The 72,089-nt window shown below is 44.6% G+C and overlaps 2 protein-coding genes and 1 pseudogene across 3 annotated transcripts; all 3 read right to left on the reverse strand.

Moving 5' to 3' along the window:
• Positions 1-20,242: 20,242 nt before the first annotated feature.
• Positions 20,243-21,220, reverse strand: LOC148526520 (taste receptor type 2 member 40-like). Its single transcript, XM_088470163.1, has one exon. It carries the CDS (start codon positions 21,218-21,220, stop codon positions 20,243-20,245), a length of 978 nt encoding a protein of 325 aa, XP_088326289.1.
• A 29,687-nt stretch (positions 21,221-50,907) lies between these two features.
• On the reverse strand, positions 50,908-54,657 carry LOC148526521 (taste receptor type 2 member 40-like). 2 transcript variants are annotated; one of them, XM_088470207.1, is made up of 3 exons: positions 54,639-54,657; positions 53,767-53,987; positions 50,908-52,264 (listed from the first exon to the last, which is right to left on the reverse strand). In XM_088470207.1, the coding sequence occupies exon 3, from the start codon at positions 52,218-52,220 to the stop codon at positions 51,234-51,236; it is 987 nt and encodes a 328-aa protein (XP_088326333.1). In that variant the 5' UTR covers positions 52,221-52,264; positions 53,767-53,987; positions 54,639-54,657; the 3' UTR covers positions 50,908-51,233. The 2 variants fall into 2 exon arrangements, with proteins under 2 accessions (XP_088326333.1, XP_088326334.1); XM_088470208.1 differs by lacking the exon at positions 53,767-53,987.
• Positions 54,658-71,979: 17,322 nt separating this feature from the next.
• LOC148526522 (taste receptor type 2 member 40-like) overlaps positions 71,980-72,089 on the reverse strand; it is a 966-nt pseudogene continuing 856 nt past the window's right edge.

Raw genomic sequence — 72,089 nt, forward strand, 5'->3', positions numbered from 1 at the left:
CAGGGTTTGCCTGCAACCGCTTTGTGCTAAAAGATCGCTATCTGTCTCCGTGTGAATTAAGGAAGCTGACTAGAATCCAGGGACAAGAGAAGAAAAAGTTTGTTTTCCTCTGTTGATAGAACCTTGCGTTTAGAGGGGTGCTGCAGTATTGCGTACGTGGCTAAAACGCATTTTTGAGTACGCAGTTAAAAAGTCATTATACGGTTGTGTGGTAGTCGCATTAATGTGTATGCGGATGGTCGCACAATAGCGTATACGCACTTCCAGTTCTGCTGCCACGTGTTTGAACAAAGCCATTGAGGTTTACATTTTTTTTCTATTATCAATATCTGGGTTAAACGTGTATTTTTCTGCGCAGGAAAAAAGTGTGTAACAGTGAATACTTGTTGAACAAAGTTAAGGGTATCGTATGATCCTTAAGGGCTAGGTGCAAGGGTTAGCCTAGTCGCTCGGTAAGCAGCTTTACCGTTCTATACACAGTAGCAGGTGTACATGTTGTCTTTGTTGTATAGAGGTGCGTGAGATTAGCCGACATATAAACTCTCATAGGTTTGGAAGTTGCCTAACTAAAACTTATCCGGGTGTGGAAGTTGCCTGTTTCAAATTTTATCTAGGTGTGGAAGTTGCCTTACTAAATCTTATCCAGGTGTGTGGGCACCGCCGACTTAAATCGTCCACAGGTAAGTGAAAGTATCTTGTCTTTCACCAGTTTAAATTTTTATTGAAAAGCGTAGGAGTTGTCTCAGAATGGGAGCCACGCAAACAGTAGAAATGTTAGGCAATGATGTGCTGCTAATGGAGGCTCCGATTGGATCGGCCCGTCGTATTATGCATACTAAGTATGGTACTTATGCAATAAGGTATTGTGATTTATGGTTTAATATGACGAGGAAGAGTGTTAGACCGTTTCCCAGAATTGGTAGTTTTAACAAAAATGTGTTAGACAATGTCCAGGATCACATCAGTATGGTGCGATCCCGAGAGAAAAAGATTAAGTATTTTGAATGTTTAAAACTATGGCAGCATGAAGGGGATGCTTGGCTTAAAAATGTGCAAACGACGCAAACTAGCGTTGCGAGCGCATTGCCAGAAAATACGTCCGCGACGCTGAGTTGCAATACGGGCGAGATGCAAATTTGTGCGCACGTGCGGCAAGGTAGCGTCGTGGAGAGTATTGCCAGCAGTTCACGCTCACCTCCCCCACCTTATGTGGATGGAGGTGCAAGTACAGTTACCAAAAATACCCATAAAAATGTAACAAGTAATTTGTACCCCCTCTTAAGTAACCATAAAGAAAATGTTTATGATGTAGATGATGAGCCTACTGTAATGTATGCCATTTCCCATGCTGTGCAGATGATAGATGCTGCATCACCACAATCACGGGTGGTGCTGCCATCTCCATCGGTAACAGCAAGGGAAGTGTTAACACACTCTGCACCCATTGAGGAAATTGTTAATACCATACGTAGCAGCAGCAGATTAAACCCCCAGCCAGGTAACCAGGTCAGAGGTAGCAACGCTGCCGGTCTGCATCCCATTCGGACAATAACTGTTCCGAATGGAAATGCGGATGCAAACGGTGTAGTGCCCACGAGGGAAGTAGTAATGCATTGTCCATGGACAAGAGCAGAACTAAATTCCATCATAAATGATTTCCCTGATCCAAAAAAGGAATTAGCCAAATGTCAAAGATTTTTGAGAAATTTGGGTAGTTCTCATGAGCCCACTAATAAAGATTGGGGTGTGGTGTTAAGGGCCTGTCTACCACGCAATACCGACGTGACAAAATTTATCACGGATTGTGTATTGGATGGCGACGTTCCCTTAACAGACCAAGTAAACCAAGGTAACATTTCCCGCATTGTGACTCAATTGGGTGTATATTTTCCAGTAGTAGTTAACTGGAACAAAATCTTCACAATCAAACAAAAGGAGAGTGAAACTGCAGAAGACTATTGCGACCGGGCTCTGCAGGCTATCACCCAGTACACTGGGATAGAAGATATTAAAGATAGCATTCACCACAGGGGAATGATAGTCACAATATTGATGGACGGTTTAAAAGAGAATTTAAAAACTCGGGTTCAGACCTCACAGCCTGGCTGGAGGGGACTTACAATAGATAACCTCATAGAGTCTGCCATAGAACATGACAAAAACATCTCAAAAAAGAGGGAGACCCAGAGCGAAAAATTAATGGCTGTCAGTATACAAGCTCTGGAGGGAATGACGGTAACATCACAGCCAACAGACACACTTGCACTTGCACACACACTCATGTCAGAACAAGTTGCTCTCACTAACCCCACTCAACAACAAACACAACTCTATCCCACTAACCCAATGCAACCACAGGTCCCAGGATATCCATCTACTTCTTACCCCCCACAATACCCTTACCCTCCCTATCCTTACCCTCCCTATCCTTACCCATATCCACCACCTTTACCCTCTGCTCAAACTTCACAACAACACATGCTTTCACCTGAATCACGGACATGTTTTAATTGTAAACAAACAGGACACTTAAGTAGAAACTGTACAGTAAAAAGAGTATGGACCCCACATCAAAGGAAACCTGGATACCCCCATAAGGGATATGCACAGAGACCAGCAAATGTTCAGCAAACACCAGCTCCAATTGTAGCCGTAAATGCTTTATTGGAGAATGGTAGCCAACGCTAGGGGTCAGGTCATACCTGTGGTCTACAGATAGTCAGGTTAACGGGAAGTACTAGGGAAGAACCGGTCTTGATGGTTGATGTAGCTGGTACTGAATATCCTTTTCTTGTAGACACAGGGGCGACCAAGTCAGTGATGAAATCTCCCATTAATTTACAGGTGACCAACGAGACAATACCAACAATGGGTGTGACAGGTAAAGTGGAACGTTATCCTTTAACAAAGTCCGCAGAGGTTAGTATTGGGCCGTTGCATACCAGACATTCTTTTCTCCTGGCTGCCGCAGCTCCTACTAACCTGCTGGGCAGAGACTTGTTATGTAAAATGGGATGTGTTATATATTGCACCCCTGATGGTGTATATTTAGATATCCCAGAGAGAATGGTATACGAGGTGCGGGATATGTTAGACACTCCTCAAAGGATAATGTATCACTCTACCGTTTTAAAAGAAAATCCATCACAAGTAGATGAAATGTTGTCCCAAATTCCAGATTCCCTTTGGACAAAAGATGGACAGGACACTGGATTAATGGCAAACGTAAGCCCAGTAATGGTAAATTTAAAAGGCGGTAGGCAAGCTCCAAAAATTCCCCAGTACCCACTAAAACAGGAAGTAGAACTAGGGGTGTTTCCAATAATTGAGCCATTATTGCAACAGGGAATTTTAGTTCGTACAGCTAGTGTAGCCAACAGTCCCATCTTTCCAGTAAAGAAGAGTGGTGGGAGGGGTTATAGGCTGGTGCAAGACCTTAGAGGTGTTAATAAGGTAGTAGAGAGCCAATTCCCTGTTGTGCCAAATCCAGCTGTCATCCTGATGCAGATCCCACCAAATGCAACCCATTTCACTGTCATTGACCTCTGTTCTGCTTTCTTCTCTGTGCCTCTCCACCCTGACTGTCAGTATCTATTCGCATTCACATACAGAGGTGTGCAATATACATGGACACGATTGCCCCAAGGTTTCATAGACAGCCCCAGTATTTTCTCCCAGGCATTGCATGACTGTTTACAAGCTATTCAACCTGCCAATGGATCAGTTCTAATTCAATATGTGGACGATTTATTGCTATGTTCTGACTCGTTTATGTCATGTTTGAAAACTTTGAATGATACTAAACTTTTGTTACTTCATCTCTCGCATACAGGACACAAAGTGGCTAAGGACAAGTTACAACCGTGCCAATCCAGAGTAAAATATTTGGGACACTGCCTAACCCAGGGGTTACGACATCTTACAAATGATAGAATCCAGGCCATACAAAACATGACACCGCCGCAGAATCAACAGCAAATTCATACCTTCTTGGGAATGTGTGGATACTGCCAAATGTGGATCCCAGGTTTTTCTGTTTTGGCCTTGCCTTTACAGGAACTAGTCTCTTCCTCAAAACCTGATCGCGTGATACACACTGAGGAATCAGAACAGGCTTTTCTTAATCTTAAGGATAGTCTGACAAAAGCTCCTGCATTGGGAATACCCGATTATGAAAAACCTTTTGATTTATATTGTACGGAAGCCAATGGTTGTGCTGCAGGTGTCCTTACACAAAAACATGGTGATGCCAGTAGGCCCGTAGCATACTACAGTGCCCAATTGGACACGGTAGCAAGATCACTCCCCACCTGTTTGAGAAGTGTAGCAGCTACCGCTTTATTGGTGAGTAAAAGCGAGGACATAGTATTGGGCCATGATATGATTGTCTACACTCCCCATGCTGTATCTGCTCTGTTGAACTCAAACCAGACACGTCTACTCGGCTAGGTTCACCAAATGGGAACTAGCTCTAATCGTTCCTGCAAATATTACTGTCAAACGTTGCAATACGCTGAATCCAGCAACATACCTACCATATGTACAACATGATGTACAAAGGGTGGAAGGAGAAGAGTTGCTGACGGGAGGTGAGTTCGGCAGACATGATGATACTCACGATTGTATGACATATCTGAATCAGACCTTTACTGCTAGACCTGACATACATGACACACCTTTAGAGAATGTGGATGTAACTTTCTACAAGGATGGGAGTTGTCATAGACAAACAGACACAGGTGAATTATGTACAGGTTATGCTGTTGTAAATGATACAGACATCATGGAAGCTAAACCTCTCGGTCCTCCTCACTCAGCCCAGGTGGCAGAGTTAGTAGCACTGACTAGAGCATGTGAACTGGCAGCAGGCAAATCTGATAACATTTACACTGACTCGAGGTACGCGTTCGGGGTGGTGCACGATTTTGGGGCTCTATGGCGTCTGAGAAATTTTATGACAGCAGCAGGCACACCAGTTGCACATTCCCGACATATAAAGTATCTTTTAGAAGCAATCCAACTGCCCAAAGCAGTGGCAGTAATTAAATGCAAAGCCCACACATGTGAGGATGACCCGATGTCACTGGGCAACAACAGAGCTGATGAAGCTGCAAAATGGGCAGCAGGGTTAAAAATGTCTTCCCCAATTGAAACAATTATGTCATTCCAAACCATTGATATGCTGAAATTAATTGAGATGCAAAGTCTGTGTTCAATTCAGGAAAAATCCATTTGGAAGTCCAAGGGATGTGGGGCAGAGTCCTCTGGGCTCTGGAGGGACGGACATGGTAAGCCAGTAGCCCCTAAGGCATATTACCCCAGCCTGGCTGAGGCAGCACACGGTCTAACTCACCTAGGTAAACAGGGTATGTGCAAGTTGGTGAGGGCATACTGGTGCGCACCAGGTTTTTCTTCACAAGCAGAGAAGATGGCAATGTCCTGTCTGACCTGCTTGAGAAAGAACATAGGGAAAGCGATCCCTACCGAACCGTCCCACATTCCACCTACTGATGGACCTTTCCAGGTGATACAAATTGATTTCATCCAATTACCACCCTGCAGGAACCTTAAGTATGTATTAGTGTGCACAGACGTATTTTCCAACTGGGTTGAGGTCTACCCAGCGGCCACTAATACTGCTGCGTTTACTGCCAAGAAAATAGTCCAGGAATTTGTATGCAGGTACGGTATCCCTAAGATCATCGAGAGTGACAGGGGTACTCATTTCACAGGTGATGTGTTCCAAAATATGTGTAAGCTGATGGGTATTAATAGCCGACTTCATACCCCCTACCGACCGCAAGCCAGTGCCAAGGTGGAGAGAATGAATGGGACTATTAAAAATAAATTATGGCAGAAACTGGACTAGGATGGCCAGAAGCGTTACCTTTGGTCCTACATAGCATAAGGACCACTCCTAGACTTCCTCTGAATCTGTCCCCATTTGAAATACTATTCGACAGACAACCACATTTGATTATAAGTCCCCAGGAAGACTTGAAGGGTAACAACGAGGTAACTGTAAAGTATCTTATATCAATGAGTAGGCAGTTAAAGCAACAGCAGCAGAAACTGAAATTGTTGTCTAATGATATGCCTGAAACTAACTGTCATGATGTTGAACCAGGAGAATATGTAATGATCAGAAATTTCTTGCATTCAGGTTGTTTGACTGATCGGTGGGAAGGTCCATACCAGGTGCTGCTGACGAGTACTACATCTTTGAAGGTGGCCGAGAGAGATACCTGGGTCCATTCCACTCACTGCGAGCTTGTTCCGGGAGGATTGAAAAGGTCGTAGTGAGATACCTGAACCGAAAGAAATTTTGCAGGACTTGTTGTTAAAATGGACGGGCCTGCTGTGTTCATTCTCATATTCTCTTTTAGAGTGTTCACCATCCTGGTCAGTTCAGGAATATCCAGTGTCTGTGATGGGGGACCGATTGAGGAAACGGGAGCTGATGGCAGTGCTGATGGAGTGGAATCAGGAGGAGTGCAATGCCAATCAGGGGTGTGTCTGACCAATCTTAGTACTGTTATTGTTAAGAGAGCTGTCATTCTGGATACTCGGGGAAGGTGTGGAGGTTTATCGTTTGAAGATTCCTGTATTTGTGAGTTTTGTGGGTCCCTAGTTGATGAGAACTGTATCCAACGGTGCCAACCTAAATATAACCCGTACTGGGGAGGGTATCCTTTAGAGGATTATCACAGCATGGTAGGCAAAGTGTTAAATCAAACTGATTGCTGGGTGTGTTCACATGTGCCACAGGGACAGCATAATGTAGGGTTGGTGCCATTTCTGCTGAATGTCACGGAAATTTTAGAACTGCAAAAAGGGAAAACATTGGATGGAAAATTCCTCTCATCCAAACCGCCTCATTTCAAACTCTATCAATTCCAAGTAGATAGATCACTTTTGTGTTTAAACATAACCAACCCCAATAAACCTGGAGGTTGGGAAGTGACGGGGAATAATCAGACGATAACCTTCTCACAAAGAGCTGATAATGAGTCCATAAACTATGATCTGTTACGCTCAATTAAATACAGTGGGAAACATTTTAGGTACAGGTATACATTGAGTTCCACCAAAGAAATTATTAGTAAAGTACCAAATGGTTATTGTGCTAAAATAATACAACCAGAAACTTGCATATACCAGATGGAAGAGCCTGAGATAGGATTGTTTGCAAGGGAAATGTGTGTAATGATAATGATGCATGCCATTCCTTATGTTCTCCCCGATAATGTATATTTTATATGTGGAAGAAAAGCGTACAAATGGCTCTCCCCGAGTTCCGAAGGTTTGTGTTACCTGGGAAGAGTAGTCCCAGAAGTTATGACCCTCACACATGTTGAAATGCTGGGAATACATAAAAACACACCGTCACCATATCTTCACACACAATATGAACACAGAGGCAAGAGAAATATGATACCTGGTGATATGCATAAAGCCGCTCAGTTAATCAGTGAGACAACTGGCTTCCAAATTTTAGTCGCCCTGGATCCCACTAGGATTTCTAGGGGTTCATTAAATTTTAGATATATCCAGGAACTTGCTAAATTAATAGATAATATCACCGAGATGTACGATGACACATTCAGGTACACAGGGAGAGAATTGCAAGAGTACAAGAAAGAACTAGTGCAACACAGGCTAGTGTTGAATTATTTAATTGCTGTTACTGGAGGGTATTGCGTAACGTTAGCCACCCAATTTGGAGTAAAATGTTGCACTTATGTCACCAATGATACCAGCGACCCTAAGGAGGTGATAGACCAGAAGATGGATGAGATTCTGCAGCTAAAGTGGGAATTTCGTAAGAACCATAACGCATCAGTGGCTGAAGCAGGGGAAAAGATAGAAGGATGGGTGTCATGGCTGAACCCAGTGAAATGGTTCTCAGGCCTAGGGGAATGGGTCCAGGAAGTGATCGCCAGCATAGGCAAATTCTTGATCCTTATACTGATTGTCATCATAGTAATTGGCATATGCGTCTGGTGTGTTCCTATTGTGTTGAAGTGTGGAAAATGTAAAAACAGAGTAAAATGAAAGAATGAAACAATGATGGTGATCAGAAATGATAATATGTATACCGAGGTGGATACAGAACTGCATTACAACCCTGAGCTAGGAAGTACCATCATTTAAATGTATTATATTTAGACATGCATAGAAGATATTATTGAAATGTTATTTATAGAACACCTCAGACAATATAAAGTCTCAAATTCCCCTTCAAGACTGCTGTTATAAGACTGGTGCATTCCCACACCTGTCACATGATCTTCCAAGATCCACTGTGTGCATATAATAGTAGTTTTATGTCCCCACCCAGAGACACATTATTGATGGACTAAGAACCACCTTGTGCCATCCCATAATAACACTAAATAAAATGTAAATGTAAGCCTAAAATAAATTTAAATAGCAGATTGTGATAGCATGTTGTTTGCTATCAAAGGGTGGAGTCGAAGCTGAATAATTGGCTGAGACAAGTTCGGTTTAAAATTTAATCGCAGCGACGCCATCTTGCGAATGGCCGCAAGACTCCATTTTAGAAATGAGATCGCAAGACGTCATTTTGCGAATGGCCGCCTAAGCGCCATTTTAGGTAAACTCACAGTATAGTACATGTGGCGATATTTATGTTAGCACTATGCGATCGCTTCTTTCATCATTTCTCATACACACAATCATACCCACAAGAGCGCTATTAACTAGTCGCATATTAGCGAATGCATAAGACTTTGAATGAAACCGCTGTAAAAGTAGCTTTATGTGCACGCATCTGCCCCAAGTTAACTAGCGTCCAATATCAAACCCTGAATACCCACACATTCCATATTCACACATAAGGTTCCATAAGCATCAAAATGTATGATTTAAGTCGGTTGTTAGTTTAAATGCTGAGAAATAAAGGTTTTTGATAACTAAGGTATTATACATGATAAGCAAGATGTGTTTGGTCTTGTTCTGATGCGTACACTTTTTACAGCATTCCGGTATTATCGGTGGAGAGATCGCATCATGCAAACTCAAGTTACGGATCGCAGAACTTACAAGCACCAAAATGTTTAACTGTTGGAATGTACAGAAGGCGTTACAAGAAAGATTTCCCTGCTGTTAGAGGCAGGGAGAGTCTATTTGAACCAGCAACATATGCTTCTCCTCTGGGAACCAATGACATCAGCAAGAAACTTCCCCTTTGTCCTGTTTTAGTCTGAGGGGGATAAATATGTGTGCCCGTATACTGGTTTTTTAGTCCATGCTGAATGCTGTATGAACTGAGGGTCTCTATTCTGAGGTCTATCTCTGGGTCCGGAGGCGCAGCGTATGTATACTGTACTTGGGTCTGTAATATTTCCTTTTACGCCTAAATTGTGTATGTATCAATTGCGTGTAACTGACTGTACTTTTACCTGAATAATACTTGTGCGTTGGAACCACAGATTCCACTCCTGTCTTTATTTGCGGTCAGACTGCATACGCAAATTAGCGTTATTCTTAGAGGTTTATAGGAAGGATTTTAGAAGGTATAGGCAGGGGTATATAAAGGTTCTGATCCAGTTTCGTTAGTCACCACCCACAAACGGTACTTCCTGTCAATCACTCTGCCATGTAGTCACTGCATTCGCAATTACTAACGCAGCGCCATGCTCGTGCACTGCGATGCATATGCATGCGCAGTACGAATGAATCAACCAATTGCGTGCATATAAGCAACTGCATTCCTTGCTGAATCAGGCCCACTGCAAGCTAGGAATGGCCATCGAACATCGATGGTTTCAAAATAGCAATTGTTGCTGGCCGACGTCAACTACTTTTTCCATCGATGGCAGAGAACAAATGATATAACAAGAAGGAGGTCACCTATACCTTTTCTTGAAGTGCGGTATGGCACATTTTACAAAAAAGTTGCTGGTTTCTAGCTTTTGAAGTAATCTGTCCAGTATGCTGCTGTGCAATTAGGATCCGATTCAGTCAGCATGGGAGGGGAGAATTCCATTAAGCACAAAGAGCAGGAACAGTCTGGTTCTCCAAGACTAAGGGGCCTATTCATCATCACTTATCTTTCACAAAAGCATTTGAAAAAACATTTTCACATACTTTTGTAAAAAATAAGTGTCAGGGCCATTCATCAAGTTCCAAAAAAGCATTTTTTTTCGGAACTTGATGGTGTTACTGGACGCCACTTTGAGATGGCGTTCAGCCCTCGATAATCTTCACGGGCTGCTGTTTATATGGCAGCCTGTGAAGATCTACATGGCAGCCACCGCAGAGGGATCTATTAAGGGATCTCGGCCTGTATGTTCCGGATGCCAGCTCCTCTCTCTCATTCAGCGTCGCAGTGTGACGTCATGGCAACTGCTTCAGTGTACAAAAAAAAACTTTATTGAGGGCTGAGTGGGCACGCCGGCCAATGCGGGAGGCGGAGCGGGAGGGTGGCACGGCTGGGTGAGAAGTAACTCGCAAAGAGTCACTTACTCACTGTAGTGTGCAGCGGGGGGGAGGTGACTGGGGGGATAGAAGTGGGCACTTGTGCGGACTGCAGGCCTGAAATGTACTGGTAGGAGCGACCGGGACCGCCCCACCGGGCCTGTCACTGCAGGGATGTAGTACCGGACGGGCAGTAACAGGTGCTGGGCGGGCACCCCAAGTGTTCAGGTCCGGGACAGTCCCGGCAGTCTCCCCTTGATGGTGACCCTGCAACCGAGTACATGCTGCTGAGTGCTGGGCTGCAATGGGTGCAGGGAGTCTGCTGCCGCTGATCCGCAGTAGCAATCTCCTCTGTCTGTGCTGGGTTGGGGGCGAGGGGACGATTAGACTGATTGTGCCCTCCCCTGGCTGAGGGGCACACAGCGCCCTTCCTTTTTTAAGGAGGTTGTGGCGACGCCCCCCAAATTGCCGGGGTCCTCCAAGGCTCACTACAGCTCCGTGCTTGAGCATAGTCATGGCTATATACTGCATAACTACTCCCCTAAAAACGCTATATGAATGATCTTGTGATATAATTTATTTATTATATGTTGTGTTTAATTTTGTTTATTAAAATAATTTTTAATCAAGAGAAGCCTTATATAGATATTTTGTGTTTTCAATCAAGTAATTTATTATATTATTTATATATATATTTATTTCACCAATAGCGCAGTCCTTTATTTGTAAAGTTATGTGTTTTTTATGCCAGCTGGTTACTGGCCAATTGGACTAGCTGCATACAAGGTGACTGAATAAACATAATTTGTATACTAATTATAAGCACCAGCATAATTAGCTGTCATTAATTTGACTAGCTTTATTTTTGATTTACTCCCTTAAAATGTCTTTTCCTTAAGTATAAAAGTTACACTGTTGTTACACCTGCTCTCATAGTACAGACGGCCTGTAAATTTAAGGAAATTCAATGGTAACCCACAGCTATGCGAGCGGCCAGGAGGCCGCTCCAAAAATGAGGAGGGACGGCCCTGATTCAGAGCGAGCGCTCTGTCAGAGCGTCCGGCTCTGAATCAGGGCCTCGGTCCTTATGCACAGGATCTTTACTGACAGAAAATTGATTGAATTGAATCTATTTTTAAATTCAATCTATTTTTAAATTCAATCAATTTTATATCTATCAGTAAAGATCCTGTGCATAAGGACTGAGACCTGTAAAAAATCCCTTCATTACTGGCTGCTATTACAGATGCACAATTTAACCAGTTCAGCTGCTGATGTTCATTATTTAAATACAAGACTGGAGGATTTCTATTTCAATACTATACCTATTGCAGGACATTATTGACACGAACTGGCAACATAGTTGCACATTACTGCAGAACTGGCTACATAGCCGCATATTACTGCAGATCTAACACTTAAGGTGCATACACACATGATTTTTGAACGATTATCGATAACGATATCGTTTATCGTTCAATCGTTGAAAAAATCGTTCACTTTCTGAGTTAAAACGATTAACGATTATCGTTCATGCGCGTTCATGTTTGTAGTTTGTAGTTCAGTCAGACTGACCAACTCAATGATTTTCAGTAAGGGAATATGCAAAAATCATTTGTAGTTCAAAAAAATCGTTCATTACATTTAGTAAATGAACGATTTTAGTAAACGATTTTCGTTCATTTTTCCTTTGAGAAAATGAACCAAAATTGTTTACTAAAATCGTTCGATTACTAAATCGTTGTGTGTGTATGCAGCTTAAAGGTGCGCACACACGTAACGATTTTTTGAACGATTTAACTATAACGATGTCGTTATCATTCAATTGTTGAAAAAATAGTTCAGTTTGAGTTATAACGATGAACGATTATCGTTCATGCACGTTCCCGTTTGTAGTTCATTCTGACTGACTAACTGAACGATTCATTAAGGGAAGTTACAAAAATCGTTTGTAGTTCCAAAAATCGTTCATTACACTTTAAAAAATCTTACATAAAATCGTTCATAAAATCGTTGGTAACAAAATCGTTGTGTGGATGCGGGTACACAGGTTCATCTTTTGTAATGTATCCAGTGCTTTGCTATTTCTGATTAAACTACATTCCATATAGATTATTTTTGTATGTAAATGTCATTGCTTTTTATGTTTACTTTTTTTATGTAAATCTGATTCTTTTTGTTTTTTAATTAAATTTTCTTGCTTTTTTGGGTCCCTTCATATGTTTATAAATAATTTTGTCTGATTTAATATCTGTAAGTTTCTCATTATTTTCAATTGTATTATGTGTTAGTTTGATCCTTTAGTGGAATATTAATCATTAAGTCCATAATACCTTATATAGCATTAACATTAGGCCTTTAGAGATAGCGTCCCTATTTGTGTTGTATTTGCATAAAGAGCCTCCTGAAGGGAGAAAAGCAGAGAATACAGATGTCTCCCTGCCTTCTCCCTGTTCTCCACGCCCCCAACTGGACAGCCGGCCAATAAGTGGCCATAAAAAAACAAAAGAAAGCAAAGTATTCCTATAATGGGGCACACACGGACTAATCTCAATGAAACAATATTTATTGTTGACCCATCAGAAAAGTATTAAAATATAACCTTTATTATGTCCTTATAAAATAAATAGGCGAAATGAAGTCACTATTTAAAATAAATAAATATAATGCTTATAGTTCTTATATTTAAAACTTTAGGTCTCCACTGTAGCTAACTCTTATTCATTTAAATTCAGGGTTATAGATCATTTGGTGTCACTATTAATCATATGGTGTGCGTCAGTCAGTACTCATACACTGAGATATTAATGCTATACTAATTTTCAAAGAATTTGCACAATTCCAAGATATTAATCAATTATGAGCCACCTTTTAAGGTATGGTCTCATTATTTATAATTATCCAATGTTAATGTATGAATCAGTACCTCACTTGTACTAAATGCAGATTATTAACATTCGAATATTGGGGATCACTGAACCATATCAGGATTATGTTGTACAATTTTATACAAACAGTGTCAAAATGTGAAAGAAATACTTATGAGAAAAACTTCCTGTTAGGGCTCATTGATTCTACTCTGACGCCGGACAGTGCTCAGTGTGTATCATTAGCCACATAATAATTATGTAATCTCATTGTATCAACTTAGTTATCAGGAGGTATTTATTCTCATGATATACCTTATTATTATTACCACAAATGTTACTGCTATGCACACTCTTATAAGCAGTGTTGTTTTAACCAAAACTAATGGCAATCATTGTAGAGATATTCACTCTTTCATTACTGCCCTCATAATTGGTGTGACCACACTATTCAGCTGCCACTAATACTAATGATATTAATCTACCTATATATTACAAATTGGTATGTTAAACAGGGCAGCTGGGACATATATATATATATATATATATCCTGTTTAATTGTAGTGCGGTAGTGTATATAGCAGACTGCCAACTGTTCGTTGGTACTCCGTGCACCCACCACATTGTACCCTAACAGGTAGTTGATGAGGCAGTAGTGTGTAGACCGGGGGCAGCTGTGCCTGGGTTACAGTCCAGCCGGGCTTCTGGAGGGCACAGCAACCCTCAGTCAGCTCCAGGTAGGGGGCATAGCTGCAGCCAGGACTATGGATGGCTATCGACCATCAATGATTCATAATCATTGATGGTTTATGGCTGATGTCGAATGCTTTTACCATGGTTTCCCTCCATCGATGGCAGAGCATAACCAAATGTTTTTTTTTCACAAGGTGCCGGGACACGGAGCATAGCCCTGCCCCCAACACCCACTAAGCCCCGCACCCAGGTTCTGATTGGCCCGTGAGCCAGTCAGTAAAATATCAGGGATGACCATCGGTTGGTGAAACCATCGATGATCATCTATTGCATAGATCAGGGGTCAGGGAACTTTTTTACCTTTTACCCCAAAATATATTTAGATACGCCAACGTTACCCCCTTGATTTGAAAGGAAGGAAATCATATAGTAGTGCCCCCATATAATGCCCCTGTAGTAGTGCCCCCATAGTTATGCCCCTGTAGTAGTGCACCCATATAATGCCCCTGTAGTAGTGCCCCATATGCCCCTGTAGTAGTGCCCCATATAGTGCTCCTGAAGTAGTGCCCCAATATAATGCCCCTGTAGTGCCGCTTGTACAAAAAAAACCACTTACCTTAATCCCTGCTCCTGCATCTGCCGCCGTCCTGTCCGCCCAGCTGCTCCTCGGAACTATGGGAGAGACATCATGACGTCTCTCCCATAGTGCGCATGGAGAGAGGTGGAAGCTGGAGTTCAGAAGAGAACTCCAGCCTCCAGCTAACGCGGCGCTGCAGGGAAGGAGCTGGGCGCCCGCTGGTAATAACATCTCAGCGGGCGTCCGGCTTAGAGCCTTGTGGCACAGCCGGGCATGCATATGAATCATTCTATATTATAGAATGATTCATATGCATGCCCAGCTGTCCGTCCATTACCCCCAGGAATTTAATTTTTACCCCATGTGGGGTAATTTACCCGTTCCCTGACCACTGGCATAGATGGTTACCATCAGAGGACACTTGCTATATCATCCATGGTAACCACACGATGGCCAACCCTAGCCAGTACCCCCCCCAAATCCAGCTCTGCCTCTGTCTATAAGAGAGGGCATACCCGGGCAGGGAGGAGGTGGCAGCATGCTGTAGAAGATGAAGGTAAATGCCACAATCTCAGCAGGTGCCTGGTGTGGCTGTGTCCCAGCTGTATTTTGGTTGGCGTGTCTTCTGTCCGTGGCACTGCCGGTCCATGTGCACAAGTGCCAGAGACTTTCCGTAATATCGTTATTATTATCTGCACTGTTACTGTTATAGTTATCTGCACTGCTTACATGGTTTGTGGTGGGGGCGCTGTTTGGAGGGCATCGCAGGAAAGGTAAGTATTCCTGGATCCTTCCTTACAAGTAGTATATATCGCATTGATATGATACAATAGTACATGATACTTTATGTGCCCATTTAGTTATTCTTAAAGAATAGACCCCAGAATTCCTGCTTCTTTCTCATTTTAGATAATTCTCCAAATAAATAATGAGATTGAGGGAACATCTGGGGGTATATTTACTACCTTTGTAATTGGTATCTATAAAATAGTCTGAAATTTAATTGCAAAATCCCTTAGCAAATCCCTCATTTACTAATATTTGATTTTGGTCGATTTTAAGAAGGGATTTTGGGGGTCAGTCAGACCCGATCGCGAGCAAAGGACACTCGCAAACGGGTCGATGTTGCCCCACTGCGCATGCGCACAACGGAGGGAGCTCCGTCGTGCGCATGCGCGAGACCCGGATAGCGACGGGCTCTCCGACGCTCCGGGTCTCGCACCAAAGGGGGCGTGCTGTCGATGTTGATTGACAGCACGCCCCCTTTGGTGGGCGTGCCGGGGGCGTGACTGCCAGACGGAGGCGTTCCCATGGGAACGCCTACCGTCTGAGTCCGGCCCACTGACATCAGTAATGATGTCAGTGGGAGTGATTTTGGCTCTGATAGAGCCAAAATCACTCCAGGGCTTGCGGCAGTGAGACCCTACCGCAGGGTCTCATCGCAAGCCCGATGGTCGCGATGGTCATTGACCATCGAGACCATCTTTTTGGCCGCTCGCATAAGCTGTGGGTGGTCACCCACAGCTATGCGAGCGGCCAGGAGGCCGCTCCAAATTTAGCTGGGACGGCCCTGATTCAGAGCGAGCGCTCTGGTCAGAGCGTTCAGCTCTGAATCAGGCCCATTGTGTTCAGTTTATGAATCCCTTCCAAAATCGAACCTCAAATCCCCATTAAAATCGAATGCAAAATAGAATGGAGTTTCCTCATTACTTCCTATTGGACCAAAGGACCAAATGTATCGAATGCAAACTAATTAACAGGGGAAAAAATTGGAAACACTTGTGCACACTCTAGAAAAGTGAAAGTGATTTATAATTTCTTCACAAATATAATATGCTCATCTTAAATATATGTAAATATATGTATATATACCTATTATATGTTTTTATGTATATGCATTTTTATGTATATGCATATATATATATATACACACATACACATTTATATGGATATATATAAACTGTATACATGAGTATATACATATACATATATACATATATATATATATATGAGTATATACATATACATATACATTATTTTATTTACATTTTTTATTCGTCTGGCTATGTCGGCTGAATCACACCATGGTGGGGGGAACCTGTGTGCACCTTTGCTATGGGGACCCCAAAGAGCTAGTTACGCCCTTGATACCGCAGGCAGGTACGCAGCATAGCATAGCTATTATGAGCAGCCATTATTAATACAGCCATACCAGTCAATAGAATGGTGTTTAGAAGCTCAAATCAACTGTCTCTCATTATTCTATTCATTTGGGAATTTGAAATTTGATTTTGAGATCGATTTACATTCAATTTGCAAATCGAATGTTAGTAAATGAAGGGATCCTATAATCGACTATGGGAAAACATTGATGTTTTGCAGAAATTCGCTTTGGAATGAATTTCAGTTTTCTGTTCAATTTGACATTCGATTTGGGCTTTAGTAAGTCTCCAATATCAAAATCGAATGTAAATTGAACCAAAATCGAATGGCAAATCGAACAGAGGGCCTGAGTCAGACCCGGTCGCAAGCGCCGAGCGCTCACACCCGGGTCGATGGTAGCCCAGTGCGCATGCGCGAGACCCGGATAGCGACGGGCAATCCCTCGCTCCGGGTCTCGTACCAAAGGGGGCGTGCTGTCGATGTTGAGTGACAGCATGCCCCCTTTGGTGGGCAGGCCAGGGGAGTGGCTGCCCAAACGGAGGCGTTCCCATGTGAACGCCTCCGTTTGGGGGCGGCCCCACTGACTCTGTTAGAGCTGAAATCTCTCTGGGGCTTGCGGCAACGAGACCCTACCACAAGGGTCTTGTCGCAAGCCCGATGGTCGCGATGGTCTTGACCATCGCGACCATCTTCCTGGCCGCTCGCTATAGCTGTGGGTGGTCACCAGGGGCTGGCTGGCAACTTTTAGCCTGGGGGGCAAGTCCAAGGCACTGGCCCATAAGTAACGGCGCATCCTTAAATTGAGGTGTTTGGTATAATAAATCTTTATTGCTAAAATAAATAGGTCTAGTGATTTTACATGTACACTTATGTATATTAGCAGTGCTATTTTACACGTACACTTATGTATATTAGCAGTGCTATTTTACACGTACACTTATATATATTAGCAGTGCTATTTTACACGTACACTTATATATATTAGCAGTGCTATTTTACACGTACACTTATATATATTAGCAGTGCTATTTTACATGTACACTTATGTATATTAGCAGTGCTATTTTACATGTACACTTATGTATATTAGCAGTGCTATTTTACACGTACACTTATGTATATTAGCAGTGCTATTTTACACGTACACTTATGTATATTAGCAGTGCTATTTTACACGTACACTTATGTATATTAGCAGTGCTATTTTACACGTACACTTATGTATATTAGCAGTGCTATTTTACACGTACACTTATGTATATTAGCAGTGCTATTTTACACGTACACTTATGTATATTAGCAGTGCTATTTTACACGTACACTTATATATATTAGCAGTGCTATTTTACACGTACACTTATGTATATTAGCAGTGCTATTTTACACGTACACTTATGTATATTAGCAGTGCTATTTTACACGTACACTTATGTATATTAGCAGTGCTATTTTACACGTACACTTATGTATATTAGCAGTGCTATTTTACACGTACACTTATGTATATTAGCAGTGCTATTTTACACGTACACTTATGTATATTAGCAGTGCTATTTTACACGTTCACTTATGTATATTAGCAGTGCTATTTTACACGTACACTTATGTATATTAGCAGTGCTATTTTACACGTACACTTATGTATATTAGCAGTGCTATTTTACACGTACACTTATGTATATTAGCAGTGCTATTTTACACGTACACTTATGTATATTAGCAGTGCTATTTTACACGTACACTTATGTATATTAGCAGTGCTATTTTACACGTACACTTATGTATATTAGCAGTGCTATTTTACACGTACACTTATGTATATTAGCAGTGCTATTTTACACGTACACTTATGTATATTAGCAGTGCTATTTTACACGTACACTTATGTATATTAGCAGTGCTATTTTACACGTACACTTATATATATTAGCAGTGCTATTTTAAATAGCGCTGCTAACATACATAAGTATAAGTGTAAAATAGCACTGCTAATATACATAAGTGTACGTGTAAAATAGCGCTGGTTAAAGCACATTTGTCACTAAGCAGCATCTTGTACATATTCCCCAAAGGTCAGTGTAGAGAGAGAAATATTACATACAAGAACTCCCTCCCACCATATTTTTTTTTCAAAAGAAAAATAGGAGTATAAAATCCATACTAAACATACACTTACCTTCATTTCTTCTTTGTTTGTTTCTGCTTTTCTCTCTCCACTTTCTTTTCTTTTAACTGGGTTCTTCTCCTTCTTTCCTTCAGCTCCTCTTCCCCTGCTTATTTTTCTCTCCACTTCCTTTCATACTCAGGGTGCAGCCAAGGGTGGACTTTCAATGGCCCTGCCTATTTGGTACCAGGGGTGGGCTATAATAAGCTGCCCTTTAGCTGCTGGTAAACTACACATCCCAGCATGCCTTGTCAGGAGTCTTGTATTCAAACTGTGGCAGGGCATGTTGGGATGTGTAGTCCCAAAGCTGAAGGGCTGCTTATTTATTTATTTATTTTTAAATCACTAATGATAGGAGACTCTTATTGAAAATAAGGCTCCCATTATTGCAACACAACACATTTTTATTGCTGCACAAAATACATCTGTTGGGTCGGGGGGAGGGGTCCTAGGTGACACGGCCAATAGCAGCAGGGTGGCCGTGTCACTCATATACTGACCATTTAACCTGCGCTGCTGATACCCTGCAACCCCCATAGCTGCTGCCCTGCGAACCCAACCCCACCCTTCCTCCCCCTGCCGCCGCCGCTCGTTGTGTACGGCCGCCGGCCGCCTATGCGTGACGCCGACGGGATGGCCGGTGTTGGTGCCTTTTTGTGCATCATGTACCTAGAGGGCTTCCGTAGCCCTATAGTACACACACCAGAACAGGATGTGACCACGGCTGCCTCCGACAGTCAAAGTCGGAACGCAGCCGCGGCGGAAGCAGCCGAGCTGCACACTGGTGGCTGGTCCACCTCCACGGCCCTATACAAGGAGGAGGTGGGCGGCCCACAATGCTTTCTAATAGAGCAGCCCGGGGGGCACATGGCACCCTGCCCCCCGGCCCAGCCCGCCACTGGTGGTCACCCACAGCTATGCGAGCAACCAGGAGGCCGTTCTAAAAAAAAAATAGCCCGGCTCTGATTCAGGGCCAGAATCCCAAAACAAACTTTAGAAAATATACCTCCTGGACACTATTACTTTTGTCACTTGTGTGTATGAAGTTTTGTATTACATTGCGCCTACTAATAACACCACCTGACACACTTGCACAAAAGTGACAATCCAAAATTGCATTTGCCCTGCGGTTTGTAAATTATATTTATAATATGTATGTCATTAAGATGACATTATATACAAAATAACTGAAATGGTGACACCATTTCTGCCCATTTATTTTGATACATTTTACAGACCAAGTAACAAAATGATCACAACTTTTATTAGTAGATGCACAAAAAAAAGTTCATGGAAAGCAATCAAAATGCTTAAATGAAAATTTGACATCTTTAATTAATGATCCAGATCTTTGAGAATGTTGAGTTTTATAAACAAGATCTTTGGTGGATCCATTTGCTTAGTGTCCCGGCACTGTGGCAGCTGGAGGAAGCTCTGCATTGCTTTCTTTAATTTAGGGCTGCCCAGAATAAGGATGACAGACTGGGCAGGGGAGTAGATGTAAATGACCATTAAACAGACACAAAATCCAGGGCTGCCAGGAGGAAAGAAATCCACAAACATTAAGATTTCCGAGGTGTAGAAGGACATGTAGAGGACCAGGAGCCAACCAACAGTCTTGGCTGCTCTCTCTCTAGCTTCTGTACGTGGACTGACACCATTGCTTATGCTCTTTTCAAATGTTTTGCTGTTGGACAACAGTGATTTAAGAATAAGACCATTGGAAATCCCCACAAGAAATAGAGGGATTGAGCATCCAATAATATTGCTGGGTAGCAAGTATGCAATGCTCAACTTTGGTATATTACTTTCCAAACTCTGGTTGATGGGTATGCTACCAGTTGGGATGTCTCTGTAAGTGCTCCATATAGCTGGAACACTAACAATCACCGCAATAATGACTGCAGCCACCAGGAAGCATGGTACTAGCTTGGGGATTCCCAGTTTGAAGCGTACTAGGAAAGGATTGGTGAACATGACTATCTGTAAACAGTAATTGACACAAAGGCAGACTGTGAACCAAAAGCTGGAGTATATAGGAAGAAAGAGCAAGGCATTTAAAGTAGCATAAACTCCATCCGAATAGTACAGTTCACTCCACAGAAGGCTCAGAAAGTAATTTACGGTCATGACAAATTGGAATGTGATGTTTGACAAACCAAGTGTCACCAGGATTAAGTCAGTAGAGCTGATACTTTTGCCTTTTGCCTTTTCAATGAGATTCACTGACACAATGACACAGTTTGTGAGGATTGCCAAGATGGTGGTAACTCCCAAGATAGACATGGACGCTAGTACAATAATAGATGCCATTATCTGCTGCACTAGAATACGAGGTGTTCTTTAAGTGCAGATCGGAGGTAGAACAACTGAAAAAGAACATTGGAACAGTTGAATCCTGTCAGCAAAAATACTTATGTTGCGAAAATAACGTCATTTTAATATATATTCTCATTATTCATTAAACAAGGTAAATAGCAAAAAAAAAGATAAACTTATATTAATGAAAACATATTATTTATTTCTGACCATTCAGTATAATAATAGGGCTTGTAACATGGCTGGTTAAGCATGAAGCTGAGATACGTTTCACCCACCACTGGAGACATATGGTGAGGCATGAAAATATTGTGCCTAAGTCATCGTATATACTGTACTTATGTTATGGAGGCAAATAGCAAGTTTTACCATACGGCACGATTCTGAATTGGATAGATCTCTGCCAGATCTCGCTTTGTGTGAAACACACGAGATGTGGCTTGTGGGAATATCATGGGAGTGTCAGGGGAGTGACATGGGTGTGTAGCAAAAGCTCTGTGCGATTTGTGCACATGGAGAAGGACTGTCTTGCACCTAGCATGGGCTGGTGCAAGTGCTGATACCAATGATGACGGTTGCAGTAGTTACCTTAAAATTAGAGGTCAGCGTGGCTTCATGACTGAAGCAGCACAGGTTCTTGCATTAGCCTTATGGAATCCTGACTTGAACTCAAAAAGTATCAATAATTGGAAAAACCAATCATCAGTATAGTGATTCCTTCGTGGGGCACTCTTTTGTACATAAATGATTTGTTAGTATTATTAAAAATTAGCTTTTAATATATCTCCAATAAAAGAATAGGGATTTGTTGTGCTCATTTATTAAAAATATCTAATTGAGCTCCCTTAGCAATTAATCTCATGAATTTATAAAAATAGATCTATTATAAGAATTAGCATAAAGTATGTGGTGACTATGCTTGTTTGAATTCATATGCTCATATAGCTCCTGATGGGTACATAATATATTATAATAGCAGGGTCATGTACAGTTCGTATGACATATAAAAATTGGAAATAATAATTGGAAACAACTCAGAAATTAGAACTGTATGTAATAATAACTACTCGGTCATTTGAGATAAATCTTTACATTGAGTGTGATAATAGCGTGTCTGCTGAGTATCATCCCAAATTCATATACCATGTATGGCCAAACACAAACACATATGCAAATGATCCCTGGTTTGCAACAAATTATTTAATCCTATTGCCGGGTTGGATACTACCTCTATGTAACCAAAAATATATAAATATACACATGAAATGCTAGCAGAGTACTCTGAAAAAAGGGGAGAGCAAAGACCACCCTGTATGCGTAAATATCCCAGATGACCTGATACTGATTTATATCAGGATAGCAATCCCGGATGACATACTTAAATATTGTAAACTACTATAGGCAGATAATATCATGTTGTGTCACATAACCCCATAGAAATTATAATAGTAAGTACGGAGTACAAGTACCTGGTCCCCTCTGCTGTCCAGGGTCTTCCATGAGCGGACACCTGGATGAGAGAGGGATCAGGAATAACTCCGATAGAAAATAAGGGAGAGGTGGGGGACACCGATCCGTATGTGGTGTTAGGCGCCACCGGACCAGGTCACGACCCACCCGAAGAAGAGTACCTGAGTTAAAATGACCGAAGGATTGTGCCTGACACCCTGCTGCTCCCTTCTGCAGTGGGGAGTGACTGACTGGACACGTGTTTCATCACAACTGGCTTGTTCACCATAAACCCCGGTTTGAAAAAGTATTGCTTAGAAAGGGTCATTTTCTGCTTATTTGAAGCCGACCAAATCTACCTGTATGCAAACCATTGGGACCAATATGGGATACTGATGGAATGACTAGCAGGGGTATTCAATATGGGAGCGATAACATCGTTTTTGCGTTAATATCGCAATTATGACGTCATTATCGCAGGTTTTAGTTTTACACCCTATTCAATTTCAAAGACTTATCGCAGTTTTGAGAAGTCTTTGATAAAAAACGGTGATAACTTTTCACCATTGAATAGGTGTCGAAAAAAAGTGCAGAATTGGGGTTTAGGGGTGCAGGCTTAAAAAAAATAGCCTGCACCCCTGAGATTGACATTTAAAAAAGAACTGTGTCAAAAAAAGTAAAAAAAAAAAAATAGGGGCACCCCAAAAAATTAATTCAAAAACTGGGGTGCAAAAAAAAAAAAATGGGAAAAAATTGTTAAACAATAGGGAAATAGGTTCAGGGCTATTCTGCAAGTATGCGGCAGATGTTTTGAAGAATAGAATTATAGCGACAGGTGCACAAATGCAGAATTTTTAAAAACTTACTTTAGGGACATCAAAATATGCTAGTACCCATTTTCATGTACCCCAAATTTGATGGGACCACTAAAAAAAATGAAAAAAATAACCTAAGTGCTCTTCTGCATCACTTCTTCAATGTCGGGAAAAAACACCTGCTGCGGCTATTTAAATCCCCGACTTTCAATTAAAGGCTAAAATGGGGGTACCCATAGTGTTCCCCCATGTTTTTACAACTTTAGGGGGGTCTTACAATTATTTTAAGGAAAAATTCGTAACTTTACGCAAATCCAACTTCGGAGTTTCCCGTTTTCGTTAATTTTATATTGAATACGGGGATAAGCGGGAGCACGCACCAGACTTTAACGCAGGAAAAATATCCGATATGAAACGTTGACTTCGACAGTGAAGTTAACGTTTCATATTGAATACCCCTATAGGACACACAGCATTATACACGGTTACCACAGCATTATACACGGTTACCCAAGTATATTTCTGGTACGCATTATATTTTATTTATGCAAATGATCTTCTGAAGTACTACACTATACATGTGTCTCATCTGGCTCTGATTGAGCCCCTCCTATTAAGGTTTCCGGTTATTTGGAATCCCGGGTCCATCCTATCACGTGGAATCCCTGTAAAGAATTACAGATAAGCCTAACAGTAATTTTAATTGGTACGCACATTTAACACTTGAGCACGTGCATTTAACTTAAAATGATTACACTATCAGGCGCACGTTCTCTCCAACCCAATATATATATATATATATATATATATATCTATATATATACAGATATATATATCTGTATATATATCTGTATATATATACAGATATATATAGATATATATATATATATATATATATATATATATATATACTGTGATAGGATCACTGGTAAAGTGGTCTGTGGCAGGTACATTTGTCCCAGATTCCTGTCTTTTGTGTTTTAAACCCCCAGGAGAAAGTCTGCAGTGTAGCAGGCTTGAGTTTCGGCTTTTTGAAAAGCCGGTTTGGGACCTGGGGGTTGTGGGTGAGAGGAGAGGGAGGGCTCCACCCACGGCCACTCCAGGTTTTGGTTCTCTTAGCCTGGTAACAGGCTTGTTAAGGTTTCCACCTGAGAGTGGCCAATATAAGCCTAGTGTGTTGAGGGCTGATTGTCTCACCTGGGAGAGCAGACAGGGAGTTTGCTCAGAGACACTTGGAAAACTTATCTGTGAGTACTGTGCTGTGCTTTGTTGCTGGCGAGGGCATTAGGCCCTGCCAGGTACTGGTAGTGAGGGAACTACCTGTGAAGGGCTAGGATTTACGTTTATATTTTCTTTGTGTTATTTCTGACATTGTACAATAAAGACTGGCGCCGACCAGCTTGTACTTGCATCCAGACTGGTGTGCTGCTTCCCTGCTGCTGTGTTTGTGTGTAAGGAAGGAGTCCTCTACCCAGGAGAGGGACCCCCTAACCTATGTGTCACAATATGGTGGAGAATGCGGGCACCCACACACACTGAAGTTGCAGCAAGAGGAAAACTTTCCATTTAAAAATTAAAGGGACAGACACCCAATTTGTGAGTGTGGAAATAACACTGTGTCCTTGGAGTCCCATAGAGGAGGCGTCAGCCAATGCTCAGAGAGGCAAGGTTCAGCTTCCAACCTACACCCCAAGACAAAATGGAGGAAATTATTAAGGCCTTGCTCCAAGCTACAGCAGCTCAGCAGGAATCTACCAGAGCTCAGCAGGAAGCTACCTGGGCTCAGCAGGAGACTAACAAACTTCAGCAGGAATCCGCCAGGCAACAACAGGTCGCCATTGAGGAAACCCGCCAGGCCTTAGCGGAAAACAGCCAGGCCATAAGAGAGGTGGTACAGCACCTGGTCGCCCGGCCCAGAGATGTTAATACTGGTCCTCCCACCACCACTCACTCCGTACGAGCCAGTCACTTCCTCCAAAAGATGACTTCGGGCGATGATGTGGAGGCCTATCTCGCCGCATTTGAAAGAACGGCCGAAAGGGAGAGTTGGCCCCAGGAGCAGTGGGCAAGTCTGGTGGCACCTTTTTTGTCTGGGGAGCCACAAAAAGCATATTTCGACTTATGCCTGGCTGATGCCAAGGACTATAAAAAACTAAAACAGGAGATCCTAACTCGCTTGGGAGTCACCACCTTTGTTCGTGCCCAACGGGTCCACCGCTGGGAGTTCCATATGGACAAGCCTCCACGTTCACAGATGCATGACCTCGTCCATCTGTCCTGAAAATGGCTACAGCCCGAGATGCTGATGGGACCACAGATCGTGGAAAGGGTCGTGATGGACCGGTACCTGCGATCATTACCCGCGACTCTGCGCAAGTGGGTGAGCCATGCAGACCCTAAGTCCGCGGACCAGTTGGTCGAGCTGGTGGAGAGGTACGTGGCAGCTGAGGAGCTGATGAGTATGCCCCACCGAGCCCCGATGGCACACCGGCGAACTCCCAGAGACACTGGTAAGACTGTTCCAGGGGAGAAGGGTGCTGGGCGGTGGAATGTACCTAAGACTGAGGGTGTAGAACCTGGAGACAGGCCTGCCAGGCCGGGAAGGTTCTTGCCCCGTAAACGACTAGACATTAATATGACTCAGTGTTTCCGATGTGGTGGCTTCGGCCATATTGCCGCTAATTGTGCACTTACAACTGAACCTATGCAATGTGATACTGCTCATGTCTACCGCAGGGGGTCTTTCTTTGCACAGATAGCCTGTACGGCTGACCGGCAGGCTGAGACTGATAAGCACATGTGTGTACTCACTGTAGATGGCAACTGAGTAGAGGCACTGTTAGACTCTGGTAGCTTGGTGACACTTATAAAAGCTGAGCTGGTGAACCCCTTGAGGCATTTAGGGAAAACTGTTGGTGTGACCTGCATACATGGGGATACTCGATATTATGTTACGGCCGAGGTGAACATCGAGACACCATGTGGCTCTGCTATAGTTTCTGTGGGTTTGGTGCATGGTCTGGTGTACGATGCAATATTGGGGAGAGACTTTGCTCACTTCTGGAAGTTGTGGGAAAGCCGTTTTGTTCCAGAGGTGAACAACCCCGATCCATTTGAGAAGGTTGTCGATGTAGTGGAGGAGGGAGTTATTCCCTTTTTCTACTATGGTTGGCGAACTAGAGAATGCGGAGCGTGACGGTGGCCCGCCAACTGATGTGCCTCCCATTGAGGTGGGAAGTGTTGTTGGGCCAGGTGATCATCTGCCTGATTTAGAGGTCAGAAGAGAGGTCTTTGCCGTGGAGCAGTTGAATGACCCTACTTTGGTAAAAGCCAGGGAGAATGTAAAAGTAGTTGATGGTAAACCCGTAGACCCTGATAGTCCTTTGTCCTATCCCCACATGGCAATGTGTCAGGATTTGTTATATCAGGTGACTAAGAAGGGGGAAGATGTTGTGGAACAACTAATAGTTCCCAAAGCCTACAGAAGAACAGTGTTGGATCTGGCCCATGGTCATATAACGGCAGGCCATCTAGGGATAGAGAAAACCACTGAGCGAATAATGCAGAGGTTTTTCTGGCCCGGGCTTCATAAAGAGGTATCTGACTTTTGCGCATCCTGCCCTGAGTGTCAGTATCATGCTCCCAGGCCACATTTTAAGGGTTCACTAGTTCCATTGCCTATCATAGAGGTGCCGTTTGAAAGAATAGCGATGGATGTGGTTGGACCCTTAATGAAGTCTGCCAGGGGACACCAGTATATTCTGGTCATAATGGATTACGCTACCAGGTACCCGGAAGCGATCCCGTTGCGCAATACGTCAACCAAGACCATTGCCAGAGAGCATGTCTTTAGCAAGCTGGGTATACCTAAGGAGATACTAACTGACCAGGGTACACCGTTTATGTCCAAAGTCATGAAAGAGTTATGCCGCCTGTTCAAAATCGAGCAGTTAAGAACTTCGGTTTATCACCCCCAAACCGATGGGCTGGTCGAGAGGTTTAACAAGACGTTAAAACACATGCTTAGGAAAGTGGTCGACAAGGATGGTAGGGATTGGGACTACTTATTGCCGTATTTATTGTTGGCCATAAGAGAAATTCCCCAGTCCTCCACCGGGTTTTCACCCTTCGACTTGTTGTATGGGAGACACCCAAGGGGGTTACTAGACATTGCCAAAGAGACATGGGAGGGGCAGTCTAGTCCTTACAAAACGGTGATTGAGTATGTTTCCCAAATGCAGGAGAGAATTGCTGCGGTAGTGCCGATAGTGAGAGAGCACCTGGAACAGGCTCAACAGGCACAGCAGAGGGTATACAACCGCAATGCTCGGTTACGCAGCTTTGCTCTTGGGGACAGAGTGTTAGTATTGGTTCCCACTTTGGAAAATAAACTTTTGGCTATGGCAAGGGCCCTTTGAAATCTTAGAAAGAGTGGGGCAGGTCAATTACAAAGTTTACCAGCTGGGGAAAAGAAAGCCGGAACAGATATACCATATAAATCTGTTAAAGCCCTGGAAAGATAGAACGGTACTGTCGGCCATCCGAGACCCTCCAGTAAGTCCAGAGCCCTTAGTTCCCGAAGTGACAGTGCCAAAAACCCTGTCGGCAATTCAACAACAAGAGGTCAAGGAGTTTCTGATCAGAAATAGGGTGCTGTTCTCTGACGTACCTGGGAAAACCTCGGTCATTAAACATGACATCATCACTGACCCAGGGGTTAAAGTTAATCTAAAGCCCTATAGGTTACCAGAAGCACAAAGAGAATCGGTGTCGAAAGAAATTAAAAATATGCTAGAGTTAGGGGTTATTGAAGAATCACATAGTGAATGGTCAAGTCCCATTGTGTTGATTCCAAAGCCCGACGGGAGTGTGCGTTTCTGCAATGACTTCCGAAAGTTGAACAGTGTTTCAAAATTCGATGCCTACCCAATGCCAAGAGTGGATGAACTGATGAGAGACTAGGGACGGCAAGGTATTTAACCACTCGTGACCTAACCAAAGGGTATTGGCAAGTACCGTTAACCGAGAGCGCCAAACAAAAGACAGCTTTTTCAGCGCCAGAGGGCTTGTTTCAGTACAAGATGTTGCCCTTCGGGTTACATGGGGCACCTGCTACCTTCCAAAGAATGATGGACAGGATTCTAAGGCCCCATAGACGATATGCAGCTGCTTATCTGGATGACGTGGTCGTTCATAGTCCTGATTGGCAGTCTCACTTACCCAGGGTACAAGCAGTGTTGGACTCCATCTATAAGGCAGGTTTGACAGCCAACCCAAAAAAGTGTTGTCTAGGCATGGAGGAAGTAAAATATCTGGGATACACCATTGGCAGAGGCCTGATAAAGCCTCAGCTCAATAAAGTTGATGCCATACAAAACTGGCCACGGCCTCTGAATAAGAAGCAGGTGAGAGCCTTCTTGGGAATTACGGGGTACTACAGGAGGTTTATACCCAACTTTGCCACCATGGCAGTCCCACTGACTGACCTGACAAAAGGCAAACAAAAAGTCATGGTAGAATGGAGTCCTGAGGCAGAGAAAGCTTTTCAGGAGTTGAAAGTAGCGTTGTGTTCCCAACCAGTCCTGATGACTCCTAATTTTGAAAGGGAATTCATAGTACAAACCGATGCATCGGAAGTAGGTATAGGAGCGGTCCTGTCCCAGAACAAGGAGGGTGAGGAACACCCTATTTTCTATCTTAGCAGAAAGTTGAATGTACATGAGAGAAACTATGCCACAGTGGAGAAGGAGGCGTTGGCCATAAAGTGGGCGTTAGAGGCTCTCAGGTACTACTTGGTCGGAAGAAAGTTCAAATTGATCACTGACCATGCCCCTCTGAAGTGGATATCTGAAAATAAGGACAGTAATGCGAGAATTACAAGATGGTTCTTGGCGTTACAAACTTTTAAATTTTCAGTGGAACACAGGCCAGGAAGCCAGCTGGCCAATGCTGACGCGTTGTCATGCATTCATTGTTTGGGGGCTTCAGTTGTTCCGCCCCACAGGTCGAAACAAAGGGGGGGGATATGTGATAGGATCACTGGTAAAGTGGTCTGTGGCAGGTACATTTGTCCCAGATTCCTGTCTTTTGTGTTTTAAACCCCCAGGAGAAAGTCTGCAGTGTAGCAGGCTTGAGTTTCGGCTTTTTGAAAAGCCGGTTTGGGACCTGGGGGTTGTGGGTGAGAGGAGAGGGAGGGCTCCACCCACGGCCACTCCAGGTTTTGGTTCTCTTAGCCTGGTAACAGGCTTGTTAAGGTTTCCACCTGAGAGTGGCCAATATAAGCCTAGTGTGTTGAGGGCTGATTGTCTCACCTGGGAGAGCAGACAGGGAGTTTGCTCAGAGACACTTGGAAAACTTATCTGTGAGTACTGTGCTGTGCTTTGTTGCTGGCGAGGGCATTAGGCCCTGCCAGGTTCTGGTAGTGAGGGAACTACCTGTGAAGTTAGTGCCCCGACAGGGCTAGGATTTACGTCTATGTTTTCTTTGTGTTATTTTTGACATTGTACAATAAAGACTGGCGCCGACCAGCTTGTACTTGCATCCAGACTGGTGTGCTGCTTCCCTGCTGCTGTGTGTGTGTGTAAGGAAGGAGTCCTCTACCCAGGAGAGGGACCCCCTAACCTAACTGTGTCACAATACACACACAGTTTATGTAAATATATACACGCACGATGTATATATATATATATATATGTAAAGACATATAGTGTGTGTGTGTATATATATATATATATATATATATATATGAATATTATAAATATGTGTAAGTATTCTCAAAATATATATTTATATATAATTATTATACTTTCATAAGTAACTCAGCAAGTTATACTAGTATAAAGCAGCAGCCTGGCCAGCAGGACTGACAAGCACCTTACCTCTCGCCTTCACGTGCTGCTGTGCCTGCTCTTGATGGAGGAAAAAGTCGGGGCCAGGTTGCTTCATGGTGCGGTGGTGGTGGGCAGCAGAGCAGCAGTGAGAGTGACGTCACGTGGTGTGTATGTGGGGTCAGTGAGTGTGTGAGACTATGGGGTCTATTTACTAAGCAGTGTTAGGAGACAGAGTGAAAAGTGATAAGAAAGTGATAAGGTGCCAGCAGCCAATCGGCTCCCAACTGTCATTTTTCAAACACAGCCTGTGAGATGACAGTTGGGAGCTGATTGGCTGGCAGCTTATCACTTTCTTATCACTTTTCACTCTGTCTCCTAACACTGCTTAGTAAATAGACCCCTATGTGAGGCTATGGGGCAGTGATTGTGTCAGGCTATGGGGGCAGTGTGTGTGTCTGTGTGTGTGTGTGTGTGTGTGTGTGTGTGAGTGTGAGAGAGAGAGAGGCTATGAGGGCGGTGTGTGTGTGTGTAAGGCTATGGGGGCAGGGTGTATATGAGGCTATGGGGCAGCATGTGTGTGAGGCTATGGGGTCAGTGAGTGTGAGTGGGAAGGCAAAGGATATTCTTGAACTGGACTTCACTTGTTGTAATCTCGCTTTCCCCAGTACCACTTCCCTATATATCCAAATTGAAGATATGTGCGTTGACCCACGTGTTTTGGTTTCATCTTCATGCTTTAGGTTTGCAAAACCACTCTCAAGTGTTTGTTTTGGTTTTGGATTTTTAACAAGCTTTAAAAACAGCTAAAATCATGTAATTTTAGCAATCCAAAACCTGAATTTCTGAATTAAAAACCGAATTCCGAACCGCTGGAAGATCAGAACCGTGACTCAGATCTATACGGATTGACGAAATTTGGGTGGATTTGGATTTTGGGAGAACCGATTTGCACATCTCTCCCAAAATGTATTCAATATTTTACTGGTATAACCAAAGGACACATCCACTGATCTCTCCCTATGGTTCATTAACAGATGAACTTACAAACTCCTGCAGGAGCAATAGGGATAATGTTGAAAAGTCAACTGAGATACAACTACCTGGAGCTTCAAGAAGAGCAAAGAACTTATCATTTTATATTATTATGTCCAGTATGTGTGACTTTAAACCAAAATTTTAATAATACATCTTAGTGTTCACTCTAGCTCCGGCGGCAGGCATGGCGCCGAAGCTAGAGGGCAACTTTGTGCGCGCGCCGAAGGCGCACGTGCGGCCGAAAAGGGGCGTGGCCATGAAAAGGGGGCGTGTCTATAAGACGCGTCCTCTTTTCGTCATACTTGGGGGCGTGCCTGGCACTACGGACATGCCAGGCAGCCCCCAAGCGCTGCAGACAGTGAGAATAGATGCCGGGCGCATGCGCCCAGCGTCTATTCTCCGGCGGTGACCGGGTCACCGCACAATTCTCCACCCACGGGACACTGCGACCCACGGGTGAAGACGCCACCCGCAGGCTGTGAGGGCAGGGTGCTTTTTGCCCTCCAGAAGGAGGGCAGGGCGCCGCGCCCCGCTAAAACAGCCTAGCGGGAACGCTACATCTGCAAAGTACAAACTATTACACTAGGAAGCTTAAACTGATGGTAAGTTTGATTAAGTAAGGTGAAGAGAGAAACGGTTAGGATAGACAAGTAGTTCAGTTTGTTTTTATTGTTCTTTCATGTTACATGTCTACCTTTATATATGATAATCATACATATCAATAAAATCCAGAGCTTGTACTTTTCCTTCTAAACATATTGTATTAATGTGAAATGACACTGTAGTAGAGAAACGGGGATATAGAAAATAATATTGCCTTTTAGAACTGGTGCTAATGTCCCTAAATTTGTAACCTGAGCTTACATTGGAGTAGTGTATTGTTATGATGATTACTATTATTATTTGTAATTATGCTTCTAATTATTATTAATATTTTATATCAACAGTGTGAATGTCTGAATAAACAGTACCCTCCGAATCACCAAAATAAGTACAATAAAGTTTAAGGTAAGCAGATAAAAAATTGCTAATTTTCCAAGTACCAACAGACATAATTGTATCAAAACAAGCAACCATATACAGACTAATCAAAGTACAATACTAAAATATCACAAAGCCCTAATCACACAAAATAACAAATTTCTTGGAATTTAATGAAGGCTAAGCTTTGTATAATAGGCCCATTCAATAGACATATATAATCTATATAATAAAGATGACTGCTGATAAAAATGAGGTGATTGCATTGCTGCTCACATGTGCATGTTGGACCTTACATGTATGGCAACAGACAACAAGGGGTAGGAGAGAAAGAGACTGAGGGGGCAGGAGGGACATATAGGTGCAGACGCAAGCAAAGGGCCAACCGATTATAGACCAGTATAATAAGACATAAACAGAGAATTTTGGGGCCCAAAAATGGGAAGGATTAGGAATCTGAGATTAGAAATGCCAGTTAAAGACTCGAAGAGATTGAGATAATCTGAGAATTCATGCACAATTTAAAAACTCATAATGGTATTGCAATAAGGTTATTTTGGATGCGAGTTATGAAACTGAAACATTTGACATTGATGGAAAACAGTTCACCATCACCTGTGTTTGAAGTTCATGTGAGACTCTGAATCTGTTCTCCATGTTCAAGTATTCTACATAAACACACATACACAGTTATATATAAATACATGTCTGCCAGTAATGAGAGGTGCGCCGGTGCCCTAGGGATAATTATATATGCTGACTCCATATTAATTCTCATAACATCAACAAATGATAGCTTGAAACTATTCCAAGCATTGATCCTTGTCCTTAGGGATAAGTATAGGTTCCCAGATGGATATTTATATTCCCTTATGATGAGTTAAATGTCTCTCTGTGCAGTTTTATTCTTTATTAATAAAAAAATATATATTTCTTACAATTAAGTGTCACAGGGGCTATTCATCATAGATGATTTAGTATTGAACTCGCTGCAAGGGATACTTACGTATCCAACTCACAACGAGGGATAGATTACACCGAAGCAATTCATCATTGCTCCAGTTGTAACACCCCAATTCGGTGGAATATCAGTGAATGGATCATACCTGCTGTTTTTCTGGGATCTGCTTAGGAATGGATCGCAGGTTAGATCAGGGCCGTTCCTCTTTCAGGCTCCTCCTACCATGGCAGAGAGATAGGAGACACCCCTGGACCCAGCACAGTAATGACACACTTTAAAAGTGACATTAGTTTTATTATGCTGGAATACTATGTCACACTAGTAAGGTATTGGGTTAAGGTTAACATGCAACGGTGCAGTACACAATATCAAGTACGAATACAGTGGCTTAAGTGAACTTAGAATACTCCTTTCTCAGTAGTCAATATAAATAGCTACTATACAGTTGATTAACAATCACAACTAGTGCATCACCACAACTTTTCACTGACCCCACATCTGAATCACAGTAGGACAGCAGCGCTGATCTCCATCTGGCCCCTAGTGCTGAGTGCCAGATTAAGGTCTACATGGACCTGGAGTTGAAATTTATAAAGGGCCTATTGTGTGCCACGGAATGCGAGTGTGACTAGTGATGTGGTGAGGCTTGACCAGTGCTGTGGGGGTGTGGTATGCACAGTGGGTGTGGACTGCATCATGGGCTGTGGATAGTGCACTCCTTCAATCACCTCAATCCCCACTATACTTATATCAACAGCGTAATGTGAAAGTCTACAAACAAAAGGAAATACCCCTTATTAACGTGACCAAAAAAGAAAAATGGCACTTAGTGATCACATGAATTTGAAACCTCCCTACTAAAGAACATGTGGGTCACTTAGTGATGTCATGAATGTGACATCTCTCTATATAAAAAGGACCTAATCTTATTAATAGCTATACCAAGGAGATATTAGATATATACCCCAACGGAAAAAATAAAAAAGAGTCTCTAAGTGAAGCTTATACATGTGTATATATGCACACACACATACATTATATATGTAAAAGCAGAGAGAGATGGCACTTCAGAGACTGGCACTATGTATAAAAAATATGTGGTGACAAGTATATTTTCTACATTGTGCCATTCCCTGGAGTCCCACCTCTCTCTGCATTCATATTTACCCCTCTTTGGTTTTGGAAGGCACTGGGGAATCATATACTGAATTGACCAAATTACATAAGTGTTTGGCAGCAGCAGTATGCAGTAACAGGAAAAAGGTTTACCTGTCAACGCTTCAGTCTCCTGTGGGCCTATTTCCAATGGGGGCCTGGAGCTGCAGCTCTGTCCACCCCATTGTTAATCCAGCCTGGTGCCACTGTGCTGCATATTCACCCAATGGAACTGTGAATGTGCAGATCAATCATCTCTCCACAGCCTCCTATTGGTCTGTGGAGTCACATCTCTGTCTGGCAGACAACTTACACTTATTGATATAAAAGTCTCACATATCACCTCAAAAGGGTTGCGTATGATAAATAGACCCCAAAGTCAAAATGAAGCCTGGTAGGTTACCGTACATTTTATCTCTAATACATAGCACGAAGTATCACAAAGATCAGTCTGTAGTATTTCTGACTGGAACCCACTGTCTAATATTGAGAGAAGATGCTATTTTAAATGCTTCTCTGTTCTGATATACAGACTGCAATACAATCTTATCCCGCCTCCAAAATGTCTTCTTTCTTATAAATTAATAATTTTAATGTCTTAATATGGGCACAAGTACATTCTAGTTAGGGGAAATAAGGACTCTTTCTATTTCTTATACTGTCTACAGTTTAGATAGGATGATACTTTCATATACATCAACTGCCATAATGTATGTGACCTTAGGACTAAGGGCCTGATTCAGAGACGGTCGCTGTGAAAGAGCGCTCGCTCTGAATCAGGGCGTTTTTTTTTTTTTTATGGAGCGTCCTCCTGGCCGCTCGCACAGCTGTGGGTGGCCACACACAGCTATTGTGAGCGGCCAGGATGATGGTCGCAATGGTCTCGACCATCGCGACCATCGGGCTTGCGACGAGACCCTTGTGGTAGGGTCTCGTTCATTGCAAGCCCCAGAGAGCTTTCGGCTGACATCACTAGTGATGTCAACATTGACAGCTCGCCCCCTGTGGTGCAAGACCCGGAGCGACGGATTGCCCGTCGCTAGCCGGGTCTCGCGCATGCGCACAACGGAGCTGGCTCCGTCATACGCATGCACTGTGTGCCACCATCGACCCGGTTGCGAGCGCTCATAACAGCAATTAGCAGAGGCGAACCAGGAATCCCACCTGTACAGCAAGCTGAAGAAGAGAGCTGCACTATGCCCGCCAGGCACCAAAGCACAGACACTGTCTCTTTAACAGTGGAACAATTTACTTTCCACTCACTACTTGGAAAGGGAGGTTATGGCAAAGGGATGCTGGCAACAGATGCTATTCATAGGGAAAGAGTGGCAATTAAAATCTTAAAGAAGACAGCAATAATAGAACATAATAACAGTTTGGTTGAGTGTCGGGCACTTGAAAAGGCACAAGAGAGCACTTTTCTAATCCATGTTTATGCAGCCTTCCACACAGAGAGCTATCTATACTGTGTAATGGAACTGGCTGGTGGAAGGGATCTGTTTGATTTTGTGAAAGAGACCCCATTGGTGGACCCAACCACAATAAAATTTATAGCTGCTGAACTGGTTTGTGGATTGCAGTTCATGCATTCAAGAGGAATTATTCACAGAGACCTAAAATTGGAGAACATTTTGCTGATCACAGTGGGTCATGTTAAGATCAAAGACTTTGATCTGGCACCTTTGGATGCATATGGAGAAACCAGTGCCAAAATACTTGGTGGGACCTATGGCTATAATGCTAAAAAATTATAACTTGCCAGCCATACAGTGCTGGAGTGGACTGGTTCGCATTTGGTGTTATTTTATATCTGCTCACCCTACAAAAGTACCCTTTTAATGCAGAGTCAGCTTCAGTGGTTAACACCATGATCCTTACAAAAGAACCAACATATTCAGGCATTACTGATCCTGTAGTAAAGGACATTATAAAAAAGCTCCTGTGTAAGGAACAGTCCCTCTGGCTTGGGGTAAATGGCAATGTGTGAGAACACCCCTTCTCTTAAATTAACTGGGCAGTGACAGAGACTGGAAAAACAGCATCCCCAGTTACACTGCACAAGGCCTCAATGAATCTAGATGAAAAACAACAAATACCTGTGTCCCATAGTGAAGTTTTCAAAGAACCAATTACTAGTATAAACCAGAGGCTTTTTGATAACATTCAATTTCTGTGCCCTAAATGCGGTGAAACGTATCATAATGTGCCAATGGAAGTAGACACTATGCCATCAGATGAGGACCTGGACTAACAAAAAATAGAAAAATCTGCAGTCATAAAAACATCTTGTTCCTTCCTACTGTCTCTGCTACCTGCCTCGACCTCGGCTATATCCCTGGATGCACAGTCTGCCGCCTGTCCATACCTAGTTTATTACCCCTGGAGATGCACAGTCTGCCGTCTGCCCTGACCTCGGCTACGGCACTGGAGATGCACTGTCTGCTGCCTACACCGACCTCGGCTATGTCCCTAGAGATGCACTGTCTGCTGCCTGCCCCGACCTCAGCTATGTTCCAGGAGATGCACTGTCTGCTGCCTGCCCTTACCATTGCTACATCCCTGAAGATGCACTGTCTGCCACCTGCTTTGACCTCGGCTACGTCCCAGGAGATGCACTACCTGCCCTGACCTCAGCTACATCCCTGGAAATGCACTCTCTGCTGCCTGCCCTGACCTCAGCTATGTCCCAGAAGATGCACTGTCTGCCGCCTGGTCTGACCTCAGCAACGTCCCTGGAGATGCACTGTCTGCCACCTGCCATGACCTCGGCTACATCCCTGGAGATGCACTGTGTGCCACCTGCCTTTACCTCAGCTATGTCCCAGGAGATGCACTGTCTGCCACCTGCTCTGACCTTGGCTACGTACCAGGAGATGCACTACCTGCTACCTGCCACCTGCCCCCGACCTCAGCTATATCCCTGAAGATGCACTCTCTGCTGCCTGCCCAAACCTCAGCTACTTCCCTGCAGATGCACTGTCTGCTGCCTGCCCCGACCTCGGCTATGTCCCAGGAAATGCACTGTCTGCTGCTTGTACCAATCTGGGCTACATCCCAGGAGATGCACTGTCTGCCACCTACCCTGACCTATACTACGTCCCAGGAAATGCACTATTGATTATTTTACTGAAATATATACATTGCTCAATTAACAAAATAAAGTTTAAGAATTAAAGATGTCTTGTCACAGAATAGTGGGAATTGCCAGGAGGAAAATGCCAGACAGGAGTGCAGGTGGATGAGGGACACGGATTATTATGAGTTGACACAGGCAGACCTGGTAACAGGGATTCAGACCCTGATGTGAGACAACAGCCTTACATGACTTAAAAAGTTGCTTTCAGTATCATTTACATAATACATAGATGGGACTCAAAGGAGCTGTACATTAACAGAAAAACCTAAAAGCCTAAATAAATGATGGGATGTTCTAGTGCAGCGGTTCTCAAACTTTTTTGCTCTGGGACCCCGTCTAACAATAAAAATTGTTACAGGACCCCAGCATGTTACTGCAGAATGACTGCAGACCGCTCATGCACAGTAAAACAAATCTGTGAGGTGTCCGATTATGCAATCATTTAATTTTTTACACATTGCAGGGACGAGCTATTTTTAAAGCCCCTGTCCCTGCAAGGTGAGGCAGAGAGTGACTGAGGAGACAAGGCCGTAGCTAGGATAGTGCGGCCGGTGCCATCGCACAGGGCACCACAGGGCAGGGTGCGCTGTTTGGACCAGTCACATTTCTGTTTATTATCATTCTTACTCGCAGTTTCCTCTTATTTCATCCCCAGCATCTCCTGGCCTCCCCTATCTCTTCCCTGGCCCTTCCCCATGAGGCAATTCCACTCTTTTGGGTGTATTATGTACCTATGAAAAATGAGGGAGGCGCTAATGCTCTTTCTGGCACAGGGCACCAAAAAGTCTAGTTACGGCTCTGTCAGAGGAGACAGTGGGTTACTGGTGAGGCAAAGGGTGACGCAGGATGCAGTGGATAACAGGGAGAAACTGTGAGTAACAGGGAGAAACAGAGGGTGACAGGGGTGAGGAAGATGGTGGTAGAGGGTGAGGCAGAGGGTGGCATGGAAAGGCAGAGGGTAACTGGGGAGGCAATAGGTGATGTAGGAGGCAGAGGGTAATAGGGAGAAGCTGTGGGTGATGGGGAGGCAGTGTGTCGGAAGGTGATGGAGAGGCAGGGAGTGGCAGTGGCCGGCAAGGACCAGCATAGGGTGGCAGGGAGAGGCATAGGGTGGCAGGGGAGACAGTGGGTGACTGGGGAGGCGGTGGGAGTGACATAGGAAGGAGTGGGTAAGAGGGAGAACCAGAGGGTGATGAGGGAGGCAGATAGTGTCAGAGGGTGAGACAGAGGCAATAGGTGATGTAGGAGGCGGTAGGTAATAGGGAGGAACAGTGGGTGACAGGGGGAGGCAGAGGGTGTCTGTGGGTGACTGAGAGGCAGTGGGTGGCAGGGAGAAGCAGTGGATGATATTAAAAGGGAGTGGGTTGCAGGAGGAGGCAGTGGAAGGCAGCAAGAAGCAGTGGGTGATAGGGGAGGAAGTGGTGACAGAGAGAGGCAGTGGGTGGCAAGGAGCAGCAAAGGGTGGTAGAGAGAGCCAGAGGATGGCAGGAAAGAGAGTGGGTGACTGGGAGGCAGTGGGGGGGTAAGGGTGACATAGAAGGCAGTGGGTAACAGGGAGAACCAGTGGGTGACAGGGGGAGGCAGAGGGTGAAAGAGAAAGACAGAGGGTGGCAGGGGGTGATTGGGTGACGGGGAGGCAGAGGGTGATGGGGGGGCAGTAAGGGAGAAAGACAGAGGGGGGCAGTGCGTTTCAGGGGGGAGGTGGTGGATGACAGGGGGGATGCAGTGGGTTCTTAATAAATTAATTTATTTTCTGTTTCCCCCCTCCAGTTCCCACATTATGTGCTCCATTGTTGCTCCATGGGGTCTGTGCTCAGCACTCCCCTCATTCCTCATGCTCCCCTGCTGATGTTTCTTCCCCCTCCACAGCAATCATCACACATTCTGTGTCCCCCCGCCCTGGCAGCTGCGGCCCCCCAGGCTGCACTTACTTAAGAACATCTGCGCAGACTGCAGAGAGAGTCCGGCAGATGGCTCCTCTGAGTCTGTCTGCTGCTGATGCTTGCTGCCTGTGTATCAGTTTCTGCTGCTGAGCAGGAGGACAGGAGACGCTATGCACTACCTGCCACCTGCCCCCGACCTCAGCTATATCCCTGAAGATGCACTCTCTGCTGCCTGCCCAAACCTCAGCTACTTCCCTGCAGATGCACTGTCTGCTGCCTGCCCCGACCTTGGCTACGTCCCTGTAGATGCACTGTCTGCTGCCTGCCCCGACCTCGGCTATGTCCCAGGAAATGCACTGTCTGCTGCTTGTACCAATCTGGGCTACATCCCAGGAGATGCACTGTCTGCCACCTACCCTGACCTATACTACGTCCCAGGAAATGCACTATTGATTATTTTACTGAAATATATACATTGCTCAATTAACAAAATAAAGTTTAAGAATTAAAGATGTCTTGTCACAGAATAGTGGGAATTGCCAGGAGGAAAATGCCAGACAGGAGTGCAGGTGGATGAGGGACACGGATTATTATGAGTTGACACAGGCAGACCTGGTAACAGGGATTCAGACCCTGATGTGAGACAACAGCCTTACATGACTTAAAAAGTTGCTTTCAGTATCATTTACATAATACATAGATGGGACTCAAAGGAGCTGTACATTAACAGAAAAACCTAAAAGCCTAAATAAATGATGGGATGTTCTAGTGCAGCGGTTCTCAAACTTTTTTGCTCTGGGACCCCGTCTAACAATAAAAATTGTTACAGGACCCCAGCATGTTACTGCAGAATGACTGCAGACCGCTCATGCACAGTAAAACAAATCTGTGAGGTGTCCGATTATGCAATCATTTAATTTTTTACACATTGCAGGGACGAGCTATTTTTAAAGCCCCTGTCCCTGCAAGGTGAGGCAGAGAGTGACTGAGGAGACAAGGCCGTAGCTAGGATAGTGCGGCCGGTGCCATCGCACAGGGCACCACAGGGCAGGGTGCGCTGTTTGGACCAGTCACATTTCTGTTTATTATCATTCTTACTCGCAGTTTCCTCTTATTTCATCCCCAGCATCTCCTGGCCTCCCCTATCTCTTCCCTGGCCCTTCCCCATGAGGCAATTCCACTCTTTTGGGTGTATTATGTACCTATGAAAAATGAGGGAGGCGCCAATGCTCTTTCTGGCACAGGGCACCAAAAAGTCTAGTTACGGCTCTGTCAGAGGAGACAGTGGGTTACTGGTGAGGCAAAGGGTGACGCAGGATGCAGTGGATAACAGGGAGAAACTGTGAGTAACAGGGAGAAACAGAGGGTGACAGGGGTGAGGAAGATGGTGGTAGAGGGTGAGGCAGAGGGTGGCATGGAAAGGCAGAGGGTAACTGGGGAGGCAATAGGTGATGTAGGAGGCAGAGGGTAATAGGGAGAAGCTGTGGGTGATGGGGAGGCAGTGTGTCGGAAGGTGATGGAGAGGCAGGGAGTGGCAGTGGCCGGCAAGGACCAGCATAGGGTGGCAGGGAGAGGCATAGGGTGGCAGGGGAGACAGTGGGTGACTGGGGAGGCGGTGGGAGTGACATAGGAAGCAGTGGGTAAGAGGGAGAACCAGAGGGTGATGAGGGAGGCAGATAGTGTCAGAGGGTGAGACAGAGGCAATAGGTGATGTAGGAGGCGGTAGGTAATAGGGAGGAACAGTGGGTGACAGGGGGAGGCAGAGGGTGTCTGTGGGTGACTGAGAGGCAGTGGGTGGCAGGGAGAAGCAGTGGATGATATTAAAAGGGAGTGGGTTGCAGGAGGAGGCAGTGGAAGGCAGCAAGAAGCAGTGGGTGATAGGGGAGGAAGTGGTGACAGAGAGAGGCAGTGGGTGGCAAGGAGCAGCAAAGGGTGGTAGAGAGAGCCAGAGGATGGCAGGAAAGAGAGTGGGTGACTGGGAGGCAGTGGGGGGGTAAGGGTGACATAGAAGGCAGTGGGTAACAGGGAGAACCAGTGGGTGACAGGGGGAGGCAGAGGGTGAAAGAGAAAGACAGAGGGTGGCAGGGGGTGATTGGGTGACGGGGAGGCAGAGGGTGATGGGGGGGCAGTAAGGGAGAAAGACAGAGGGGGGCAGTGCGTTTCAGGGGGGAGGTGGTGGATGACAGGGGGGATGCAGTGGGTTCTTAATAAATTAATTTATTTTCTGTTTCCCCCCTCCAGTTCCCACATTATGTGCTCCATTGTTGCTCCATGGGGTCTGTGCTCAGCACTCCCCTCATTCCTCATGCTCCCCTGCTGATGTTTCTTCCCCCTCCACAGCAATCATCACACATTCTGTGTCCCCCCGCCCTGGCAGCTGCGGCCCCCCAGGCTGCACTTACTTAAGAACATCTGCGCAGACTGCAGAGAGAGTCCGGCAGATGGCTCCTCTGAGTCTGTCTGCTGCTGATGCTTGCTGCCTGTGTATCAGTTTCTGCTGCTGAGCAGGAGGACAGGAGACGCTATGCACTACCTGCCACCTGCCCCCGACCTCAGCTATATCCCTGAAGATGCACTCTCTGCTGCCTGCCCAAACCTCAGCTACTTCCCTGCAGATGCACTGTCTGCTGCCTGCCCCGACCTTGGCTACGTCCCTGTAGATGCACTGTCTGCTGCCTGCCCCGACCTCGGCTATGTCCCAGGAAATGCACTGTCTGCTGCTTGTACCAATCTGGGCTACATCCCAGGAGATGCACTGTCTGCCACCTACCCTGACCTATACTACGTCCCAGGAAATGCACTATTGATTATTTTACTGAAATATATACATTGCTCAATTAACAAAATAAAGTTTAAGAATTAAAGATGTCTTGTCACAGAATAGTGGGAATTGCCAGGAGGAAAATGCCAGACAGGAGTGCAGGTGGATGAGGGACACGGATTATTATGAGTTGACACAGGCAGACCTGGTAACAGGGATTCAGACCCTGATGTGAGACAACAGCCTTACATGACTTAAAAAGTTGCTTTCAGTATCATTTACATAATACATAGATGGGACTCAAAGGAGCTGTACATTAACAGAAAAACCTAAAAGCCTAAATAAATGATGGGATGTTCTAGTGCAGCGGTTCTCAAACTTTTTTGCTCTGGGACCCCGTCTAACAATAAAAATTGTTACAGGACCCCAGCATGTTACTGCAGAATGACTGCAGACCGCTCATGCACAGTAAAACAAATCTGTGAGGTGTCCGATTATGCAATCATTTAATTTTTTACACATTGCAGGGACGAGCTATTTTTAAAGCCCCTGTCCCTGCAAGGTGAGGCAGAGAGTGACTGAGGAGACAAGGCCGTAGCTAGGATAGTGCGGCCGGTGCCATCGCACAGGGCACCACAGGGCAGGGTGCGCTGTTTGGACCAGTCACATTTCTGTTTATTATCATTCTTACTCGCAGTTTCCTCTTATTTCATCCCCAGCATCTCCTGGCCTCCCCTATCTCTTCCCTGGCCCTTCCCCATGAGGCAATTCCACTCTTTTGGGTGTATTATGTACCTATGAAAAATGAGGGAGGCGCCAATGCTCTTTCTGGCACAGGGCACCAAAAAGTCTAGTTACGGCTCTGTCAGAGGAGACAGTGGGTTACTGGTGAGGCAAAGGGTGACGCAGGATGCAGTGGATAACAGGGAGAAACTGTGAGTAACAGGGAGAAACAGAGGGTGACAGGGGTGAGGAAGATGGTGGTAGAGGGTGAGGCAGAGGGTGGCATGGAAAGGCAGAGGGTAACTGGGGAGGCAATAGGTGATGTAGGAGGCAGAGGGTAATAGGGAGAAGCTGTGGGTGATGGGGAGGCAGTGTGTCGGAAGGTGATGGAGAGGCAGGGAGTGGCAGTGGCCGGCAAGGACCAGCATAGGGTGGCAGGGAGAGGCATAGGGTGGCAGGGGAGACAGTGGGTGACTGGGGAGGCGGTGGGAGTGACATAGGAAGCAGTGGGTAAGAGGGAGAACCAGAGGGTGATGAGGGAGGCAGATAGTGTCAGAGGGTGAGACAGAGGCAATAGGTGATGTAGGAGGCGGTAGGTAATAGGGAGGAACAGTGGGTGACAGGGGGAGGCAGAGGGTGTCTGTGGGTGACTGAGAGGCAGTGGGTGGCAGGGAGAAGCAGTGGATGATATTAAAAGGGAGTGGGTTGCAGGAGGAGGCAGTGGAAGGCAGCAAGAAGCAGTGGGTGATAGGGGAGGAAGTGGTGACAGAGAGAGGCAGTGGGTGGCAAGGAGCAGCAAAGGGTGGTAGAGAGAGCCAGAGGATGGCAGGAAAGAGAGTGGGTGACTGGGAGGCAGTGGGGGGGTAAGGGTGACATAGAAGGCAGTGGGTAACAGGGAGAACCAGTGGGTGACAGGGGGAGGCAGAGGGTGAAAGAGAAAGACAGAGGGTGGCAGGGGGTGATTGGGTGACGGGGAGGCAGAGGGTGATGGGGGGGCAGTAAGGGAGAAAGACAGAGGGGGGCAGTGCGTTTCAGGGGGGAGGTGGTGGATGACAGGGGGGATGCAGTGGGTTCTTAATAAATTAATTTATTTTCTGTTTCCCCCCTCCAGTTCCCACATTATGTGCTCCATTGTTGCTCCATGGGGTCTGTGCTCAGCACTCCCCTCATTCCTCATGCTCCCCTGCTGATGTTTCTTCCCCCTCCACAGCAATCATCACACATTCTGTGTCCCCCCGCCCTGGCAGCTGCGGCCCCCCAGGCTGCACTTACTTAAGAACATCTGCGCAGACTGCAGAGAGAGTCCGGCAGATGGCTCCTCTGAGTCTGTCTGCTGCTGATGCTTGCTGCCTGTGTATCAGTTTCTGCTGCTGAGCAGGAGGACAGGAGACGCTGAGCACTGGAGTGGGGACGGGGCTGCCTGATGACAGCTTGGATCTCTCAGCCAGTGATCCGAGGAGTCTGAAATAACAGACCAACTGCTTTCACTCTCCTCAGATCACTGGCTGAGAGATCAGAGGAGTCATCAACCTTACCCCATGTGAGTCGCGACCCCAAGCTGAGATGGCCACGACCCACTTTGGGGTCACGACCCACAGTTTGAGAACTGCTGTTCTAGTGTAACAATAAGCTACATGTGCAGGTGGCTTTTTACTTTAACTGGCATGCACACCATGACCACAGATCTATAAATTACCATGCAAGGAATCTGGTCAAATAGGCCATGAATATATGAATGGGTATTATTTATACATTTACAGTATATGCACTATGCAGTAAACTCATCAATACATTGTGCACATGTGGAATATCTGGGGATGGACATCTGTGGCTGAAGAACCTGAACTCACAGAGGCACAGGGGACACTGGATTCCTTGCTGTGGACAGAGTTTCAGCCTGACCTTCTTGCTCTGCTCATCCAGGTCAGCCTCTTCCTGAATTGAAGAGGGCTGCCCTGGATGAAGCCCACACTACTCTAAGGGGTATATTTACTAAATTGCAGGTTTTTAGAAGTGGAGATGTTGCCCATAGCAACCAATCAGATTCTAGCTATTATCTTCTAGAAAGTGTTAGATAAGTAGAATCTGATTGGTTCCTATAGGCCGGATCATAGGCAGAGCGACAGGGGAAGTCGTCCCGGGACACCCACACATAGGGAGCCCCCACACACTGCCCCCGGCCACATACCCCAGATAAACCTTTTTTTTTTCGTTAACGGAGCTGCCTGCCATGGCCCGCATTTAAGCCCCACCCCTGACATTTGGCTCCGCCACCTTTTAATGACCCGCAAATCTTGCTGATTTCTGCTGCTGCTGCCTCTGAAACCAGGAGACGTAAGCACTGCAATGTATGTGTTTGTGTGTATATATACGTGTGTGAATATATATATATAATTATATATATATATATATATATTATATATATATATATATATCTGCATATATATGTACCCAAAACCAGCAGGACGAGCCTGGTTCATTCTTTTTTGCATGGAATGCTGCTGTATGCTGATATATATATATATATATATATATATATATATTATATACACACCAGGCAGGCAGCCTGGTGTATGTGTGTATATATGTTAAAATATATATCTATATATACACACACATATAAACATATATGTGTATATATCTGTATATATATTATACACACATACACATTTTTAGTGATAGGGGCCCCCACATGTTTGTTGCCCAGGGGCCCCCAAGGACTTTAATCCGGTCCGGCCTATGGGCAACATCTCAACTTCTAAAAACCTGCACTTAGTAAATATACCCCTAAAGGTGGCTACACACACACAGTCCAGGTTTTCAGGGTATCCATACTTAAGCACAGGTGACTTAATTAGTACCTCAGTCAGTTTGACTATGCCATCTATGCACAAGAATGGATATCCTTAAAACCTGGACTGTTAGGGTGCCTTGAGGAGCGCGTTTGGGAACCTCTGGCATAGACAATTTATTAATATAAGTAATAATTGACACATACACAATTAGTAAAAGCTTAAAGAGATGCTCTGTTCAGTTAGGTGCAGGAACCCCATGCACTTAGCCTCATGAGCAGCTAGAACATTTCTGTGCTAAAATGCAGACTCTGCATTTTGATGCGTGGGGAAACCCATAGATTCTAGCACTTTGAGCAGAATCTATGGATTAGTACACATTATCCTAACGTTTACAGCGCGGGGAAAATCCGATTACTTGAATAGCTGTGGGCGTGACACCCCGGAGCTTTTCCATGGATGCTAAACAACAAACCTAACTGAATTCCCCTCTAAAAGATATATTTTCACAATAATTCTTTATAAACAGGCATCAGCCCAGCACTTTATTATTATGCTTCATACTTGCCAACTCTCCCTCATTGTCAAGGAGACTCCCTGAAATAGTAGTAATCTCCCTGTCTCCCTGAAGAGTCTAGCAATCTCCCTGATTGTACCTTACCCATAAATTATTATTATTATTATTATCCTTTATTTATATGGCGTCACAAGTGTTCCGCAGCGCCTTACATAGTACATAGAACTAATAGGTGAACAAGAAACAAGTAACTTACAGTACATTACAGTGCAGGACAAGGACACGACTTATATACATTGCTGCAATAGCGATTAAAGCACTCACAATAAGCTGCCGGAAGTTGGCAGTCCCGTGTTAGGTGCCCTTATGGGGAGTAAGGAGTAGAAGAAAATGTAAAGAGAAGCACATGAGGGAAGAGGTCCCTGCTCGTGACAGCTTACATTCTAAGGGGAGGGGCAGACAGACAGACGTGACACAGAAGGGGAATAAAGCTGTTATATAAAAAAAGCTATATACATTCAAATGGGGTTATTAGTATAATTTCCCTGCATTGGTTGTAAGGCACAATGATCCCTATATCATGTATTTTTTGAATTTTATTAGTGTTTTTAACAACAAATAGATTTTACTAATCCCCCTTTTCTCCTGCTGCAATAACCCGGATTATTGCCGAGTTTACCTGGTTCCTGAAAAATATGCGACTCGGGAATCCAACCAGGTAGCTACGAGGGTCTGACCCAGGATGGACCCGAGTAATGGTGCAGTGTAAACGGTGCAACCCGGGTTATCCGACCTGGGTCATGCCTAAAATAAGCTGATTGGTGGTTGTGGAGCAGTCACCTCCCACTTTTTATGACCTCATAAATTCGCTAGGATGCGTTCGCACGCAGCCATCAGCAGCCAAGTATGCAAGATCGCTAGCAAGACATTAGCACTCCCACTATGTCTTGCCGTGCGATCGCAGTATGTATGTAGATGCCCTCCAGCCTGACACAAGACGCCTACTTTTCCTCAGTAACATACGTCATCTCCAGGAAGTGTATGAAACAATCAGTAACATCGAGTTACATCGGACCCATATGCAGCACTTGTGGCTGACTATACCCTACTGCAAGCACTGCGAGTGCTGCTGTGTGTAACTCAGCCATGTGATGTGTATGCTGACAATGCATCTTAATTATGCACACCCCTGAAACAGCGTTCAGACACACAGCAGCGTTCGCACCACCACACCCCCTGTTTCCATCGACCACCCCCTGTCACCACCCACAAATGGCACGTCCTGTCACTCATGCTTGCGGAGAATCTGTGTACAGGGTTCGATCACTTCGCGATCGCATGGACTGGTTTGCGCACGCGCACTGTCTTATACGCATGTGCAGATTGCAAACATCGGCAGGCTATGTGCGAATGCAGCCTAGCGAACGGGTCAGAATCAGGCCCCATGTCAGAAAACCCCGGTCAGACCCGGGTTTTTGGTGGAAAAGGGGTATAACTGCTTTTGGGCTCGTTTACATGTGGATATAAATCAATTTTATGACACGGCTCTCAGATGTAGCAGTACAGTCCACTTTACCACCGCGCTCATAGGTGCTGCTTTCACTATCTCCCTGAAATGCTTTTTCAAAAGTAGGCTTCATTATGCAGCGCCATACAAGATGTAGACATAAAAACAATTACAGTAAACAGTATAAATACAATGCACACCAGTAAACCATCACAGGAGTACGAAGAATAAATTCAAACATTACACTAAAACCACTGACAGTGAGTGACGTGTTTAAAAATACTGTATGTTGCGTACTCCCAAATCACAGCTGAGCACACAGTTATGAACTGCGCTACACAAGTTACATTTCAGTATACATCCACAGACTTACTGTATTACAAATTCTCCTTAAAATGCACAACAGCCGTTGCCGTTTCTCTTCGGGTTTGACTTTAAAATGTAAAGCGGTACTAATATGAAATTTAAGCTCCGGCATGTTGTGCCGCTTTAAATTTTGATGCCAACCCGCCGAGAAGCAAGCAAACACTTCATAAATATACCCCACAGACTAATAGCCTTCTCAACCATGAAAAAATTTAACTATTCATTGCTTACTTCTTACCATCCTTAGGGGCCTATTTACTACTTATAAGGTTTTAGAACTGATAATTGTAATCTCTTATAGCGGCAAAAAGAAATTATGCACCGCTAGGATGTATGAAAAAATACACATAGGGAGAGGGGCTCCCAGAGGTGCCCGTCCATGCAATGTGTAAAAGTAAAGTTATCGCTAATATGATCACTTTACTTTCTGCTCTGGGACCCCGCATGCTAATGCGCATGCCCAGTCAGCAGACCACACATGTGCGAGTGGCCATTATGGCCTACAGATCCCTCTGTAAATTGTACTATCTGTAGTACCAGGGCCGGCTCCAGGACAAATAGTGCCCTGAGCCGGCCGAGTGCTTTACGCTCATTATCGTGCAAAATTGGGGCGTAACCTAATTAGCATAGGCCACACCTCCTTACGTGACATTATCTGAGGGGCGTGCCTGCATGGCACGCCTCTAAATAACGTCAGGCTAGGGAGAGCCTCACTAGCTGGGCTTCCGCCAGCCCTCTCATGGCACTGAATGGAAGCCGCACGCATGCTCACAGCATCCATTCAGACTCCGGGGTTCCGGCACCGCCGCACAGCTGCAGTGGTGGGGGTCCCCAACAATCCAATTTACCACTCGCAGGTCACTTCAGTCCATGGATGGAACAGCGGGTCAGTACTGTCCCGCTGAAATCGGGATGCTGGGGAAGGGTGCGCCCTCTATGGGTGGCGCCCCTGTTCAACCGCTGTTCAACCGCTCAGTTCGAACACCCCTAGAGCCGGCCTTGTGTAGTACACAGACTACAATGCCAGAGCTAGGTAAATCTCACAATATAGCATCCCTTATAGAACCTATGGGGGTGTCTATAGCGATCAGAAATGTGGGAACCGCAGCAGATATCTCTAATATAGTGGCGTAAATTGGTATTTGAAGGCCAGATAGCAAAAGATTGTAAGGGCCCTTAGTACCTTCTCTGCCTGTAGCCATCTCCCATCAGATCCTGTTCTCCGAACGTAACCTCACACTGCACTCACCATCTGCTGCTCGCTTTTAGCTCACTTGCCTGACACTGGTCATGTGACCTGCTCCTGCCCTCCTAAGCAGCTGCAGAGACTGCTGGGAATTATCCGCACAGTGTCAGGCATAATACCTAGCATAGTGGGTTATTACACATGCACAATGGTTAGCAATCGCTCAATCTGCGTGATTATCGGCATTGCGTACATCTCTTATATCCCTTTTATACCAGACCTAAAACCTGGGTTATTGCAGGGTTAACCTAGGTAGCTCCTTGGTGTAAAAGGGGCCAGGGTTGGATTCCTGGGTCGAGTGACCCGGCAATCCAACCCAGGTAACTTGCAGGGTTTTACATGGGAACAACTCGTGAAACCCTGCAGTGTAAACGGGTACTCTGAGTCATTAGACCCGGCTCCCATTTACAGCATGGGGTCTTCCGGGTTTCTCAGCACTTGGAGATGTTGTCATCTCCAAGTGCCAGGAGAAGTGTCCCACTGCGCACATGTGCAGTGTGAACGGCGCCGATCCGGGAATAATCCTGAATATAATATGATTTTATCATTGTCTCTTTTCTCTTGTGACTTGTGTCTTTTACACTTGCTAGATTGATCAACTATAAATGACATAAATTAGATATAAAAATAATAAAAGAATTGAAACATTCTTATTGTGGGTTCAACCAATATCTAGGAGAACTGAGCCAATAGATTTGTTAAGCATGTGGTAAATGTGTACTTGTTAGGGAACATTATAAAACACTGTTAGGAATATTAGCCACCTATGTATATAGACAAATATTTTAATATTTTAAATTCATTCTATTCCTTTAAGTTTTCAAAAGATTATTGTGTTTCTGAAAAACAAACTTTCTTATTCCCTAAAAATGTCACTATCAGAAAGTCAGCTACAAGCGGCATGTTTTATTGGTTGGTGGCGGTGGCTGGCACAAGGTGGTTGAAGAAGGTAGAGCTGGGGCAGATGTACTAAGCCAAGGAGAGTGATAAAGTACCAACCAATCAGCTTCTAACCGTCATTTTTCAATCACACCCTGTAACATGACAGTTAGGAGCTGAGTGGCTGGCACTTTATCTCTCACCACTTTATCACTTTCCAAGGCTTAGTACATCAGCCCCACAGTGTTTAAATCTAATGCTCATTGAGAGATTGTTAGAGCAGTTTGACCACATGCAGCTGTGTAATTATTTGTGCCCACCAGTTGGTTAAATAAACTTTATATGTGTGTATCTGCTCTCCTTGTAATTGTCATCTTTAATCTTCAGGAGAATAAATGTCTACACCATTATGCAACGTAATTGTAACTGTGAGGACGTTCTCTGTAGCAAGGTCATCTTAAACCTATAACTTTGCAACATTTAAAACCACACTAATAGCTTATTTATTTTATTGTTTTTTTTAATTGTGTCCTGTGTAATATATATTTTGGAGGCATACAATTGTAAATCTATTAATTTATTTTTGCACACAATTTAAGACACAAGCTTTAAAATGACTGTAAAATCATGTAACAAAAATATGTATCAAATTAACAATAATGATCTTTATTCGTCAGAAGATACAGAACATTATTAATCAAATGTTAAATACAAGACAAATTCAAATAAGAATGGTTCATCTTGCAGAATGCGGCCTGTCCCCGTGGCAGGTTGTTGTAGAACGTGTACAGCGGTGGATATGCAGCTCCTGAAATCTGTCTGAATCACAGAGACAAGTACTGCAGACGTTTGCTTGGTACATGTACCAACCTTGATGGTAATGTGTAGTTGTAGCATATGAGCATACGGCTTGATCACCATCCATTAGTGTCTAGTTGTAGTGAGAATCCATCAGTACAACCTAATAACATTCATTTTGCTGGAGCGATCACTGTCTTTTTACTGTTGCACTTGATAAATAAAACAGTTGGCGTTTTAGACTTTTCTTCATTAAAGCCCCCTATGCGGCGAATTATACTGACTGCTGCTTGTTTCAATTTAGGGCTCCCAAAGATAAGAACAATTGACTGTGCTGGAGAATAGCTGTAAATTACAACCAAACATGCACATAATCCTGGGCTGCTTGGAAGGAATGCATCAGTAAACATTAGTATTTCTGATATATAGAAAGAAATATAGATAAAGAGAAGGCAGCTTATTGTCCTGGCTGCCCTTATCTGACCTTCTGCCCGAGCACTCAAATCTCCCTTTTCATTTCGACCTGACTTGTGAGTGTGGGTGACCAGGGATTTAATGATCAGTCCATTGGCAATTCCTACCAAAACTAATGGAAGAGAGCAGCTGATGAGATTACTGACGATCAGGTACACTAAATTCAGCTCAGGAAAAGAGATTTCTTCAGTCTGATTACTCGTCACGTTAAAATCATTGTCATATACGACTGTGTTCCAGATTACAGGGATACATGTGCCTAGTGATACCAATACAGAGGCCATGAGAAGCTGTGGGATAAATCGGAAGACGGCTAACTTGAGTCGGATAAGGAATGGGTGAGTGAATATGACAATCTGGAAATAATAGTTGATAGATAGGCATACAGTGAACCAGAAGCTGGAGAAGATAGGCGTATTGAGCACAACAGAAAATATAATATATACTTCTTTGGAGAAGTAGAGATTACTATCAAGTAAGCTGAAAAAATCATTTACCAGCATTATGAACTGAAATATTACATTTGATACACCCATTGTCACCAGGATGAGGTCTGAGGGGCTGAGGGACTTACCCTTGATTTTGTCTGCAACATTCACTGCGATGATTATCGAATTGGTGAATAACCCCACTAAGGTGCTGACACACAAAATTGTCATGGAAATTAATACAAAAGTAGGAATCATCAGAAATAATCAGTAGAAGAGAACAGCTGTTTCCCAGCAATGTCCTGCATTATAAAAGAGAGAGAGAGAGAGAGAGAGAGAGAGGGAGAGGGAGAGAGAGAGAGAGGGGGGGAGAGAGAGGGGGGGGAGAGAGAGAGAGAGAGAAAGATAAGCAAGTATAATGTATAATTCAGGTCCTTATGTAATAGTCTGCGAGATACAGGTACAGGCCCAATTCCGGCATGTTAGCCTATATTTTTAAAGTGACAATAATTTAAAAAAGCAAAACCAACCTCATTTGTACCAGGTCATCTTATTCAGGCAATAATAGGCCAGAAACAAAATAATATGCCGTTATAGAACTTTCTAATGTTAGTTAAGCAAAGTTTAAAATATACATAGGGCTGTATTCAATTAGAAGCTAAACGCCATTTTCCGCGGAAAGTATAGTGGATCGGGGCTTTTCGCGTGGTCGGAACTTATCTCCAAATTCAATTCCAGACGGTTTTCGCCTATGTGGAAAGCCAATGCAATGTAATAGGAGAAAAAGATTTGCCTAAGAATAGCAGGAGAAAAGAAGTGCAAATTTTTTATTTGGGGTGCAAACGTGGGGAAACCACTCAGAACCCTCGGGGCAGCCCCTCAAAGGACAACTGTGTAAAAAAAATCCTGGGAACAAACTTAAGAACACCCCAAAAAAGTATTTTCATTTTGGGGGTGAAAAAGTAAAAAGTGGGGGGACAAGCATACAAACTAGCGAAATAGACTTCTTGGGGTACTGTAAGGAGGGGCCAAGTGTTTTTGGGATTGCAGGTGCATGTATGAGGGTGATTTTTCAAGTTTTTTTAAAGTTCACTTTAGAGACATAAAAACATGCTTGCACCCATTTTCAAGTACCTCAAATTCGCCAGGACTACTTATTTTCACCAAAAAAACCTGCTTTATACCATTCATCACCACTTGTGCAAATACGCTAATAAGAGACTATTGAAACAACTTAAGTACCCCAAAATTTTTTGTAGGGCTATTCGGACACATCTACATTGATCCCCGATGTTAGTGCATCTTTTTCGGGGGTTCAGGCTGATTTTCCCTATTCTGACAGCACTTTCTGCCTCTTCTGACTTCGCGGCTTCCCGTTTTCGCATGGTTTGGAATTGAATACGGTGAATAGCGGGGATGCGCATGATAAGTTTCTGCCTCCAAAACACGCGATGTTGGCGGAAAGTTGGGCAGGCTGACGCGAAATTAATTGAATACGGCCCATAGTTTAAAAAATGCTCATAAAATAAAAGATTGTGGCATATTGAATTGTAAAGCGCAACATAATATGCGGGCACAATATAAGTAAACATTAATAATGTTAATACATAAATACGGAAGAGAAATTCTACAAAATAATAAATAATTTAAAGGTTACAAAAAAAAATTATACTTCTAGAAAACAAGACATGATCTTGCAGAAATGTACAAATACTTTGGTAAATTGATTAAATTGATTTCTATAATGTAGCTACTTTTTAAACGAAAAAATGGCACTCAGTTAATCCTGATGAAGGGGACATACCTGGCTTCTCAAATCATTGAGCAGTAGTGGTTCTTTTTGGTACTTATCAGGCCAGTTATTGTCTGGATGAGGTGGAGAGCTGACCTCAATGCCCATATGAGTAATATAAAGTCATAAAAATGTGAGTGAAATCCAATTTTTCTATTAAATCTTTTTTTACTTGATCTATGGAAGTTCTTTTGCTTCTGTAGACAGCACACTCCAAAATCTTATACTGACTTCTGTGAATGTCACAACAATTTATCACTAAGCAGTGTAACTCATGATGAATTAACTGTTATTCTCTGGTCTTTATAAAGCAACATCATGTATTATATATGAATAGCTAATATAAAACAAAAGGATATCACAATCATGTTCAGTGTGAATGCCATGAAGGGAGATTCACCAAGCTCTGCCTAGTGTGTACTAGCGTGTGACATATGGGTGAAATACTTACATACCTTTACACAACAGCAACATGTTCCTTAAAGCATATTCAAATGTAGACAACTGTGTATTACTTATTCATATATAAAACATCCAGTAACCCTTTCAATTTTGTAATAACCATGTTTATATATACAACTTTAATAGCTTTAAAAGATTTTTCCTTAGCTGAAATGCATCATAAATACAACACCTTAATGTAATGCTGTTGCTTTGTGCTATGCAGCGATTTTGGTATTCATCTATTGTGTACAATACACCCACTATTACTAATTAGTGTCAGCTTTGTATCTGAAGCAGAGACACCTATCTAATGTGTGCTCACTGCTATGTGGTTTTCATTCCTCATGTAATATAAAACATAATTTAGCATTCTGCTTACTTGTCCATCCAATACTGTACATTATTATTTCAGTGTTATCCCAAGAAAGGGTTATACTCACCCTGCTGTGTCTCTCGTCAACTAACCTACATTTTACTGTACTAGTGGGAAGTTATTTTATATTAATAGAGTCCTATGTAATTAAGGGGTATGTTAGTCCCTGGGGCTAATTATATTTCTTCATTCCTCCCTAGATCCCATATGTCCTGCAAATAATACACTGACTTAATTGTGCAAATTCTATATAATTTTTCTCTCCAGCATCTATGGACTTTTCATTTTATACAACGGAAAGTAGAAGGAAAAGTGCCAATTTTGAAGGACGCACTCATATACCGAGATTCAATTAATACTTAAATATTATTAGTTTATCTAAAATGACTGTTCTTGTACCAGAGGATAAAAAAGAACTTGCAAATTATACAAGAAACAAAATTATCACCAAGTTGTCTTGAGAAAAAAATCTCTGTGCATGGGGAAAATCCATGTGGAAATGGGGTGTTTCTGGGCAATGAGGTATCTATGTGCAGTGTGAGGGGGTGTCTGAAATGGGGTATATCTATACAGTATGTGCAATGGGGTCTCTGCAGCTTCCATTACTCAGTATATATTACAGCCTCCAACATATACATAGTAAAGCATAGCCCCCAACTCCCTGATTGTCCCCACCCTAAGAAGCAAATCTGAAGGTGTTGTGAAAGCTTAAGATGTGTGCGGAGCTAAGCAAGAATTAGCCCTGTTTGAAAGTACAGCTTGCATTGTCCCAAAGAATTCAACTATTAATACAGATTTGTTTTATCTTCGGTGTTGGACTAGGGACACCCAAAAGATGATATGATAGATGTATGAAATACCCCAAAAAAGTGTGAACCCTACATAATTGAGGGCTCTAGTTTCAGAGTAAATCTAATAAACAATGTTTAAAATAGGAGATCCACTAATTACTCATTTTCATTAGATATCAAATAACAGAGAGAGTATCCAATAGTAAAATAATATTTTATTCAGAATATAGGGCCTCATTCAGAGGCGGTCGGAGGATGCAAGCGGTCGCTCAGAAACTGGGCGGCCGCTTGCATCCTGACCGCCCGCCTCTGTTTCGGGCGTTAGGCTGTGGGTTTACACCCACAGCTCTAACGACCGCTAGGGTGATGGTCGCGATGGTCAGAGATGTCAGTGGGGCCTCCCCCAAACGGTAGGCGTTCCCATGGGAACGCCTCCGTTTGGGCTGCCACCCCCCCGGCCCGCCTTCCAAATATGGCGAGCTGTCAATCAACATCGACAGCTCGCCCCCTTTGGAAAGAGACCCGCTACGACTGGCGCTGTCGGTCGTAGCGGGTCTCACGCATGCGCACGAGGGAGCCGGCTCCCTCGTGCGCATGTGCACTTGACAATCATCGAGGTGGCCATGCGGTCGTAGACCGTACGGCCGCCTCTGAATGAAGGCCATAGTGTGTAACTGCGGTGGTCAATCCTACACTCACAGTATAGTTATAATGCAGGTTACAATAGGTAGAATGTCTTATTCTTTACAAACTCATAAATATTAATACTGTTTGCCAATAAATAAACTTCCAGTAAAAATGTGTAATACTTATTTAATTCATAACTTATTTAATTTTTTTGAGCATGACTAAATAGAAGGGATAATTTTTCCTCCTTTTACAATCAGTCTATATCACTTTTGTGTTCCCAACATGCAGAGGAAGAGATGTACTGGGGCTCCAGATCAGCCCTGCCATGAATACGGTGCACGCACTTGCACAACTGGGGCATTTGCCGCACCCCCCGTCTCTCAGTATCCCGGCTGAGCAGTATGTGGGAGGTGGAGCTGCTCTGCAAGGTTTCAGTCCAGACCAGCCCATCAAACCATCGGACTTTCAGAACATTGGACCATTTGTCAGTAGTGCCAGAGGACACTTATAGGACCTCATTCAGATCCGGTCGCAAGCGCAGAGCGCTTGCAACCAGGTCGATGTTTATCACCTGCCGCACTGCGCATGTGCAAGCCCCGGAGCGAGAGAGAAACTCTCTCGCTCCGGAGCTCACTACAAAAGGGCCGGCTGCTCGGCCCGTTTTGTAGGCAGGGCGGGGGGGGGGGTGGTTTCACAAACGGAGGCGTTCCTTAAGGAACGCCTGCCGTTTTGTGGGCTGCCGCACTGACATCAGCAGTGATGTCAGTGGGGAGCTTCCTGCTCGATCAGACCAGGAAGCTCCCTGGGGCTTGCGGTTGCCGAGACCCAACCTTAGGGTCTCGTCGCAAGCCCCGATGGTCGCAATGGTCTTGACCATCGCGACCATCAACCTGGTCGGTCGCACTAAAAAAAAGAATCGGCCGCCGTCATTCAGAACGAGCGATCGCTTCTTGTGACCGCCTCTGAATGAGGGCCATAGTGTGAAGTTAAAGCTCAACAATGTTATAAATGTTGTGTGCTGATGCAGTGCACTGCAGAGTGTAGGAGATTAGGGACCATACAGGGCATGCCCATTATGTTAACTAGGGAAGAGAGTAATTCCCTCTGAATCAATAGTGAGGGAATATCATGCCCCTTGAGACATGAGAGCTGTATGACGACTTAAGAGTAGAAAGCATTTAGAAAGTGGAACAAGGGTTCCCAGTTAGGTTAACGTTCTGAGCTTTTGGTAAGTTAGGACAGGATGCTGCTAATCTGTCCTGCATGTAAGTCCAGTGGTGTGTCAGGCATCCAGGAGGTTCAAGACGCATTGCTAGTACCGGACACGTTGAGGCATGTTAGTAGGCAACTGGGTAGAAGCAGAGAAGTGGGAGAGATAGAACTGCCCAATCTCTTTTTCCAATTGAAAATAATGCCTGTGTAACCTGTGTAACCTGTGTAACTTAAACAACTGTGCTGTTCAGTAAAGTTGGAAGATGTAAATGAAGATCTACCTAATTTGTTTTCATCAAATGATATGGTCTGGTGCCCATTCATTTAACACCAGTAACTTCACTGCTAAACCTACTGTATCTGCACTTCATGATCTTTTGCTGTTATTACACCTACATGACACCAGCTATCTAAAAACAGAGACCTGGGGGAAAAGAGGCTGAGCTGCACCAAGATGACTGACCTCAGGAAACTAAAGCAGGAGGTGTAACAGAGCAATACACCACCACCACCGCCAACAAAGTGTTAAGCTGGGAACAGATATATATTGTCCGTTCCATTGATATATCTGTAGTGTATCGGTGGCAGTGTACACTCAATATGTCTGTAAACAACGTCTTTAACAGACATTTCTGATAGGCCCTGTAGCACAGCCGATAACAATGTATGTAGCAGGTATATTGTTTCATCTGGCTGTGTGTATGGCCGACCCACCAACAGCCCAATATGTCTGCATTGAATATGACATCACCAGGTGGCGGTCACATTCAAATAGCTCTGCTGGCAGATATATTGCCTGAGTGGGATGTAGTTATGAGACCGGCGGCCATCTCAATCCCAACAGCGGAATCCCGGCAAGGGATTTAACATAGACATTGAAATACTGACGCTTATGTGAATACCGATGCCAGAACGCCGAGGACACCAGTCCGAATGAAGGTAAGTCCGGGGCACCCTTAGCAATAGCCGCAGGGGGGGAGAGGAACAGTTAAAATTAGGGACTCTAGCGGGGTTAGGTTTGGGGGGGATTAGGGGGGAGGGTTTGGGTTAGGCACCACTGGGGGGAGGTTAGGTCTAGGCACACCCCCCCGGCAGGGTTATGTTTAGGGTGCCGGGAGGAGGGGTTAGGTTTCGGCACCCCTGGTGGGAGGTTAGGGTTAGGCACTAGGGGGGGGGGGTTAGGGTTAGGCACCGGTAAGGGAGGGCTAGGGTTAGGGGGGGACAGGGGAGGGTTAGGATACTTAACTGCCCCAGTCAGGTTCTCCTCCTGTCGGGCATCCGCCGACATTTCAATTCCATTCTGCCTGAATGATTGGTAAGAGTATATGCACATACCAATCGTTAGATAGGTCGCCGGGTCAGGACCCATCAGCCAGGTGTGTACCCAGCTTTAGACAACTGAACTTTGAAAGTAACCTTGTATGTATTGTGGAGGGAAATATATGTTGTAAACACTCAAATGTCCTACCTAACCCTCACTAATTCTCTTTGCTTTAGTATTTAGTGGTAGTCCCTGATGTCACAAACAATGAATGCCGGTGGAAGCACACTATGCTCTTTCTCTGGTAGCCTATATCAGTTGCAGGAAGAGAACATGAAAAAGGGGAGGAAAATTGCTCTTGCCTTATCCAAAATTTAATTTGATCTCAATGTAAGAAGGAGATTTAGGGCCCCATTTACAAACGAAATATAACCCCTTTAGCACTCGTGAAAGGGGTTATACCATCTTCCTGTATTTAGTAAACAGCGGTAATCTTAGATTACCGCTGTTTGTACAGCATCGCTCTCGCCATCTAAAAGATGGCGAGAGCGATGCGGGCCCCATTGCCGGCAATGGAGACCCGGCGGTGCCTTTCCGGTTTCAACGAAGCCTTCCAGGCACTGCCGGGTCTCCCTGTCATGCGCATGCGCATCACACTGGAGCCCGTCGCTGGCAGCGTTAGGCTGCCAGCAACATAGCTGAGGACCTCGCTGAGGACTTTGACTTCGCGGACCCTCGATGGAGGGGTAAGTATTACTAAATACCAGTAGAATTTTCGTTTGTATCACAGTGATACTAAACGAAAATTCCCGCTGGTATTTCCCTTAGTTTGTAAATGGGGCCCTTAATAAGGCTTGGGGAGAGATAAAATTGGAGATAAATAGCACTAACCAATCAGCTCCTAGCTGTAATTTTTCAAACACAGCCTGTAAAGTGACAGTTAGGAGCTGATTGGTTGGTTCTATTTATCTCCAATGTTATCTCTCTCCAAGCTTTATTAAATCTCCTCCTTAGTCACCACACTGTTGCCGGACTGTAGAGGAACAGCATGGTATGGTGGTATGTATCATTCACAGTGCTCTGCCAACGGCATTCATTGTATGCAGAAGCAATACATGGTTGTGGACGGAGAACGCTTACTAGCATGATGTACCCAGTGCTAAGCAGCCAGTGCTGTCGGCTATTGCTTTCATATTTGTAATTTATACATTTGGTTTCTGCTTTTAATTAAAATGGATGAATGTGACAGAGAACTGTAGTATAAGACATAAATTAAAAAAGTAGCCGTAAAAGATTCAGGGAAAGAGTAGTGGTAAAACAAACCAGTTTGATGCCAGCCTGCAAAAGGAAAAGCAAAGAGTTCAGAACTGTTGTGCAGTTGAGACTCTCTTGTAGGCCTAGATTTGTAGGACAAATGGGCCCATGTCCCTTGGTGGCAGAATGTCTGGTGGAGGCTACTCTTTTCTCAATCATCTTATCAATTTACAGGTAGAAATCAGGGCCGCAACTAGGGGGGGGCTAGAGGTGCACGTGCACCGGGTGGGTATTGCGGGGGGGTGAAATATCTGACTCTCCAATCCGAAAATGGCCGCCGCCAAAGAGGAGACAAATGCTAGAGGTCTTTACTGGACCTCTAGTGTCTGTCTCCTCCTTGGCGGCGGCCATTTTTGGATGGCCGTTTTCAGCAGATTCCATGCAGACTAGCCGTCTGCATGGACTCTGCTGAAAACGGCCATCCAAAAATGGCCGCCGCCAAGGAAGAGACAGATGCTAGAGGTCCTACTGGACCTCTAGTGTCTGTTAGCAGAGCGCAATGCACACAGCGTTCCCGGAAGTGCCGGGAATGCTGGCGCTGCAGGGAGAGGATGCTGAGAGCTGCATCTTCTCCCTTCAAACCCCCCTGGAAACGAGCATAAACCCCCATGGCAACGAGCATGAAACCCCTGGCAACGAGCATGGAACACCTGGTAACAAGCATGACACCTCCTGACAACAAGCATGAAACCCCCTGGCAACGAGCATAAATCCCAAGGCAACGGGTATAAACTCCATGGCAACGAGCATGTAACTCCTGGCAACGAGCATGAAACCCCTGGCAACGAGCATGGAACCGCTGGTAACAAGCATAAATCCCCTGACAACAAGTATGAAACCCCCTGGCAACGAGCATATACCCCATGGCAACGAGCATAAACCCCATGGCAACGAGCATGAAACCCCTGGCAACGAGCATGTAACCCCTGGTAACAAGCATAAATCCCCTGACAACAAGCATGAAACCCCCTGGCAACGAGCATGTAACCCCTGGCAACGAGCATGAAACCCCATGGCAACGAGCATGAAACCCCATGGCAACGAGCATGTAACCCCTGGCAACGAGCATAAACCCCCTGGCAACGAGCAGGTAATTTTAAAGTAATTAGAAGCATTACTGTGGGGTATAAAATGGTGTCGGCCAAATATGTAAGTGGCACTTTGGTAATAGGCATTACAGTGTGTGACATAATGTGTAATGGGCATTATGGTGTGTGGAATAATGTAAGTCACTATACCAGGGACGTCTGAGTAGTGCACTGCCTTATTGAGGAGCAAGGACAAACTCCAGGAACAGGAAGGGAGGGGGCGCAAAATTGCTGCCTTGCACCGGGTGACAGATATCCTAGTTTCGGCCCTGGTAGAATACATGTATTTTTATTGCACATAGGTATACAGAACATAGGGCCTGATTCAGATCTGCATGGAATGCCAATATTTATGCAGTTTGAGTGATTGCTAGCCATTGCGCTATGCGTGACAGCCGCCCTGCGCACATGCAACAATTGTTTTGCTATCATGCACACACAGAGCATTCGCTCACTTTTAGTGTCACATTGAGTGTTTGGGGGAGGTAACAGGGGTGGTTAGAAAAACGCAGGCATGATGGACCATTTAAGCACTGTTTTTTGGGCATCCATAAATTAGCCACAGTGTTCTTGTACACAGCAGGGGAGCCCTCTGCGTGTCCGGAGACCCGCTATGTCTGCAACATCTAAGATTTACTCAGAGGGCTGATGATCTGCATTCGATGTTTCTGATTTCGTGCATGAGCGGTGGATGTGAGATACTTTCAGTGAGCGTTTGTAAGCATTGGACGGCGAGTAAGGTATTAGCATTTTCACATTTGCGATCCGCGAGAAATCACAGCTGCGATGGCATTTGCATCCACATCTGAATTAGACCCTATGTCTGTTTTATTATATCTTTCTTTTCTATCCAGTTGGTAACACCATGAACAGACTGTGGGTCTCCTTCAGACCCGGTCGCAAGCACCGATGCGCTCGCAACCGGGTTGATGGTCTCCACAGAGAATGCACACGATGGAGCCGGCTCCCTCGCACGCATGCGCGAGACCCGGCTAGCGACGGGAGCTCCGTCGCTAGGGGTCTCGTAGCAGACGAGGCAAGCTGTCGATGTTGAGTGACAGCTCACCCCATTTGCTGGGCGGGCTGCGGGCGTGCCTGGCCAAACGGAGGCATTCCAGTCGGAACGCTTGCCATTTGGGGCGGCCCCACTGACATCATTGATGATGTCAGTGGGGAACTTCCTGCTCAAACAGAGCAGGAAGTTCCCTGGGTCTTACGAGAGCCCAGACCCAACCTTAGGGTCTGATCGTAACCCCTGATGGTCGCGATGGTGATGACCATCGCGACCATCACCCTGGTTGGTCGCTAGAGCTGTGGGTGGTAACCCACAGCCTAGCGATCGACCAGAAGGCGGCACTTAAAAAAGTAAGTGGCCGCCCTCATTCAGAGCGATCACTTGCAGCAAGCGATCGACTCTGAATGAGGTCCAGTGCGTGAGCTTTGGTGTTGGGTGCATTCGAGTGTTACATATAGATTTAAAAAAAAATTCAGCTGTGATTGAGAATTGCATTTCATTGTGGCTTACAGATAACTGATTATTAACAGCTGCTACTAAGTAATTCAAGTCTTACTTGCCTGCTCTCCATCCCGGAATTTCCAAGACTCTTATGATTTTAAGTAGAAATCCTTTGCTGATCCCACCCACTAAAGTGCCCCTGCATCAGCCACCTAAGTTCCAGGTGTCACAGACATTGGCAGAACTAGTGGGGTCGAACGGGGCTCATTCCCTGGGCGCCATCGGACCGCGGTCCAGGACACAGGTGGTCAGTGTAGTGCGGACCGCACAGAGGGCCTGATTCAGAGCCGGACGCTCTGAACGAGCGCTCGCTCTGAATCAGTGCGTTTTTTTTTTTAATAGTGCGGCCTTTTTGCCGCTCGCATAGCTGTGGGTTACCACCCACAGCTTATGCGAACGTCCATGATGATGGTCGTAATAGTCAAGACCATAGCGACCATCGGGCTTGCGACGAGACCCTTGCGGTAGGGTCTCGTGGCCGCAAGCCCTGGAGTGCTTTCGGCTCTATCAGAGCCAAAAGCACTCCCACTGACATCACTAGTGATGTCAGTGGGGCCGGCCTCAGACGGTAGGCGTTCCCATGGGAACGCCTCCGTCTGGGCAGCCATGCCCCCGGCACGCCCACCAAAGGGTGACACTCACCATCGACAGCACGCCCCCTTTGGTGCGAGACCCATAACGACCCATTGGCCGTCGTTATTCGGGTCTCGCGCATGCGCACGACGAAGCCTCCTCCGTCGTGCGTATGCACACTTGGCCAACATCGACCCGCTTGCGAGCGCTTGCGAGCGGGTCTGAATTAGGCCCAGAGTGCAGTTCGCACTACACAGTAATAAACACCACCGCCGGCTAGTACACTCGTACTACCCGGCAGCCAGTGGCAAACGCAGGATTTCTAGAGGGGGGTTTCCAAATACTTGATTTTAGAGCGAATGTGGCCAGTCCATGAAGAGTGCAGAATTAGTACTCAACCAGTTTTAATATGCATCATACAAAGTGTATTGTGTATCATAATTACAGCATATACAGGACCAGCGATCACAATAAGCCATTAGATGCAGCAGTAGGACCATCCTTCCTGAGCTGGATGTTTTTATTTTAGATCTGGGCACCATTCCAGACTTTTGGAGCAAGTCTGGGAGTCTGAGGGAGCAGCAGAATAACCTAGCACTGCCCTGGACATATACAGTACGTACATATTTGGCTCTATAGCAGTGCATCCCTAATAGTGCATGTTTTCCAGATCTCCTAGTTCGTGCACAGGTTATTTATTACTGTCTGATACACGTTAAAAGATCCACAGGTGGTGCTAATTATTTCATTTGTGATACTGAGAAGAACATGCAACACTAGCAAAATTCTATTATATTACTATTTCTACATAGGGGGAACCAAGGCCGTAGCCAGGGTAGTGCGGCCGGTGCCATCGCACAGGGCACCACTGGTCAGGGGGCGCTGTTTGGGCCTGTCAAATTTCTGTTTATTATCATTCTTGCTTATAGATTCCTCTTATTTCATCCCCAGCATCTCCTGGCCTCTCCTATCTCTTCCCTGGCCCTTCCCCATGAAGTCATGGTCCATTTTTGGGTGCATTATGTCCCTTTGAAAAAGAGGAGGGCGCCAATGCTAGTTATGGCTCTGGGGGGAACTACTACTGGGGCACTCTATAAGGGGCACTGCATAGGGGGGAACACTACTGGGGGCAATGTATAAGGGGCAGGCACTGTATTAGTGTTACTATTGGGGGCACTGTATAAGTGGCACTACTGGGGGCACTGCATAAGGGGCATTGTATAAGGGTGCATTACTGGGGGCACTGTTTAAGGGTGCACTACTGGGGCCACTGTATAAGGGGCACTACTACAGGGGGCACTGCATAAGGGGCACTGCTACTGGGGACATTGCATAAGGGGCACTATTACAGTGGTCCTTGCAAGAGAGGCACTACTACTTGGGGCATTAAGGTGCATATGGAATGGAAAGGAATGTTCCCAGAGTAATGAGAAACGGTGGCGTGTCATACTGCCATGCCCCCATTTTCCAGTGGCCATGCCACTTGATGCAAGTGACCACTCCCACTTTTTTGGCGCACGCCTTCGACGCGTGCACCTACTTGTGCAGGGGGGGCTCCATTTTATTACTTGCCCTGGGCTCCAAATACCCTAGTTACGCCACTTGTCTCAGGGGGCACCATCAAATGATAATAATACTTACCTAAGTTATATACATTTATTGATATTTCAATTATTATGTTTTCTTGGCAGTCTAGTGTTAGGGGGATGTAGTCAGGATCCCAATGGTCAGGATGCCGATGGTTACAATACTAACAGCTGCATTCCGACGGTCAGAATCCCAACACATTCCGGCTTTAAGTATTAGGGTTAAGTGGAGTCTTAGGGTTAGGCACAAGGGGGAGGATTAGGGTTAGGCTGCGGGAGGGGAGGGTTAGGCTGTGGGACAGGATGGTTAGGGTTAGGCTGTAGAAAGTAGCTTTCTGTACTGATGGGGATTTGCCTGTAAGGAGTTAACTCTGCCTGACTAGCTACACATGTGCAGGCCCGGCAACAGGGGGGTGCTAAGGAGACACTTATACCGGGCCTGAGATTTTGAATTTTGGGAGTCCACGTGTCCCCCTTGCCTCTGCCACCTGGCACCCAGCACGACGATTGCGACTAGATCCTCCCAAGTCCCGGCAGTGACAGGGAGGCTAGGTTGGAGCAGCGTGCGTGACGTCATGATGTTGCGCCGCTGAATCAGAGAAGAGCAGCAGGGTCTGAGCCGCCCCCAGGGAAGACTGAGTAACACAGGCAGCGCAGCAGGTAAGTGTTGGCCAGGGCCGGGCTGGGCTAGAGAGTCACGGGGTGACTGGTGGGTGCTACAGATGTGGTGTGACAAACACAGGGGATGGGGAAGAGGGGTTATTGGCAGACAGGGGCTAGGGAAGGGGGGGGTTACAGAGAAGAGGGGTGTGTTATAGACACAGGGGCTGGAGAAGAGGGGTGTGTGTGATGGGCTAGTACAGGGGAGAGGGGCCTCAAAAACATGAGTGTACCGGGCCCCAAGATTTCTGTTGCCGGCCCTGCACCTATGCATCATGTATTTAACTCCTCTGTCTTAGACAGTGAGTTGCTGAGCATTGATGTTTCTGCCTTTGTTAGACTCTGTGTTTTGATACTATGTGAATGTATCTCTGCATCAAATAATTCATGTCTGTTTCCAGTGCTATCCTGAACTTTTGCTCAGCATTGTTCCACAGCATTCAGCATACTTCAACCAGTCGGGAATATTGTTGGTTCGCACTTCTAGGGTATGTATTGCACCTCTAGCTGCTATACACATATGAGATGTCCCAACCTCTCAAAGAGGTAAGAATAAACAAAATATTGTGTAAGCACTCAAAGGTCCTAATATTGTCCAATACTATGGGCCTGATCCAGTAAGGATCGCTATTGCGGACGCAGCTGCAAATTTGCACGGATCACAGCTACGAATGTATGTTAATGTCTGCCATATCTCAGCCGGTAAAGAGACGCCTGCTGCTACTTTCTAACATCCATACTACCTCGCACTAGGTCTGACCAGCTGCAGAAAATGCAAGTCTTGTCGCACGCAGATGCAGTGAGTACTCAAGCTGTGTATGCAATCGCAGTGGATAATTTATGCAAGTTATATAACGGCGTTCCCGCCGGACAGACGGGAATGCCAGACAGACACTCTTTGACCACTCCCCCCTCACCACCCCCAAACGCTCAAAGACTGTCAATCAGTCTGTGATGGATTCCTCTGTGCGTGCGAAATAGCAGTGCGATCGCAGCACACGTGCAGTGCAGCTTATATGCACGCGCAGTTGTGAACAATCGACTGATGTGCGTACGTAATTGCATTTGCTTACACTGCTGAATCAGGTCATATGTGTATATAAATGGTGTGTAGTTGCTTATGTCCAAGTCTGCAGTCCTGGTGTAAACCACCAGAAATAACTGTGGGGTGGGTGTTCTGATTAATCAAAGTTCAAAACATAAGTCAGTATGCAAAGGCTTGGTGCTGGGTGTTCATCTGTGTAACAAAAGGGTTTTGCAATGGATTCCGGTATCATGTACTGATGTAACACTATGTATAGTGTCGCCAGATTCCATCCAAAGTTATTGATGTGCATATGTATACCGTCACACCACCTCTAAAAATTACAGAAAACAAAGCATCAGGGACTGGTGGGCACTAGTGTAGGTAAGATATAAGGTCTTGCCCGGGTCTTGCTGCTCTATTGCTGGTCTACCAACGCCAACATCCTTGCTGTGCGTAGTCTGCTGTGTTTATGCATGTGACGGGCAGTATTAAGGTCTGGTATGACCAGATTAAATCTAGATATATATTTCTATCTATATATACACTATCTATACACTTGGTTTGATATCCATCATCATTATCAATATACACTTATACTAGCCCTATGTATTGTGCAAGATATCTTTCTGAAAACAGGCATAGATCGTAGTTGCATCAAAATGCCCTCAATTCACCCTTACTAAACATAGCCTACAAGCAAATAGCACATTACCACCATTCAGTCACGTGCAATTAGGGTAGGCAGGGGAGGCAAAGCCTCCCCTGTCATAGTCCTGAGATTTGATATAAAAATAATTACAATAATACAAATATTACAAATACAGATATTTATAACTTATAAACATCTTCTTTGTTTATTGTAATCATTTTTATAGTTAACACTCACCAGGTTTGTGGAGCTCCTTGGGACATCAGGGAGATGAGAGATGAGGCAGCAACAGCTCAGCCTCGCTTCTGTATTGTCAGACACTGCTTACAGAGCTGGGGTGGGACCATACCACGTACAGTAAGCTGCACAGAGAGAGAGTTAATAGAGGCATGCCTCTGAGTATGGGGGCGTGACTTGAGCACTGATGAATACCTTGGATGTGTCATGTGACCAGGAAGTGCACTGCAGTGTTTATAGATCGGAGCTCGGTCAGTAGCAGCAAGAGAAGACACAGTGATGCAGGTTGGAGAATCAATGGACACTGAAGCTTAATTTAGTGAGGGAAGAGTTACAGTAAATAGGGGGTGAGACAGACTCCCAGCACTGAGACCCATCTCCATGTGTGCCTCCCCAGCCATTGATCTCACCACACGTCACTGCCAGCAGAACACCCTTCCAGCCTCAAGTGGAGATGCGTCTAACTTGCGTACTACTCAGTATCACCCATAGATGCGTGCACTTGGCTCCAGAACAGGCACAGTGCTAAAACACAGAAGATCTGTACGCAAGAGTAACTTATGTTCAACACTGCATCAGCCCCTGGGTATTTATTTCCTTCTATATAGTCTCGATGCCTCATATTCTGATGTCCATGCTCTTCTCTGTATTTTACAAGCTTCTTTTCACAAAGTGTATTTATTTATCTATTTAGAGTTTACCTTTACATGAACATTTATTCAAACAAATATAATCCATCATGTGGACAAAATAATTTATTTAATTCTTATATTATAGATTTTTTTAATAACATATATGTGATATATATATATATTTATATTTTTCCCATTAGACTAAAAAAAAAATGTTTTGTGATCTCTTTAGAAACTAAGAAAAAAGTGATTCAGCCATAGGTACGGGCTCTACCACCTCACATATTTTTAAACAAGTACAGTTAATGTTAAATAGTATATGTATTTTAAATATTCATCTCTCAAACTTTCAACCAGGATATACCTAACAAGAAGTGATCTATAATGGTGTAAGTGTTGCAGATTGTTTCTTAATATAGTATAGGGGAAACATATAATCTGATTAAAAACACATCCTGCCCACATGATAAATATAATGCTTTTCATGTAATCTAAATTTCTTCTTGTTCACGTTAATATTTTATCATATAAACAAACAGAAAAAAAGTGATGTGGAAACACAATAATATAGTGGCATCTGTATAAGATATTACATATATGCATAGCCATACACACATATATATATATATATATATATATATATATATACATACATAAATGCACCTTATTTAAAATATACAACAAACTGCCATCGAAGACATGCTGTGCATTCGGGTTGGGATAATCATACAGTACATTCTCTGTAGCTCATCACAAAGGGTGGCAAAATTTAGAGATGCAGAGTGTCATTTTTGGGACACTCGCTAAGTCAAAATTAATAGGACACTAATTTACTGTCTATAAACATACCAGGGGACACATCATGCAGAAATACAGCTATACAAAAGTGATTTAAAATAAAATTACTTACTATAATAGGCAGTATCCATATCTGGTAAAGTTATATCACTTGTACAATGTCATATATGGTACTATGAAAGTGGGCAGGACAGGTCTTTATGTTGAAAGCTAAAGAAATGCAAAGATAATTAAATACTTTGCTATGATTGTCTAAATCTTATGTGCTATATGAAAACAGATAAATGAGGTTGAAAGGTCTCTGTAGTGTACACTATATGAGTTTCTGTGTTAACAGAGCTTTTTATTTATTAGATTAAATAAAGGTAAATTAGTACAACTCAACCATTTCTACAATATATTAAAATATTTGTAATATTCTGTCATTGTTGTAAAACAGAGTGAATTAACAAAACAAACCTCAGCGTTAAAAAAAAACCACACCTGTAACCACAATTTGCTTGGTTACAATGGGCTCTATTTACTACAATCCGCATATTGAATGCGGATTGTAGTGTGATATTACCGAGAGAATTCGCATTGCGAATTCAGGCAATATCACAGGGATTTATTATAAATCCCTTGCAGGGACAGAGCTTGCGATAAAGCTCTGTCCCTGCGGATCCCATCCGCACTCTAGTCGCGGTATTTTCGGAAAAAATACCGCGACTAAGAGCCCGCGCATGCGCCGACCGACCACCGCTACTACCCCCCCACCGACGCTAAGCCCCGCCCCTGCGCTAAGCCCCGCCCCCGCAATCGCGGACCCCCGCGACCCCCCCTCCCTTCATTACACTTACCTGCATCCTCCTGGCCTCCGGTGGTCTTCTCCGGGCTTCCCGATCAGGTGATCTCCCATACTGCACTGGGGCCCGATCACCTGATGACCGGGCCCCAGTGCACTGTGGGAGACCAGCTGACCGGAGAGGAGCCATTACCGGAGGCCCGATCACTGGTCCCTGGATTCAGGTAAGTAAAAAAAAAAAATGTTTAATTTTTTTAAAAATTTTTTTACAGCAATCAGCTTGCGGTCTATTTAGACCACATAGCTGATTACTGGTACCGGCTCCCGCCTCTGCTCTCCCCGTTAGAGCAGAGTGGGAGCCCGGTAACCGGGGGAGACCCTGGATAACGCCACCTCCAGGTGGCGTTATTATCACAGGGCTTCCCCCGGTATTTTTTTACAATTTATTTTTAGTAACTTGCACACAGATCACATTTCCCATTACAATTATGGGAAATGCGATCTGCTTTACTAAAAATAAGTGATACTGGGGGTTGGAGTAGAATTTTACTAATTCTACTCCAATTGCCCTGTAATAAATACAGGTGAAACTAAAATAATGTGAAAAGGGTGTGAAACCACCCTTTTTCACTTTATTTTAGTAAAAATAATGTTAATAAATAGAGCCCTATGTGTCCAAAGTCAGAGAACTCCCTGTCAGATTTGTTGCTGTGCTATCCCTCGGTAGGGTTGCGGATAGCAGAAGTTTGAAGACCCGCTGGCCGCCTGATCCGGCCACGGCTGTGCAGCTCACCGCAAGATTCCACAAGATAATACTATGGGGACCATTTATCAAAGTGTATTTGAGGTATAATCCATGAAAACCCTCGTTTTCAGGGGTTTACCTCAAATATTAAGTATCCCCCGTATGTATTAAGGAGGAACTGCAACAGGTAACTCTGATACCTGCTATGATCCCTCCATTACCGCAGACAGCCGCATCCTCCATAGGTTTCTATGGGGGATGCGATGCTGCCAAATTTACCAATATCTGGAATGCGATGCATTACAGATACTGGCCCCCGCAGCTAACGGCATCTGAAAATGTTGTTAGCCGCTGTAGCCTATGGGCTACACCACGCATAATTAGCCGGTGGAGGGATACGCTGGAACCCTCCCCGGCTATGGCAGCAGTGCATGTACAGTCCACGGGATTGCGCATGCGCAGCAGCCCCTGCACTGGCCGGCAGCTCTCCGGAGACATCGCAGGAGCCTGTGTCCCTGCATGTCCTGGATGATACATCCAGCCGCTATGATCTGAGATGCGATGGGCGTTACTGGCATGCCCTGATCGTGTTGCAAAAGCGATCATTGATAAATGGGGGCCTATATCACAGTTCTCTGAAGAGAGTCAGCTGTTCAAGGAGATATATTCACCGCAAATGTAGTGGTGCGGCCACGGCTTGTGAAAATCTCTAAGATGGATAAAAATAGGTTATTACAGGGCATACAGGGTAATCCTGATCTGGCACACAGCACACAGCACATTCCAGGCAGCGGGCAGCAACGCGCTTCGTCCCTATCATGGGACTTTTTTAAGCTGTCATTGTTGCAAAACAGTGTAGGATTGTGAAACCTGAAAACTCTGAAATTCACCCAACTGACACTTTCTAAGAAAGCGCTAATAGAATTTCAGGTATTAAATGAATATTTTGCGCATGACCATTACATTGTACTCTGTGTAAAAAAAATTGAATAAATATAAAGAAAAAATTCCACTAGAACTAAAATGATATTGTAATTCTCCTCTATGCAACTAGCAAACTATGGGCCTGATTCATATATGTACAGTACAGGGAAGTGGCTGTGCAACACCTTGACAACTAATATGCAGGAGGCTTCTGAGGGTAAAAAACACCTCCAGCCGGCACAGCAGAACCGAGTGCTGCATCCAAAGATGCTGCATTGGATCATCATGACGACCTTCGCGACACCCCCTCCCCCCCCAATCCTGGGAACGCAGGCTGTTGCCACCCCTCCCCCGTCACCAAATGGCTGTGATCATGCAGGACTCGTTATGCACATGCACAGAACATGTCCTGCACATGCAGAGGTGCTCCGCTATCAGCAATCTACGTAAACCATCGCGTCTGCATACATTTCTGAACCACGCCCTATGAGTGTTCAGTATCCAGGACGCCCACCATTCATGAGAAGCTCACTCCTGACTGACACATGGCCAATTCCCCTATTTAGAGGAATAAAATAATGATTGAAATTCATGTCCTCCAGCACCATGGGGCTTTCTTGTGCTGTGAGAGCTAAATATTGAATGTGAGATGTGATAGATTGCATCATACACAACGGGGGTCATTGAACTCAAAACTATTTTGCCCCCTCTGGTAGAAGAATTGGTGGTTTATAAGGTGCAGGTGGTGAGTATATTGCAGGCCATTTTAGAGACAGTTTTACTATTTGAGGGTTTGGGTGGTGTTACTGCATAATGTTAGATATGTGTCGTGTTGTGTTGTCATATTTTTTGTGACCTCAAAATACCTTAGACTCATTTTACTATAAAGCCAAAAGCAGGGTGAAGATGACTAGTAAATATCACAGAAATTGGTTTCACTTTTGAGAATCTGCCCCATATTAGTCCATAATTCCATGATGTTCACTTTTCTGGTAAGTGCACTGTCTTCTTCAGTCTTATAAACAACACTTTCAGTGTCTTGGGCTTTTCCTTGTTTCAATTACATTTGCAATGGAGTAAATTGATAAACA

This window comes from Taudactylus pleione, unplaced genomic scaffold, assembly GCF_031769625.1.
Source record: "Taudactylus pleione unplaced genomic scaffold, aTauple2 ptg000095l, whole genome shotgun sequence".
Taxonomy (NCBI): domain Eukaryota; kingdom Metazoa; phylum Chordata; class Amphibia; order Anura; family Myobatrachidae; genus Taudactylus; species Taudactylus pleione.

Coding starts and splice junctions, on each gene's coding strand:
- LOC148526520 (XM_088470163.1), bottom strand. CDS start 21,220: ATGGCATCTATTATTGTACTAGCGTCCATGTCTATCTTGGGAGTTACC.
- LOC148526521 (XM_088470208.1), bottom strand. CDS start 52,220: ATGATTCCTACTTTTGTATTAATTTCCATGACAATTTTGTGTGTCAGC.